Source organism: Watersipora subatra, chromosome 10, assembly GCF_963576615.1.
Source record: "Watersipora subatra chromosome 10, tzWatSuba1.1, whole genome shotgun sequence".
Lineage (NCBI taxonomy): Eukaryota > Metazoa > Bryozoa > Gymnolaemata > Cheilostomatida > Watersiporidae > Watersipora > Watersipora subatra.
The window spans coordinates 15,924,883-15,996,971 of record NC_088717.1 but is presented as its reverse complement, the minus strand read 5'-3'; the positions used below and the strand labels follow the sequence as shown (position 1 = coordinate 15,996,971).

General features: G+C 35.5%; 2 protein-coding genes across 3 annotated transcripts; one reads left to right on the top strand and one right to left on the bottom strand.

The window, feature by feature from the left end:
* Positions 1-40,154: 40,154 nt before the first annotated feature.
* On the top strand, positions 40,155-46,808 carry LOC137405662 (nucleoside diphosphate kinase B-like). The gene is made up of 4 exons (XM_068091995.1): positions 40,155-40,356; positions 41,953-42,054; positions 46,198-46,310; positions 46,526-46,808. The coding sequence occupies exons 1-4, from the start codon at positions 40,183-40,185 to the stop codon at positions 46,641-46,643; spliced, it is 507 nt and encodes a 168-aa protein (XP_067948096.1). The 5' UTR covers positions 40,155-40,182; the 3' UTR covers positions 46,644-46,808.
* A 534-nt stretch (positions 46,809-47,342) lies between these two features.
* On the bottom strand, positions 47,343-71,394 carry LOC137405743 (all-trans-retinol 13,14-reductase-like). 2 transcript variants are annotated; one of them, XM_068092119.1, is made up of 14 exons: positions 71,242-71,394; positions 70,098-70,324; positions 69,326-69,508; positions 68,117-68,226; positions 65,137-65,268; positions 61,247-61,448; positions 59,868-60,026; positions 58,882-59,034; positions 58,408-58,534; positions 57,358-57,460; positions 55,568-55,663; positions 53,840-53,938; positions 50,199-50,363; positions 47,343-47,910 (listed from the first exon to the last, which is right to left on the bottom strand). In XM_068092119.1, the coding sequence occupies exons 2-14, from the start codon at positions 70,303-70,305 to the stop codon at positions 47,740-47,742; spliced, it is 1,908 nt and encodes a 635-aa protein (XP_067948220.1). In that variant the 5' UTR covers positions 70,306-70,324; positions 71,242-71,394; the 3' UTR covers positions 47,343-47,739. The 2 variants fall into 2 exon arrangements, with proteins under 2 accessions (XP_067948220.1, XP_067948219.1); XM_068092118.1 differs by lacking the exon at positions 71,242-71,394 and adding an exon at positions 70,539-70,643.
* Positions 71,395-72,089: the final 695 nt, after the last annotated feature.

Below are 72,089 nucleotides of genomic sequence, written 5' to 3'. Positions count from 1 at the left end.
TGTGAGAGTTGGCTCCTTTGACTGCGTCAAAATCGGTGTTGTGCCTGAGGCAGTCCTCACCTGTGGGTCCTATTTTCTATCAGTCAGTAACCGGCTCTATTCTAGTTGGTCAACCAAGTACATCATAGATGGGCAGTCTCTAATGGCAGCATGGCCATTCTTGTGTCGCAACATGTGATCCTAAAAGACGTGATAGCCAGAAAGAAGGGCATAAGCACGTCGCAAAGTTATGAATTGTGATGTCAACTTTTTCTGTAGCCAAGTTATAGTTGCATATTTCACATAGGCTCCTACGTGTCCGCAATACCTGTCTATCATTGTAAGAGGTAGGTACCACATGTTGTGAACTTTTGCTTTCCCTTGTCTATTTAGAGTGATGGGTAGACTGGGTTTGCACACTTCTCTTTTTATGAGAACTGTTTAAACTCATGTTAACTTCTAGCTCTTTTCTTCCTAACTGGAGCTGCTCTGTGTATACATTATTTTTTGAAAGCGATGGCCTGATAAATGGTAGCCACAGACTCATGGCCCGTGGCTTGTAGTTTGGCCAACTAGTAGCACTGATGATTAGTTTTTTTGTAGTTCTCTGTATTGCCTAAGATGGTACTTTTGTTAGCTCATAGATATCTAGCGCAGCATTTCGATGTGTCAGTTTCACAAAACCACCGCTAGTGCCCAGGTTGTATACCACTGCTTTTAAGGCAGGAGTTCTATACGAGCAACCGATCAGAGTTCCAAGATATGCAATGTTGCCCATATTCAATTCTGCTGCTTTCAAGGCAGGAGCCTTTTTTGGGATACCTGTATGTATTCATGTAGTTGGTCTTTTCTGGTTTTCCTTGCCAGTTTTTTTTTCACGAGGATCTTTGTCCTTATACTTAATGCTTTCAAACTTGCAGTAGTTTTTACATGTTTGCACTCCTGTGTCTCTGGCCAACCCAATGTGGCAGCATATATTGGAATTTGACCGGTATTTCCAACTATCGAGTCACCTGGTTTCAAGATTCCTTTCTTCAACATAGCCGGCAGATAGAGACACGATCAGCCTGTAAAAGATGTTTCTGGCTATACAGATAGGGCCAAAATTGCTCGACAGCCTTGATTACTGCCAAAAATGCTTTCTGTGTGACACAATAGTTGCATTCCAATGGTATCAGAGTTTTGGTGTAGTAGGCAATCAACTTCTCTTTGCCCATTTTGTTTTAGATGGCACAGCTTGTTCACCATGTCCAGTAGCACCGGTATTTAATATATACTATTGTTGTTGGTCAGGGTACTCCAGGACAGGAGCAGGGATGATGTTGTTTCTGAAGTGCTCAAAAGTAATCTGCTCTTCTTTCATCCATTTTAAAAACTATTATTTTGCTGTCAGCCTGTGTGGAGATTGGGTTATAGTGGCAAGCTTAAGGGTATATTTTTGGTAGTACTCAAGTGTACTCAAAGGCCCTTGTAGTTCGGCCGATCTGTTCTTCCTTTGGTAAGGCCAGGTATTACTCTGTATTTATTGATAATGTGTCTCAGATAATGTACCTTGGGCTAGAGCGGCTTACACTTTGAAGCCTCCAGCTTTAATCCTGCTTTCTAAAGTCTCAGAACGACCTTCTTAAGACAACAGAGATGGCTCGCAAAGTTCAAGATAATGAAGATGATGTCATCAAGATACAACAATAATGTACACTAATGGAAGTTGTGCAAAATGCATTCCATGAGTCACTAGAAGGTGGATGATGCTGAGGTCTATCTAAAGGGACCTTTTATTTTTAGTGAACAGAGTTGGAGAAAGCTGACTTTTTTGAGCTTCAGCGGCTATGGACACTTGCCAGTACACTCTGACTAGGTCAAGAGTGCCAAAGTATCAACTGTCAAACAGGGCATCCTGGCTGTCATCGATTCAGGATAGAGAGTAGGCATCTTGCCTAGTATTGACATACATACAGATGCCAGTAGTCAATGCAAAAATACTACGTCCAACCATTTTTTTAACTTGCTTCAACAGGATTGATGAGACTTTTTGTAAGCAGGTTTTACACCTGCTACTCTGCTTTCACTTCTTTCTTTAGTCTGTGCCAATGGGATGGTTCCTGATAAGGCTGAGTTTTTTCCTGAGCAGGAATAGGTGCTTGATCTTCAAGGTCCTTTTAGCAGCTTCATCACCTGTACTAGATACAGTGCCACAGCAGTTCAGTAGTTCCCCCAACTTCGTTGCTTGGCCTAATGCCGGTTAGTTGAGACGTGCTGCCAGAAGAAATTCTTCAAAGTAAACAGATAGTTCATTCACACTCGTTTGGCAAAGTTTTCATAACAGAGGGCTCTGAATTTTTTTTGGCGGGGTCTCCACTCAAGTGCAGACTCTGTAGGGCCTACCACAAAGGTTTATAGTACAACCTGTGTCTAACAGGAACTAGACAGGCCAGCCTTGCAACCTTTCAAAAAAAAGGTAACTGATGAATTGGGGCTGGCTCTAGACTTGTGCTATGGTCAGGTATTCCTTGAGACATCGAAGGTGTTAAATGTTTTCTCACTTTGCAGCCAAGCAAAACTTTTCTGTCGAGTCGTTCTGGACCTGATATCAATATGTTAATATAGCTGACTTGTTCTTCAAGGTAGTCATTGATTTTGCCCTGCAACTTTCAAGGCAGGATTTAGACTATTCTATCCAACTGAAGCTGACTGAGATTTTTTAGAAGTTTTTAACTTTGTCTAGAAGGATTTTATTGCCTCTCTCTTTGTGTCTGACTGCACCCTTTCAGCTGGTATGTCGGTGCAGAGGCATTAGTTTGACTGGTTTGTGAGATTGGGTTGACACTAGGTTCACCCAAAGTTTAGTAGAAGTTCTGTGGGTCCACAAAAGTATTTTGAATACATAATTCTTTCCGCTAAGTATGTACAAAAATTTGAACCAAATGTCAAGTTTCCTTGGGCCTTGAGTGACCTTGTCTTTTTTTCAGAAAATGGGGGCCTTAGTACAGTTACTAGCTGGTTTTACTGATGTGGCACTTCGTCGTTTTCTGAAGCTGGATTCCTGGTTCTAAGGCAATCCTTGCGAATGGGCTCCTAATCCTCACTCCTCTAACAACAGATAGCCTAGAGGTGTTACTTTTTTTGGAATGGCTTCACTTTTGAAGCCAATCCGCTTTATGCTGTCCAAAATCTTTTGTCTATGTCAACCTCACAAAACTGAGTAGTCTAAACAAGACTACCCAGCTTTTTGAGGAGGCCCTCGGTAGGCTAGACTTTCTCTGTCAGAATTCATGCCATGAATCCCAGAATCTCATAATTCATGTCAGCCTACCCATGTACCCATCAGAATCACCGTTCTGATGGGTACATGGGTAAACTGGCATTACGTTTTTTTGTATTTAGAGGCATTTGTTGTCAACTCTTACAGCATTCACCAGTGTAGGGGGGGGGCATGAACAGGAGGTTTTGCAATAGTGAGGAGTTGCTAAGCAAATTACAGAAACCTCCATTATCATGTTGTCTCGGTGGGAGTTTGGTAAGCTCCCATATGCAATACAAACCAGCTTTTCTATTTCTACGGCATGTTCCTAGAGTGTAATAGCTTTACACTGCCTCAGGGCGCAGAGTCGGCTTTGGGCCATTTAAGTTGACAATCCAACAGGCCCAAACATTTAACTGTGTTTTCTTTGTTTGATCATTTGCTTTATTTTATCATCAATATATAAATATATACAAAGAAATAAAAACTAGACAACGAGCATCCAAAGAACCTGATGATGAAGCCACGTGCGTGATAGCAAAACTAATTTTTAGCGCGAACCTAGGTGGCAGATTACAGGCAAAAATTAATTAAGCATAGCTTTTAAAAACATTAACTTAATAGCCATGCCCTTAAGCTCTTCTTAAAATCTAACGTGTTTTGTGTACTGCAAATAGAAGTAGGCAGAGTGTTCCGTAAAACAGCTTTCTGATAAAATTCTCTTTTGTGACCAGCAGTGGAAGATGATTTATGCAGTGATGTAGTGCTAATCTATTTTTAACCATAACTGTAAAGTTGAGATAAGTGGATGTAAGTGACCAAGAGTTGCAACGCAACTCTTGGTCGCGTTGCAAACGAACGCGACTCCGCCGCCACTACGTCGCACTGCGGAATGTGACTCCATCGCCACTACGTGGCGATGGAGTCACATTCCGCAGTGCGACAGAGAAATAAAGAGATTTCTAACTACGGTGTTTTCGTTTCCGCGATTAACTGTTCATTTGTTAGCCTTTAAGAGCTTGTAATTACATTTTCACTATTTTGCACCTACAACACAGCCAAGTAAGACATGGTGAATCTTTTGTTATCAAATAACTGTAATGTGAATTTTGTTGCAAGTAAACCTTTAAGGTTGAATGTCCAGCTGTTCCTTCGGACCCCACTCGCTTCGGACCCCACTGGGGGGGCTTACAGCGCCTCCAGGTCCCAATCTGTTCCAACTGCCACGCGGTGGCCGTTGGAACAGATTGGGACCTGGAGGCGCTGTAAGCCCCCCCCCCCCCAGTGGGGTCCGAAGCGAAGCCCCAGCCGCCAAAGCCTACAGGGCCTTAAAATCATGTATATGATATGAGAAATGAGCACATCAGTAGTAATAAATAAGTTGAAAAAATAATAAAAATTTGGGAATATAGTGTTGCCAAAAGCCCTGAGAACGACAAGCAACTATTGAATTTATGGTTCAAAGTATTTATTGTAAAACACAATCAAACACCAAGAATTAGTTTTTTGAAAGAATAATTTGGTGCTTTTGGTTTGCTGCCATTGATGTAATTATCAAATTAGCCTCATTGCCTTGTCCTTTGTCCTTGATAAGATATGCTGCCATTGGTTGCTGTCATTTGTTTAGTGAGACAGCCAATTGGGATCAATGCTTTTGACCTTTGTCCTTTAGTACAAATGCTGACTGCCATTGGTTTGCTGTTTTCTAATCTTAACCTTTGTTGTAGACCACCAATTAGGATTACAATCTTGTCATGTTACATGAACATTACATCACTGGATTGTACTGTATGCTGCTTTTATATTGAATGGCCATTGAGTGTTGACTATAATGACATTGGTGTACTTGAATTAATGAAATAGAGCTATAATTTACATTGAGAATTGGCAGTCTAAAATTTTTTAACTCTAACTATAGTTATACTTAAAAAACACACCAATTTTCTAACCATAACATAGTTAGGGAGAGTTAGGGTAGCACTACATCACTGGATATAGGTAGAGGTAAGTTTAATTTAGAATGTCGAGTGAAATAGTGCTGTTAGAGATGAGAATATGATGAGTAAAAACATATATGAGCTCTAAGCATAGTCCGAAATTTAAACAACTGACCAACATTCAAAACTTTGCATTTTTTAAATAAATCTCTAGTCGAGAAATAAAAAGGTTTCTTGTTATTAATGCGAACTACTCTTTTTTGATAAATAAACAATTTTTCAAGATAAATTAATGGAGCATTTCCCAGGCTTCCTAACAATATAAAATTTTTAAATTGATTTATGAGTTATAAAGTAAAATTAAAATATTTTGTGGTGTATGAGAAGATAATCGATACAATAGGCCATTAAGTGGAAATGATTGTTTTAATAAGCTTTCTATATGTAATTTTTAGTTTAAATTGCTGTCAATAGTGATTCCGAGAAATTTAACATTATCTGTTTTCTTAATCGAATCACCATTTAAAAAAATTTCATTTAATTTAGAGTTCTTTTGATAATTCTTTAAAATAATTTTATTTGTTTTCTTCATGTTAATAATTAATTTGTTTTGTTGACACCATTTTGTAAGTTCCATCAAATCAGTGTTTATAAGGTTAATGTTACCATTTAAGTTTTTTTATTTATAAAGTAAGTTAGTATCATCAGCATACAATATAAGTGTGAAGAATTTTAGATTAGAGCATAAGTCATTAGTATATATTAAAAATAGCGTTGGACCTAAAATTGAACCCTGTGGCACTCCAAAAGTTAGATTGCTAAAACTTAAATAAGTAGAATTTATTAATGTAGTTTGGGAGCAATCTGTCAAATAACTCTGTATTTATGTAATGCAATTTTTGTTAAAACCCGACAATTTCATTTTGGTCAGTAAAATGTTATGATCAATAGTATCAAAAGCTTTACTAAAATCAATAAATATCACAAGTAAACTATATCCTTGGTTAAAAGCTTCAAGAGTTTAATTTTTGAAATTTATGGTTGCATCTGCAATACTTAGGCCTAATTTTTTTCGAGAACCATTTTGATAGATTGTAAGCAATTTATGTGTCTCTAAGTAGTTTAAAATCTGCTGGTTTATTAGTTTCTCTAAAACTTTACTAAAGTCTGGAAGAATTGAAATTGGTCTAAAATTTTTACATTTGTTATGAGAACCTTTTGTGATAAAAGGTAAAATTTTAGCATCTGTCAATAAAATTGGAACGGTGTTTGTGTTGATAGGTTAGTTAATAAAATTAAATAGTGTATCTGTTATTCAGCAATCACAGTTTTTTAGCAGCTTAGAAGAAACCCTATCTAAACCTACTAAATCTACTGTTTATAGTTTTTATAACTCCTAATACATTATTTGGAGTAACTTCAGCAAACTCAAACAGGGGTTGATTGTTAGTCAAAAAATCTAATTTAGGTTCAGGGGAGGGTTGAAATTTAGAAGCAAGGTTTGTGCCTACGGATGTAAAGTAATAATTAATTTCATTAGCTATTTCTAACTCCTCAGTTAAAATTCTGTTATCTTTACAATAAAGACGCTCAGGTAAAAAATTTTAGTTTATTTGAGCATTTTTAACATGAGCATGAGCAGTTTCCTTGCAATCAGGTTTGCCAATTTGAATCTTGAAAGATCTTGGAAGTCAGATTACCTCTAACATTCAAAACAATTGCAAATGCTATAAAAATACCAATACTTTATGATGAAAGTCACTCTAAAAATTTCAAATCCATCTTTAAAACACACGTAAAACTTGTTGTTTGCCTGTTTATACCTTTAAACTGTACCTTTTGGCTGTCGCAGAAGCTGAGCTAGATCTCGGCTAATATTGTGGAAACCTCTGACCGCTGGAAGAAAGTAGGTATGTCCATTATGAATACCCCGGTCAATATGCATGATAAACACTGGCGCAATAGGCATAACACACGGACTCTTTTGCAGGTCAATTGATCTTGGATCGACTAGAATAGCATAAAAACAAGTAGACAGAAATATCTCCTTTTATTAACAAAAGTCAATAATTCACATCTGCAACTACTTAAATAAGCACCCAACAGCCAGTGAAATAAATGAATTTTTCTATTCAGCAAAACTTTTAACTGAGCCCAAAACCTTTTCCAATGAGATAAAATTAATTAGGAACCAAAGTAGCCTAGTAAACTCACAAGAATTCCATATCATTAGACCCCCGATGGCTCCAAAGAAGGGAGCACTAAACAACTCGACGCCACTCTTTCGTCTGATAGAGAGATATGTTGCTTGGGTAAATTCTATGGTATTGGTGATTTTTCCATCCCATAACGTATCTGTTGGTATAATACACAAACACTGTAGAACATTCTCATAGAAAGCTTTTAGACTTATGATATTTGTTCATAAAAAAAGAACGCATCAATGTTTTGTTCAAAAAAAGCTTGTTCCAACCTATTTTTTAAAAATTTTCGATTATTGTGATTTGCCCGCAGGCTAGTATACTCACTAGATTCGGCAGGCTAGACTATACTCAAAATTTAATACCAAAAAATATTATTTGCAAAAAATGTTAAAAACTGCTTTAATTTATTGCTCTAGTTTGATGTAATCACCAAAAGGCCTACACACATGTTTAAAAATGAAACTTGGATCTCAGGCAATTGTAATCGCAAAGATTAAAAATGTTTCTAATTTTTTCTAGAAACAAATTTTTACCAACTGCAATTCTATTTTAAGCGCTTAAAAAAAATGTCATGTTCAAAACATGAAATTACTAAAGTAAAAAAAGTGGACTTGTTTGCCAAAATTTGAATAGATTCTGACTCAGATTATAGCAATGGCGGTTCAGAGTTAGAGAATTTTAACAATGTTGTTTGGACATATTACAAGAATTAAGGCCTGTGTTCACGACAATACACTGATTTAGCTGGTAGATATAGCTGTACTACCTTGTGCTTATATTAATTGTGCAAACCCGCTTCCCTTTTTTCAAATTTTCAATTTAAAAATACACAGGAACTGAAAATGACCACTTTTTTATGATAAAACATAGGTAACACAAAAAATTCTATAATTACTGATGTGGAATTAAAAAGGGTAAATTTAAAATATTATTTAATAGGCTTTAATTAAAAAACCTAATAATTAGTTTAAACTAACCAGCGCTAAGTACTATACACAACACAACCCTTAAGATAAAACTCTAGCTTTGACAAAGATAGTTTCGTTCAGTTAAATGATGAACAGTATTAGTTAATGACATGCAAAACTTTACCTAAAAACAACAACTGTAGTTGTTTTAGATAAAGTTTTGCATGTCATTAGCTGATACTGTTTATCATTTAACTGATGGGAACCATATTTGTCAAAGTTAAAGTACAGCAGAACATAGTTGAGTATTGCAGTGTGTGGAGGAAACCTACCTGGTAGTACTAGAAAATCAATTAGACAAGACCGGCTGGACAAAGGCTAAGCCATCTGAACAGCAACCACCTGCTGAATGGAGGACCAGTTGATTTAAAGATCTAACCTGAGTCAGGTGAGGTATATAGAGGACAGCTGCCCGGCTATTCAGATAGCACAGAGTGACCCTCAACTAAAGGTATCCGATTACCTACTGCGCTCTTTATGACGTAAATACCTTACTTATATACACTATGATTACATCAGTAAATACACTCGTTAAAGGCTGGTTCAGGATTTATCACCTCGTATAGTGGTCAACGCTGGGCCATGACTCCGTAATTCGTGTAAATTTTTTTATATGTTTATATCTTGCATGCTGTGTTGTTCTTTTTATTATATCGCTATTAATTTGTCCATATACTATATTGCTATTATGTTTTTGTTTATCACTGTATTATAATATATAATATTATATTATATTAGTAATGTATTATATTTATTACTGCATTATAACAATGCCAACACATTAGCGATTCTGTTTATTACCAATTTTATACGGTTTTCACTCGGATCCATTAGCCGGAACGAGTGAGTTGATTGTATACAAAAGATCGCGCTCGCTCGGTTGGGCAGAGCAGATAGCCATACACTCCTCCGCTAGTTGAATTTTTTTCTGTTATAAAAACTGCACGAAACTACATCCATTTTTTTCTTTTCATGTAATAGTCTAGATCGTGCCAAGTAGAGGCCGTCAATATCCTTTACAATATTAAAGTTAATCCTAAAAGATTTTGGTGATCATCTCTGATAAGAATGTTTACACTATCACAAACCCATCCAAGTTTACATCTGTGAATAGTCTTTGGCATAGAGTTCTCATTACACCAAGACGGTGTTGACAATGACAGTGGTGATGGTTCAAGTGCATCAAATTGCTGTACACATAATCGACAAATAATCACTGAATGGAAATCGACATACGACGATATAGTGCTGGTGTCTTTAGAGTGCCAAGTAAAAGTTGACAATATTCCTTTACGATTGTGCTGCGTTACAAAAACTTTCTTAGAGAAATAGCCAGAAGCAAAACAGAGCAGCTGACATCTGCTTAAAACCAAATCCTTGTTAAACTTTCTGTATGCCGTAATGTCATAGTGCAACGTCGCAGCGCAATGCCATAGCACAATCTCATAGTGCAATCTCATGACTCAATCTCATAGCGCAATGTTATAATGCATATTCATAGCGCAATGTCATGCCCAAATAGCTTATCAAATGCAGTCAATAATTTTGTCGCATATGTGTAAGAAAATGGCATAATAACATAGTAGTGAACTTTTTTCCCATTAAACAGTCATTTTGCATTTTGGTAAACAACTAGTTGATTACTGATCAGCTTGATCTGCAACTCTAGTTTACTGGTTTGTAGTTGGGCTTTCCTAAGTTAAAAAGTTAAAATAGTGTGAAAGTTGTGGCATCTTTGCAAAAAAGACTAATCAATGTGGATCATTACCTTCCAATAATTTTAATGTAGTAATGTCTATCAATTAGTCTCAGTCAATTATTTTCAGTCACATGAACATTAGCGTAAACTTAATAGCTTAATCTTCAGTCAATAAAGCCAGATAAAAAACTGAGCTGGGATATTTTTTATCATGCTTTAAGTATTATTATTTTATTGTTTAACTGTCATTATTTGATGCTTAGTTTGCTTGTATGCATTCCGGCTATAGGTCTTAAGATCTTGGAATAAAAAATTAGCATTAAAGGAGATTTGAACTCAGACCCACCCATTCACACATTCGGCACTGTACCATTTAGGCCACAAAAATCAATTCCTTTCACAGCTGATATATGTCACTATATGGGAGCGAATACCCAACAGCTTTTCGTGCGACACAGGGTAATAGCATAACGTTACGAAAGGCTGTTGGCTCTCATTATCATTCAAATCTTCAAATGGCTGTGTACCAGGCTAATAGCAAGTGGGAAAGGCTATTCTTAATACTTCTCATTGTTTAAAAGCTGATTTTTATTACCCGGGCATGCCGGGTAGCGCAGCTACTATAAATATAGATCTAAGTGTTCGCCGTGTGTCTGTTTGGCGGTCTGCTTTTCCCGCTTTTAGTTATAACAATAAAGTTTAAAGAGCGAAAAGTCTAGTTCATGCTGAATTTGAATTCAGAACCTCCAGGTCTGCAGACAAGATTGCTAAATCAACAAATTCTGTATTCAGATAGTGATGATAATTGTGCATACTTATGCACCTGCCAATCTTTAGTGCAGATTAGTTAAAACTTTCACACTATAAATAGCATGCTTAAATGTCATAGAAACAATCAATAACTCTGTCAGACTGATAGCAGATTTTTGTTTAATGCCATCTCAATATTTTGATGAATATGAAAAAGGTTAATCAATTAAGATAGAGCCTGTACTATTACTCTGAAGCTAAAACTTGTGCTCATCACACGTGTACAGTTGTCACCTGTCAAAAAATTCTTCATTATTTGCACGAAAAGTATGTTTATGCTTTCTAAAAAGTGACGCGTAAATGTTTGCTCTGCTAAGAAATTGTTTTTACGCTAATATCGATTAGTTCAGCAGTGCAGAAGAAGATCTTAAGTTAGAGAACGCTGTGGAAAGTATTGAACAGCCAGAAAAAGATGAAATAGGTCCAAACGCAAGCAACAATTAAAACACAGTTTATACTCCTGCATGTATTATCAATGTGGCTTGTTTATTCTAATTGTTTTTAATACACATGTATATGTGTAGCATTTAATAAATTACTGCTATATAGCTTATAAATTCACAGATTTAAGGATATATTATTTAATAGAACCTTTGCTGTTATCTAGATTAGGCTTGCGTTGCATTGGCGCTCGTAACACGGTTGATATTGTTTATAAAAAGCCAGCTTTGGCTGCACACTAACAAACATATTAACTAGTGCGAGGAGCTTTTATGTAGCATTTTAAATATAGTTATAAAATAAAAAACGTGCCTTCGATTTTCAAATAATGAATCAAGTAATTGAAAGCTCCAGCCAATTGAAACACAAGCTATCATAAGTTAATTGCGAGCAATAGATATCAACCTCAGTTTCTCAGCTTCTCAATGTATATTGATTTAGAGATTTATATGTATATAAATCTCAATGTATATTTATTTGAAGATTGATGGCAACCTGGAAGTAAGTTATACAATATTTCTTGCTACCATGTCAAAGGGTAAACTATTGCAGCTAATAGGCCTGGTAGACTGGGCGATTTTACATTTGATGCAAAAGGGTTAATGTCGTTTTCCTGAAAGATAGTGCAAAATATAGGCGACATTCATTTAACCAATGAAAGAGTTAAATTTATCTTCTCGAGATTCTGACAAGCTATTCAAAAAATACAATGCCACCCTTTATTTGAACGCCACCTCTAATAAAACGCCACTATTGGTAAAGGATTGAAAAATAGAGCGTGATGGTACTCAAGTGAATGTTGAAGGTTCAAAAGGCCAATTTCAAAATGGTAACTTTTTATACTATTTTAGCAAACCAATTTTCATTTTATCATATTGTCACATTAAAAAAAAATCTTCTTCCAAATCAATTAGTGTTTAAATCGCTTAAAAAACTTCGCTGTTCAGATTATGCTGCAGCAGACTAGCACAAATGAATAGAGACACTCTGCTTTCACATTCATTTAGCACTATGGGTTAGCATCCTGTTGGGAACAATTTTTCAATAAATGATAATGACCATGCAGAAAAGCAATGAAGTTGTATATATTACATCGTTTGTTGTTGCATAACTTGAATGATATAAAACGAATCACTAAATACAATACTCACGAAATCTTTTAGACAGAGAATCCTCCCTCCAAACACACATGTAGTGCCAGTTTTCAGTAGAGGAACTAGTGACAAGAAGGTGGTGTTCATTTTCAATTCGTATGTTCAAAGATGTGTGAGTGGCAAAGTAGATCTTGATTGCTGAAAGTACAGCTAATGCATCACCGAAGGTCATTTAGAAGGTCATTACTGAATCATATTGAAGCTCATTTGTCATAACAGTTTTTTATTCAAGGCTTTAGTCATTATTCTACCCAAATCATACAGTGTTGATCGTAATTGTGAGACAAGCTAATAATGTTTGCACGTTTTTTTTTGTCATTTTTGGCATAAATTCACTTTCTTTGTTGTCTCAGGTCCATATATACTCTACATGCTTAAGAAGTAAGTTTTGTAGACACTCTGTTTTCCACCTAAAATATTCTCAAAAGCGTTTCAATTGTGGCTAACATTGGCTAACTGCTGCCTTCATTTCTGTTTTATGATTCTTGAATGACATAATTTAAAAAACATTTTCATTTGAAATGAAATAATTGTCAATAAACAATATACATAAATACGATTGACATATTGCTCACCCATTTTATACTCTTCTGTGATTAACAATAAGAGCTGAAAAACTAAATATTAAGATGCTACTAATACTCTGAAGGCTTCCTATTTATTTTCATCCAGTTACATGCATGCATATGTTTAAAAACCATGCTAAATGTGTTCAATTTCTCAACAGGTACTAACTCATTTCTTTTTTTTTCCATAATCTGCAGATACAGCTTGTTTGCCGTAAAACTAAACTAATAAAGTAAGTATCAGTCAATATTTAATAGTATTCATGTGTAGAGCATCTTTAGTTTGTAAGTGATTTGTATATTGTCAAAACTCGTAAAAAAAATTTTTAACTATAAATTAATCACAAATAACATGTTTATTTTACGGATGCGCCATAACTCTTATCATTGCTGTAGCTTACAAAGTAAAAATTAAAACGCCTAAAAACACCATACATAGCTTTATGCCAATATTCTAGAGCTTAATAAATTCATTCCTGTTGTAGAAGTGAAATACTGCATTTTTAAATTAGCGATTTGTAAGATCAATTATACCGATGCCTAAACAACATCAAAAATTATATATCTTAGCTGCTCTAGACCTGGCATCAAGGTGAACAACTTTATAGCAGCCAATTCAGTGAGTAAACTGGAACCTTCATTACCAACCTGAATGTAATAATGCTTGGATAGAAATGATATTGGTTTGGTTTGGAGGCTTTTTATATGCCTTAATCCAGAAACATATTGTCCAAGCATCTATTTGTGGCAACTGTGTTAATGACCAGACAACGCTTTGTAGATCACTAACAAGAGGGACTTTCTGCTCGATGGTCAGGATGCTGCGACAGACACCAAGGGCTAGATGTGAGAAAGTTTACAGACTAATTGAGGCTGTATATCGGTTGGTAAAAAAGAAAGCAAACAAAAGCTCCACAGCTTATAAAAGTTGAATTCAAACAATCAGTCATCATTCTAATTAAAGATAAGCTTGCACAATATTTTAGTAGATTTTATCAGAAGTTATGAGTATTTTTTATCATGTGTGATTGTTTTTAATGTTTGAGCTGATCTGACTGCCAGGAAGTTTCAAGACTAAATCAAAACACCTGATTGTGATTAAAGTACTCAATACAAGTGAAAGTGTGATTATAACACTTATAGTTGCAAAGAGACCGACAGAATAAAAGAAAGTAACGGTGCAACTTAAATGCATTAGCCAGTATCAACTATAGCTGCTACAACAATTAACGATGTCGCATTGATTTCTTTTCTGAGCATTTAAAAGTGGTGAAGTTTTGTTGATTTTAATCTTAAAACATCCTGGCAGTTAGATAGTCTCAAATGTCAAAAAAATTGCAATTAGTAGAAAAATACTTATGATTTTTGAAAAAATCTATTGAACTTTTGTGTACATTTTTCTTCAAGTGTTAGATCAAACACTCATCGAATAAATCAGACAATTATTTAACAAATCAATTAAATACTCAGTCAATATTTCAATATATCAACCAATCTTTGAGTCAACAAATCAATGAAACAGCCAGTCAATCAAGCAAACAGTTTAATACATCTATATGCACATCTATGAAAAGTAACAACAAGTTTTTAAACTAAAAAAGTGGAACTAATATTTTTATATGAGCTCTGTTTAAGCTAAGTTGTGACAACGTTGTGATGTGATCTGAACATTGGGACACTTAATACACCTTCGCAAATACGCCAGGAAAACATGCAGATATATGAGAAGTATAACACATCATATCGTATAGTTATGTTTATTTACTTATATCGGTAAACAATGTTCAAAAGTAGTTTGTTGGTTTTGATTTTTTGTAGAGAAATACATAGATACAACAGTGTGAGTTTGATGACAAGTTGCTGGGGTAGACTTTGCATTGAACACAATTTTTGTTTGTCTGAGAACACACTATAGATTTTACAGTTTCATTGCTGGCTCAGTGAATATTTAGAACAAATGATGATAAAGATTTATTACATCACAAATAAGATGGATGTTGACGAACTGTTTTTTGAGGAGCTAATAGGTACATAGTTATCTCTTTCTTTTTATAATTCATCCACGCGTTTATTCATACAAAATGCATTGTAATTTGTGGTTGCCACGATTAGGATCATAATTATTGCTATAACTTTTATATTTGCAAATGTTTGATTAAGTAACACTTTCATCAGTCACAGAGACTTCAATGTATTTATTCGCTAATTCAGTTTGAGGGTCATTTGCTTGGTTGGTCATGAAAATTATCACTTCAGAAACTATGTTTTTAACAATAATACTGGTATGGTTAAGTACAATGAACTAGTGAATCTTTGTGCCAAAAAGTTATAGTACGCTATAGTCAAGACTATCCAGAAGGTGTGCTAGAGTAATGATAACGGTGTGCTGTGGTAAAAAGTTTTATGCATAGCGTTATGACAACTTATTAGACAGCACTACTCTGTATAATTGTCAATTGTCATAAACTGCGCCCATCCTCTTGTTCACAGCAATTTTGGTACAGTGTGGAAACATATTGTAAACTTGATATGCACATAGCATGGGTTATTTAAGAAAAGCTCATTTTTACATCGCACTTCAAATTGTCTTTAGACTATGTCACAATCAAAATCAAAAAATGGAGCAAATATTTTTATATGCTGTCTGTTTAAGCTCAGTTGTGACAACGTTATGGTGTGATCTGAACGTCCTGAATCTCATTTTGTGGAAGGTATTTTTGCGTGACACTGTTATTGTGCATTTTAAGTTAATATACTTTGTAACTGACCGGTTCTGTGTACAAAAAATGTTCTTTTCCAATTTTGTTTTTTCATTCAATGGGCTGATTGGTCGCCTACACTTCCCCTGAGTCAGAAGTTTTACTAACTATAGCAGTACTTTAGTATCAGAGCACTCAGGGATGTGAGTGGTTTCTTTTTGACACAGAAAAAGCAAATATCAAGGCAAGGAAACTGTTAGAGGCAAGTTTCCGAAATCTTTATCTACTATACAGAAATATTCACTTAACGAACTGTAACAATGAAGTTTTGCCTGACTTTTTGAGTTTTTTAGCAAAGTGTCTGACACTCAAAGAAGAAGAAGTGGGCTTTTTAAATTACTGTGATAATTTTTGGCAAATTTTAATGCTGACACCGAAACTTCCAGACTGGATATCGACTATGTGAAATATGGTTTGGGATCGTGAAGCGGATTAAACAATCATGAGCACCCTGATTTCGAATGGCTAATTAAATTTTTTGCAAAAAATCAGACGACATTTATGTTTCTGTTTACTCCATGGTTGCACAAAAGAAATTAATAGATTCTGAACTTGAAGAAAAATCAAACATTAAACAAAAAAAGTTAAAGTTTAAAACAAATACAACCGACAAACCTAAACTCAACTTACTTTTAGCTGAATGCCTACACGCTGTCAACTTTTATGATGTATTCCTCATAGGAATCTAAAGAAAGTTGATTTGGTATTGATATACATGTAAGAGGAAAACAAGTTTTATGGACATTGGCCGATAGGATCTTTTCACTAGGTGTTCCCAAGCGCAGATTTTCTAACAAGAAAGGTTGACATTGTTCTGAGTTAGAAACTTGACGCTAAAGAAAAGAGGCTGCTGACTATTTGATATTGGAGAAACTTGCGCAAAAGTTAATTCTGCAGATGGAAATTGATGACTACGAGGGTGGGGTAATCTTTTTACAAATGTATTAAATAATGTTGTCACATTTGCAATACCTTAGTACCTTGTAGAAGTAGTTATTCTACATGTATGTTGTGGGCTTCGATTTGTGTTTCACTGCTTTATTCACATTTTTTGTGTTTTTTAGAGTTGTATTACATAGATAATTATGCTTAGTTGCTATGCTTGTATCTTTATGTCATTTTCATGTTAAACTTGTCTATTGTAAGCTGTAAAACTATCAATTGAAAAAGCTGAGCAAATTCTCAGGATTGTGTAGTGAAATACTATAGTACAAATGAATATGTGCAACGTAAAATACAATGGTGTGAGTAAGCTTTTGAATGGACGCCGTCGGCACTGTGTTGAACACATAATTTTGATGTCACACTACAATATTGAAGTGCACACTACAACTTTTACGCTTTCATTGTTGATTCAGTAAATATTTAGAACGAGTGATCATAAATATTTATAACATTACCAATATAATGAACATTGCTGAATTGGTTTTTAAGAGCTAATAGATGCATGGTTATCAATTTCTTTTTACAATTCATCTACAGGTACATGCATACTAAATATATTGTAATTAGCAGTTGTCGCATTCAGAACCATATTTCTGATTTTATTTTTACATCGGTGTATTAGCGATTAAGTAAAACTTATCATTTACAAAAACTGCAATGTATTCACTTGTTATTTTATTACTGTTGTTTTGACTTGTTAATGTAAATGTATTTACTGCGATCTATTTACTTGTAATTTATAGTTACTTTCAATGTTAGTGACGGTTATTGGGTTGGTTGGTCAAGATGTTCAATGATTGAGTTTGTAACGATATTGGTATCAATGAATGAAATAATTCAGCGAAGATTTATATCAAAAAGTTCCAGCTCGCTATATTCTCTGTACAACATACATGTAACTAAAGCTGCTATTTTTTACGTATTACCACTCAAGTACTGTTATAACTCATTAATTCTGGAGCAAAGTGAACCCAAGTTAACATAATTTTAATGTATGATAAACTTTTAAAAAGATAAAGATAATAAAGTATTGTCTTAAAATTGGTTGTAATCTGGTTTTTTGTTACATTACAAAAAATTGAACAAATTTCAGTAATATTCCAAAGCTTTTCAATGCAGATTGCAATGATGAATTGAAAGTTAATGCTTATTTTGATTGTAAAGTCTGAAGGTTGGTTTCAAATCGTAAGCAAACCAAACTGCAATAAATAATAATAGCAAATAGTTTTGAACTAGTTTCTAATATTTTTTTTTTGATTTGATAGCAATAATAATTTTTACTTTCACGTATTTTATGCACATCTTTATACTTTACATCAATACTAAACTGAGAAAATCTCTTTAATCTTTTTTAATTTATTTTCTAAACCATCAGTTTGATTCAAGTAAGTTACTGAACGGTCGCGTGTCATAATGATGACTCATTTTTGTGAATGTATAAAATTATAGGTGATAAGATACAAAAAACTCACGATTTTCTATACACCTATAGTACACATGAAGGCGAGCAGGTGTATTCTGATCTACACCGCCACACTTTCCACTGTCAATTAATTGCTCTAACTTGTAGAATCCAATTTCAGAAGCTTTCATGCCTATGTAAGTGAACGAGGTATATATAGCTCTGGCTTCATCAGTTACATTGCAAATGCAGTGGCCAACCTAAAACCGAATTATTTATATTCAATTCACTTAGTCATGCGTAATACTTATTTTAGGCATGCCATAGCTTGCCATTAAGGCAAATGGCTAATCCTAAAATGTGGTATGAATCAACCGACATTCAAGTGCATGGCATCATCAAAAGGTAAGGCGTAACGTACATATGCATATAGTACTTTATTAATAAAACTCTAATTTTAGCAATCTGAACAGATTATTTTTTCTGACTTCCAGGTACACTTTGAACTCACATGTTGATCTAAAGTTTGTTTCAGCTGTAGCTGATATGCACAAGAGGACAGATGATACTTTATGAAATGTTCAAACCCAATAATGAAATATTCTTTATCTTTACAGACTCCTTCTCATACGGTTGCACATATTTCATAACATTTCAAAAACATTCCGCCTAAATCTTATGTTATGTTTTAAAATTGAACAAATTTCTCAAAATATGTTGATATAAGAACAAGTTAAGAGAAAGAAAATTTTAATATAAGGTTAATTTTGCCAACATGCTTGAAACAAATAACTAGATCTTTAACATAGTAAGCTACAGGTGGGCATAAAACAAATTTTGTAGCTTTTATATGTATTTGGTTAGAAATAAAGATAAACAAGATCAGATACACCGATTGTCTTATTTATTAACCATTAAATGACAAAAATGTAGTTTTAGGAAATTCTGTTTCACTATCTTTGTTCTATGACAGTTTATTTGCTTATGACAGTTCAAAGTTTGTTTGAACTTTGTTTTGATGCTATCTAAATATGATTTAAACTGCTCGCCCTTGTTAAGCACTAAATAGTTACAGAAGTAAAACTTAAATGCATCAAATTAGTTTTACCTAAAAAATTCTATTTGATGGCTTAAATAGACTTCACCAATTTTTAGTAAATTATAAACCTTGATCCCTGAAAATATCTGAGCAAATCCAATATTTTCATCTGCACAGTACATTTTACTTACACAATGTATTTTATTTGCAAAGAATGGCTACTAATATTGACCAGACTTGTATGAGAATGTGCGGTATTTATCTTATTTGAACCGAGTGACAAATACTTCAACTATTAACTCTTCAGCTCTTCAACTTAAACTATTTATAAATATTCTAGCCGTAACTTTACAGTATTCTAGTAATTAGTAGCTTTATTGAACTATTAGAATCAAAAGCAAATTGTTATATTTATAAAAATAGCATTGTTTTAGTTCCTCTGAAAGCGTTTATAACTCGAGCTATTCGCAAACATTTTAAATTCTGTCTAATAATATGTGGTTTACACAAATCTGCTTTTGCAAGAATAACAAATATTTATTATAATAAGAACTGTGTCAATTCGTCTGTCCAAAACAATGCTAAAAGCTTTCAAAAAAATATCGCACCACATTGGAATCAAACTCAGACGTTTCAGTTCCCAGCTGAGCACTCTACCAACTGCAGCACTCGATTATCTTGCATAGCCACAGAATAACTGCATGCATAGTTATTACACATATTAGTTTCTCATGGCAAACGGGACTGTCAGGGTACAACAGTAATGAGTGGAAATAAGTTAACTCAAACATTCAAAGATCCATGAATTTACTAGGCAAAGTTTGGTTTTAGTTTTTGTTTTTGTCAAGTCTGCATTTTCATCAACGGTAATGATCAATAAACTATTTCAACGAATTCAATCTTTGCTAAACACTTAAAATTCTCAAGTTCTATATAAGCACAAAAAATAAAAACAAACATAACTAGTTAGGAAGCATTTGCGATTAATAGTAAGAGTATGAGATTCCTTTGATTCAGTTCCAAAAAATGCTTTACCACTAAACAACCACATGCTGGCATAAAACTACCAATTTCCTACAACCATACAGTCACCTACAATCATATAACTACATGCCACCATCCAAACACCTACAATCATACAACTACATGCAACCATCCAAACACCTACAATCATCCAACTACATACAACCATACAAACATCTACAATCATACAACTACATACAACCATACAATCACCTACAATCATACAACTACATACTGTACAACCATCCAAACACTTACAATCATACAACTACCTACAACCATCCAAACACCTACAATCATACAACTACATACAAACATCCAAACACCTACAATCATACAACTACATGCAACCGTCCAAACACCTATAATTGTAAAGCTGACAAGAACAGGTCATAACTCTCTGCACTGCCGATTCACCTCTCAGAAGTACTCCAAGAGAGTAAAGCGTACTTTGGCTGTTCACCTACCTCAATGCTAGTTTATCACATAAAGTATTCACAAATAGAAGCTACTTACTTCTGTATACCAGTAGGCAACCATAATGTCTATGGAGAATTTCACATCACGGCAGTTCATTGTGAGATCATCATTTTTTCCGACATTTTTAAAATACTCTGAAAAAATGAATGACTTTGTTAATGCTTTGTTTATAATAACTTATCTGATGCATATTAAAATCATATGATGAGTATAACACGCTGATTCAGAGTTTGATTAAACAACAAGATTTATGGCTTGTTTTAGGCAGCTTCTACAATATTTTAGTGAATTATGTATCATCAATATTTTTATACATTAAAATCTAGAATGAAAAATTTGTTTTAAAACTTTCCAATTGTTTGGTTTCACGTTTATTTTTGTTTTGTTAATTAGGTTAGCAACAAAAACTGGGCTGCCTATTTAATTCAAGATTTTTATGGATTACTATGGATTACTGTGGATTACTATGGATTAATATGGATTACTATGGATTACTATGGATTACTATGGATTACTATGAATTACGATAAATAGATTTGTTCTAAAACAAAACCTGTTTATAAATATGTACTAGCCAGATTTACCTGACTTTCTATGTTTTATTGTATCTCTGATTGCGATAGCTCTACATTACCTTTATAAGAAAATTGAGCATCTCTGCTAAAATGGTTGAAGGAGTTAAAAGATAGAGAAGGTATGCAGGTCCGATGGTGAAACTCTATGGTTTTAACACTGGTGCAATTTTGTGATTTCCATAGGAAGTTGACCATACCTGCAGTTTTACAAACAAATTAAATAGTTAAAAGTTTCAGAGGGAAAAGCTATAAAATACTTGAAGCACAGAACTTAGAGATAAACTTGTTAATTGAAATATTTTACTATGGAAAACATTAGGTATTCAAATATATGTAATATAATTAATAGTGTGTGATTGTGTATTTCTTCATTGGCTTATTGCAGCTACCAGTAGAGCTGTCTGGTTGTTTGCTGTTATTCTTTTTTTGGTTTATGATAACCAAATTGTGCTTATATCTTTTTTTCAGTTCTTATTTCTTTTTGGTTTTGTTTAATTCTCTGTCAAACTATCTGCTTACCTGACTTTTTATGTAGATGTTGCCTGTCAAATTTCTTGCTGTCTGCGTTGTAACCAATTTCTGTATCCGTATGCCTCTATGCCTGTTTTGTCTTTTTATCGATATTTTTGTTGATTTGTCTATGTATCTTATTGTTTGACAATCCTTAGTGTCTGCGTATTTTCTACTTCGTTTTTTTTTGAATGGTTATATATATATATATGTCTCTATTTGTTACACTCATTGAACATCTGTTTAATTTTTAGCCTATGTTTTTGCACAACATTTTGTGTGTTTGTCTTCCTTTCCTGCTGTGTTTCCGCTTGAGTGTCATTATATATGCCTTTGCTTAAATTCTGTCAGTCATTTTTTCGTTTTTATTATTTTTTTGTTCATTTTGTTCTATTTATATTTATGTCTCTAAAATGTTTAGCTGTTCATCTATTTTTGTATACTTGTTAGTATACACACTTAGTGTAATACGTAGAATAATTGTTTGCTATTAAACATTGCACCACATATTCCTCTTTGTGTAACATTGCATTCAGTTAAAATCACCACTCTTCATGCATGTCCTGTCACGTTTAAAGTTATATAGAGATGTCAAATCACTAAATAACTAAACTATTCAGTGTTTTCTCATGTCTGTTAACCAAAGTGGGTGTAGTAATGTCTACTCATGCCCAGGTCTTCTACCAGATACACGAGAGTTTTATAACTTGCTTCAAAATTATAGCCATTGCCTTTAGCTTGCTTGTTTGCCGCTGACCTTTCTTGATCATTACTGGTATTTTGGTAACTAACATCTAGTGCAAAAGTGTTATGGCAGCAAACGCTCAAATGACTATGAATAAATGAACCGTTTACTTTAAAAGTAGTTGCTAAACACGGCTTCTGTTCACACAACGTTTGTTTATTAATTACTAGCTGTGCTACCCAGCGTTGCCCGGGTGATAAAAAAGTATTTTGCCAGAAAATTGATTTGTATTTAACATATAACAACATTTGCCAATCTAACTTTCATACTACATATCATGAGAAAAGTGTAGTTGAAATAATTTACCAATAAAAAATAAAAATAACTGTAAAGGTTTTCAAGTTTTGTCAAACAAATATAACTTTCAAACTTCATATCATGAGGAAAATGTTTTGCGCAAGTCAAATAAATTAAAACAATACAACTACTATTAAAGGTTTTAGATGTAAATGTGAAATAATTAGCAAGTAATAGCTAAATTAGGTCAGTTTTGCTACGATTACAATAAAAGATGATTCGGTAATGATACAATTAACACGAACTGAGAAAACCACACAAATATGTCTATTATCTACACTGTATGTTGTTATTATAGCACTGAGACAATGTTTCAAACTTACCACAAAGGGCAAGAGGATCGCCAAGATATCCGAGATTAGACAAAACTTCAGAATATGAATCGTAGACATTTATGTCATTAACACTGACATAGATTGAGAAGTCATCCGGCTTATCACAATTATTTCCTGTTGGGACTAAAAATGAAAATGTTGAAAACAATTGTATTTGCAGCCATTGAACTCAAAATCCCTGGAACGATCAATGTCATTCGCGAGTACGGAAATTCGGCCGGCGCCATGTTCAGTTAGAGTTTGAGTAAATTTCATTGTGTTCTATGTGAGAAAGAATTATAGTTTCAGATTAAACAGCTATGGAAGATAATGAATACACTGCTAAATCCAAGGAACAGGCTACTGAGATTACTACTAATAATTTGTGTACGAGACATAACGATGTAAGTGCACAGTGCTATTGCTATTCCAGGAACTGCAAAAAGCGCAGGAATGGACTTTTAAAGGAAAGGGCATGACATTTCATAAATGAGTCGCTTCTACTACTAGTTCTATTACTATTGCTAAAGTTTACTATTACTGCTAGTTGCGCTACTACTAGTTAGTACTGCTACTAGTTAGTTCTGCCACAGCAAGTGCTTATGAATATGTCTGCAGCTTAGCAGAAGATGTTGATGTGAATCTCTCTAGTAATGCATCTGTGGCAATGGTTAGTACTTCTTTATCGTATTTCTTCAATTTGTTTGTTGTCATCTCTATTGAAATAATCTCATGGATGCAATCCATTTGTAATCCATACTTGATAAAGAAATTTCCATTAAGCATTATGCCAAAACTGTGTGCAAATGACTTCCAGTGAAAATTACCACATTTTCATTTTCCATAGCAATATGAAAGCATTTTGACCTATTTTAATTTCTGGATAATGACTACAGTTTTCTGCTGTAGTCATGATCATAGCTGTATTGTTGCATCGTAAGGGTACTATGTTTTATGTGAATAGGATATTCAATTTGTTGATTTTTTGTAATTGTTATAATTGATGCTTCTGTTTAAGTGGTTGAAATAATAATCCTACTATTACTCAGTTTAAGGCTGACTTTTGCAAACTTATTAGCAATTGTGGTGCAGAATCAGATTCCGGTAAGACAGGTAATGTTACTGCTCAAAATGAGATTATCATCATACAGGTTACTCCAGAAGTTGATCAGTTTGTGGAGCACACAATGATTTCAGATGTCAAACGTCTTTTATAGGTAGCAGTATAGTCTATATAGCTGGCTACATTGTGCAGAAAGCTAACTAAAGTGATGTTATGTGACCGTTGCCATCAGTCGCTGGTTTTACCACTGAGTCAAGTATCTAGTACTGACATCTCTATACTCTACTCAAGCTACAAAACAATGAAGGGTTGGCGCGTCCATCAGACGGTGTTGTCAGGATCTTTCTGGCTGCAGACTGATACATTGTATTACAATACACATCGTATTATTGCAAAGTCAGATCCACTCCATTGTGTGGTGTATGCTATCAGTAGTATAGGATCTAGCTATGTGCTATGCCTTGGAAAACACCTTACGGTGACAGCAGATGGTGTATCCAACCACTGCTTCATTGATGGAAAACCTTATTCAGTCATTTCATGATCTCCAACAGCATCATTATGTTAAAATTGTACATTCAAACTGCAAGGTGTATCTTTGCAGCATAAAATAGTAAAGCAGTACTTTTTAAAGATCAGTAACAATGTAATCACTGTAATATTCATCTGTAGCTGTTTTTGTACTGCTATTTCTAATCTGATTTAGTTCTAAGAAACTCTGATTCACCTTGGCTCAGGATCCAGTGATATACAAATCTCCTTTTACACAGTGTCTGCGACGTGTATGTATAGGTTTAATCATCTGATTACACTGATTTCTGCATTTCCTTGTTTGCATTATTTTGATTATCCACTATTACAACTGTTTTTAATTTCTGTTTAATTGTTGCAGTAGCTTATTCCTTTTTTCACAGATACTGTATTATACATATCATACATTCATGAGCTATTATCACTTAAATCTCAAAAACAGTTTCTGTTTTGGCAGCATGTGTGTTGTTTTTATCGAAGTCTTGATGTGTTAAGTTTCTCCATTATAGTTTATGCATATATAATATAATCTGTAATGCAATGGAACAGTTGCAATTTGCCTGAATATATCATTTGCTGGGTTTATGCATCTGTAATACAACAGTTTGTATGCGTAATATGGTTCTTGAAAACCTATTTTACATCCACTTATCATTTATTATATCTTACTCCATATGTTATAAATAGGTTTTCTTCTATCAGAGCACTCTAAATGCTGTGTAGGAGTTTTCACCAACACCTAGGTGGAAAACACCATTCAACATGTACATTTTTGTCATTTTTCACTGCTTGTTTACATACTGAACTAGTACAAGATTAGCTCTTCACTATGGCGCATGCATTACATATCTCTGTCAATGTGAGTGTCACATGATTGCCATTCCAGAGGTTTTAAGTTCAATGTTTGCAGCTCTATAGTTAAACAGGGGTTTTGTTATTAATATCACGCTGGCAAAGTTTGTAGCTCCCAATTTCATGAGACGATCTTCATTATTAGAAACTGTAAAATCAATTCACAGCTTTATAGGTTGATATCGGGTTTTGAGAGCTAAAATTCATTATCTCGTAAATTGACTTTCAAAATTAGAAACTACGATCAATTTACAGATTCTAAAGAATAATACAGCTAAGAGTTTTTAATTACATCTGATATTTAATTTGTTTTGTTTTCATCAGATTTGACACTAAATTGAGTCGTATTAGCAAGTTTTATCAAAACTGCCAATAAACTAATTGCTAAATCAAAAGCTGCTAAGAAGATAAAAGGGTGTTGAAAGAGCCAAGTTGCATGCAATACATCAATATGACAGGCTACAAAGTTTGCAGTTAGCCAGTTAGAAATAACTCTGAAAAATGCCTACCAACGAGTGTCGATACAGAATGAACCTGCACCAACTCAAGCAGTTTCACTCGGTACCAATTCTGATTGAATGAAGATGGATCGTAGGCTGAAAACCACCGCTCTCTTGTGTAATAAGTAGGACATTTTTGGAACAACCCATCAATGACTCTTTTTGCATAAGTCAGAGATCCATCTCGAAACCTAAAAATAAATCATTTTGGTAGCCTTTGAATTCATTTTTATTGTAAAACAAGGCGTGGAGTCCAAATAAGAACAAAACTAATAACCGACAAAATCTGAAATTTAATTTGTTATTGAAAGCTATTATTATGGTTATTGGGCTATTAAAAGATTTTGTGCTCAAAAATATTCATTACTTGGGAAAAGCAAAAATATTAAAAAAAAAAAGTTTATTAGTGTTTGAACGAAAACCATTAAAAATGGTTTTATTATCTTTTTGAAAATACATGTACAACTAAACCAATACAAGAAAGAGCCTTGGTTTTTAACCAAACATTATAGTTTGAATAAAAAAAGAAAAACAGTTAGTATTGACTATCGAAGTAAATTCATTATTATTATTATTAATTAGATATAGTTTTATTTCTCTCCATTCAGTTTCAGCTAATACCAATAACATCTGCAACAAAAAGGTCAAGACACATTGAGCCTATTTAGCAATATGTTAAGATCTATTGCACTCAGAGATGAGACCAATAAGTATTTGATAAGTTAAGCCTGGTCCGAATATACATCGCAAGCATCGATGGCGGGATCGCAGTGAAATGAAAACCTATTCACCAGCAATTAGTTGCCAGCAGTCAAAGCAAGAATTTAACACTGTTCAACCTTCGCAAGGCGCCGCAGGTAAAGCTTTCTCGATTTTGACTGCACATGTAAAGGTAAGAACTTTCCAAAGGGCATTGCGAGCTACTCTTTTTATGTGAACTTGAGCCGCCAAGTTTAGCGCCGTGAGTGTTTTGCTGCGCAAGATTGAAAACACGATCTTGTAGCTGAAGTGGTAACCATGCGCTAGAGAAAATAAAATTCTCATAGACTTAGATCCAAAAAACTTATTTAGATATTGCATTTGTTTGGTTTAAATATCTACTGTGACTCCACAGTTTTAATCCATTCTTAAAGATATACTTGCAACAAAATTCGCATTCCATGTATTTGGTATCGAAAGGTTCACCATGTCTTACTCTATTGTGTTGTAGGTGCAAATTATGTAGAAATGTGATTACAAGCTCTTAAAAGCTTAAAAACAAACAGTTAATCGCAGCCGTCACAAAAATGTTGTAGTTTGAAATCTCTTTATTTGGCTGACGTACTCCAACAGTTTGGTTATTGTTTTGACCTGTGATGTTATCATGTGAAATTAAAGGACATTAAAAGGCTCGATATACATGTACATGTAAAACACCTCGTAGCAATAGTTTATGACAAATACTTCAGGTTCTACTGGAAAGCACGTATCAAATATAAATGCTCGCTGCTTCACAGTATCAATTCAGCCTCGTTTAATGATGTAGTCGTAATCTGATCATGCGACCAATACTTCCCGCCAAATAGCGCGAACATATTCTGCAGCATTTTTCGATTATCACAGGTGACCAACAGGCTCCTCATGTTCATCAGAGGATGATATGCACTCCTTCGAGCTACGGTTAAAAAATTAAACCCATTTTTACGGTAGATTTAGAGGTATCAGTACTGAAAGTGACAGCATTACAATGATGATGAAATAGACGCGTGAGGACAATAGACACGGTTTTATTGAATGCGTGAAGTATATTTGTGAAAACATTTCGACGAATGAGGTTGCATGAAAGCGTAAACAGAAGCCATCATGTTCATTTATGTCCCATTTGAGCCCGTTTTGGAAAGGGATTCCAATCTACGGCATTTTTGTGATGTTCGTGATGATCAACTGTTCGTTTTTGAGCTTTTAAGAGCTTGTAATCACATTTCCACATATTTTGCACCTGCAACACAGCAGAGTAAGACGCGGTGAATCTTTTAATACCAAATAACTGTAATGCAAATTTTGTTGCAAGTCAACCTTTAAGAATATTATGCTATCATTCATTACTTTAAGTTATTACTGTAGTATTGCGGTGAGCGCCAGCTGACTCGTAACCAAGCCAGCTCTGATAGGCTGTCCAGTCGGAGGACAAGCTTGCTCTGGTACAGATTAGTACAAGGTCAACTCAGCGCCCCATGAGGGGGGATGGAGGAAGGGGGGGCAAAGCCTAACTAGTCAGGAAAGTGTAAATAAGAGGAATCACAGAAAAGAGACAGAACCACCTTGCAACTTCTGTGTATGTGTTTGTATTATAGTAACTATTTATATGCAAATATATACTCATCAACTCTAATTATGAACTATTATGGAGCTCAGTGTTGTAAAGTAAAAAGGTGGTTGACTTTCTTTAAATATGCCACAAAAATTTGATGGTGTTTACAATGAAAACAGGAAAAACGTTTTATAGTAAAAACATTTTATAGCATGTATAGGTAAGCGTAAGCAGACTTACGAAGGTTTTACGCCAAATGCGACAACCGAAACATTCAGAGTACGATGAGCCTCAAAGAAGAGTACGTCATTTATATGAGGAACAATATTTTCTGCAATAGAAACCAGAGTAAACGCATTAATCAACCTGGAACTTTCAGATGGCAGATATGCCATGTAATTTAGCTGCTCCTACAAAATAGTAATGCTATATCCTTGGGATTAAAGTTTATGAGTCAAAATTCGCAGAAAAAATACTGAAGAAAAATTTGTTCATTGTTTTTGGTTAATAAAATGAATGTTTGTTTATATTAAAGCTCAATCAAACTTCTCACATAGATAGTTAGACATGAGGCTAAAATCCCAAAGATGTAAATAAATGTATAAAATAAAAATCTAGGTGTGAATGTGAAACCACGTTGTGGTGCTCTTCTAATTTTTTAAAAAGTAACTTTGCATACACACTTCCAAAGATGAGTCAAGCTTTACAACATAAAATACATTGATTGCACGCTCACTATAACAATTGAATTGTGGTAAATTCTTGTAAGATGCACTTTAATTAAAACTATCATTAAGAGACACAATCCGTTTTTAAATTTTGACTAGATGATTTTTTAATAGAATTACTTGAACTATCAAAAAAAAAATTATTTTCATTTATTGTTTTTTTATGTTTGCACAAAACTTAGCCCAAAATAATCATCCATTAATGAACATATTTAATGTCTCAAGGTGTGTCTATGGTTACAATAAAAGCAGGGTTTGTGCTTATGAATTTATAAATCGATTTTTAGCAAAGACTAAGTGATTACACACGATATTTAACATGCACTGCCATGACAAAATTATGTATGTTAGCTTGTTTCTAATATAAAAGATGTTCAGGTAATAATAGTCATCAAAATACCTGGTTACAACTGATTATAATATTTAAGGCTGCCTAGTTTTGATTAGTAATACAGTTAATCAAATGCTTCGCTGCAATAAAAAGTTTATCATAATAAGCCATTATCTATATATTACTAACCCTTGTTGACCTTAAACCTGTAATTTAATATACTGTAATTGAAATGCTTCACTGAAGTGGCTTTCAGATGTGTATAAATGAGATGGATAAGTTACATCTATTGCTAAGATAGCAGACAACTCCATCAGCAATTACTATGTTAAAGTTTTCATAAAAGAGTGATCTGATACCAAATACCCTTAACATATGTAACATTATTTATAAAAAACTTATGACAAAATTGTAGATGTCTAGCAAGAGCATTTTGGTTTTGAATGATGCATACAACGATAGACGTTGGGTAAAATATTTAGTTCCATATTTGATATTATAGCAATAGACATTTAGGTAGGTTTATTAGTTTTCCAGTTGATATTATAGCTTTAGACATCTAGCTAGAGCAACTAGTTCTGCAATTAATATTATAGCAATAAACATTTAGGCAGATCGATTAGTTCTTCAGTTACTGTAATATTATAGCAATAGATATCTAAGTAGAGAAATAAGTAATCTAGCTGATATTATAATCATAGACATCTAGGTAAAGAAGTTAGTGCTCAAGGTGATATTATAGCAATTGACAACTAGATAAACCACTTAAATTGTCAACTGATGTCATTATTTCATCTTTAAACATATAGAGTTCTATATTATATCTTATCGTGTATCCACTGTTAGTAGAAATGTCAGGTACTGAAAAAAGCTGTATTCGGGATGCTTGAAACTAGCAGATCGCAAGGGAGATGCACAGTTATTATGGTGTAAAGGATTAACTTTGACCATTGGCCACTCCACGGATGACCAAACCACTTTGGATTTTAGAAACATTTATATATTTTCTCGTATATATAAATACAGTAAATGTATGGGCAACAAACCACTTCATGAAATGTTGTTTTCTCATGCTCTGCAGTTCTCAGCTCATCTGGCTTCTTTTATATATGTCATGGTGGCAAGCTACGCCTCCTAATCGGAATAACTGGTTTGGTAGTAGGTCAGTCGGATCATTGCTGACTCGGTGGTCGTCGGTCTATTTAGTTGTCAACTCAGCAATAAGCTGATTTTGTGTGCCAGCTCTGTGGCCGACTCAGCATGTTGCTCTACTGGCTAGTGGCTGGCCAGTCATGTTTCTGGTCAGATCGTAAGCCAGCTTGGTCTCCTTTGGTTTAGGTTTAACTGGGCTTGTCTGAGTCTCTTGGCTCAGTGAACCTGAGCCATCTCACTAACCTTGGCATGACCAACTGGCGGGAATGGCTCTATTTTGCTCCGGCCTTGGCTATTCTATTCTTTCACATTCTACCAATTAAAGGTCCTAGGCGGTTTCTATTAACAACTTAGATGGGTACTGAGCTGGGTCCAGAGCTGGTATTTCCTAGCCCCATGCTCTAGACCGCAAAGCTACTGCCCGACAATCTCCAAATTTTCCTGGCTAGGATTTCAGCTATGCATCAGATTGGCTATGGTCCTGGCCATCTTGACCCAGTTCCGGCTGTCATCCATCAATTGCTGGGCCCTCTTTTCCTGCTGGGTATATAATAAATGGCTGGCCGGCGCCCCAAGATTTGAGTGAGCAATCCTTTAAGGGGCCTAGTGTTGGTGGCAAGTTGGCTGAGGCTACCAGTTCAGCTATGGCTGGCTTCTTCCTGGGCTGTTGAGCTGGTGGCAAGGCTTACATTGAAGGCTGAGCCGGCTCTTTACTAATCCATGTGGCATGTGGGCAGTCTCTTCCTCTTGGTATTTTTCCAGAAGATTATGCCTGTCTTCTCTGACTGACCTCATAAACTGCTTTTTGCAGGTATAGAAAGCCATAACTAAAGAAGTAGTATACAGATTTGTGGACAAACCCTTTGGTCACCTACATACTTCAGGAATAGTAGCTACTTAGCACTGTCGACGTAATAAATCAACCCCCCATTGGCCATATCTGTGCACCCCTCTGTTCCACATAACCTTCTCTCATGACACATGCTACCACCTGCAGGGGCAAATAAAAATAATGAAATGTTGTGAGCCATGCTATCAACCTTTCCTGACACATGTGACAAAGTGGCAGAGGCCACATATGTATGATTTCTCCTTAAGGGTAGGGTGGCCTTCCGCTGTCTCATGTGTTCTGCAGTATATAATGCCCTGTTTTGACTATCGCTTTTTTTGCAAGGGGCTCCAGGATTTGTGCAAGTTTTAGCATGGGTGACTTGATGGCAGCCAGAAATCTGGTAATATCTGGCTCGTTGGACTTGATCTTCCGATTAACCTGAGATGTCCGGGCCTTGAAGTGCTTAGCCTTTGCTACTTCCTTCAACCAGTCACCACTCTCATGAACCTCAAGTGCTAAAAATTCATTTGAGCTAAACTGACTGACCTCTTACTCCTTTTACTTTGTGCAGCCCAAAAGCAGCCAACTTTGGCCGGCTCACATTAAAGGCCTGACTGCCTCGGTCAATTTTTGAATTGTAGTATTATTTCACCAGAATAGGATGAGATTGGCTAGCATTAAATTAATGCATGCTCACTCACTGTATCAATCTATCTTTCTGGTTGTGTGAGCCACTTGAGTGACTGCTGAAAGAAACCCTCCTGAGACTCGCAACAGGTATGTTTGTTCCAGAATTCCGCGATCTTTTCACTTGTATTTATTTTTTCTGACTCCTCCAGAAGAGCTTCTATTTTGTGTCCTATCTTTCACTGCTTTAGAGCATCTGGTTTTAGAGTGAGCAACTCCCAAATTTCCATTGGCCAGAGCTCTGGTTCTTTCCTGCTTGTCGTAGTCCCTTTCATGTTGGAGCCTTTTCAAGGTTCTACCATGGCTGGAGCTTATCGCAACTTTTTGGGCAGGCATGGTAAGGCTTTTGACAGCTTCCACTTTGAATAGAGGATTATCTTTTTCGTTTTACCAGATATGTCTAGTTGGGCTAGATAATTATGATTTGGTATGACCCACAAAGTTGGCTTGCTATTTAGGGTCGTCTTCTTTCTTCTATTGTTTGTTAGCTACCCGGCCTCAGTTCCCAGAAGCATAGAGCAATGGCTTTTTTGTGCGTCTGTATAATCTCCATCTGTATCTGGCAGAGAGTGGTTTGCACCTTCAGCCTTTTAGAAGCTTGACCTAGTAGCCCATAAGTTGGCTGATACTTTGGGGCCTAGAATGGCCCTCCAGCTGATCCTGTAGGAGCAGCTTTCATCCGAACATAATCCTGCTTGCAGTATCTTTCATAGCCTAATGTGGCATACCCCGTGACACCATCATCAGCTAGAGAAACAACACATCCCATTCCTCCTGGCACCTGTTTAGCAGCAGTGCCCTGAGTGGGTCACCCAGTTGCCGATTGTTACATTCTATTACTTCATTGGCCTGAGGGTGGTTTGCGGTGGTGTGTAGCTTCTCCACATCCCAGAGTTGACACAGCTGAGTGATTAGTTGACTTTGAAACACTCTCAAAATGTTTTTTCGGCAAAACCATCTAAGTCAATACTCTTTCATCCAGAGTGCTGGCTACCAGAGATAGGAACTCAAGTTGACATGCTTGCTCCAGCAAGCCTTAAGGCTCACTTCACAAACAAATTGAATAAGATCATTTCTCTGGTATCTTCTACTTGATGTAAAACTTTATTGACTCAGAGCATCCTACCTGTAAAGTTGAAGCAAGTTTTTGATGTCATCATAGAAGAATTGACACAATTCTTTGCTATTTTGAATAAGCAAAAGGAAGGCTTGAATCAAAATGCACCAATCCTTCATTTTATTATTACTGTGTTTAGCAAAAATCTATCATCGACATGATGTCTTAAGTAACACAATATGTTACTTGACTTACGCCAAGGCGAAGATGTCAGTGCAGTTCCGTGTTGCCATTTGCACAAGTTTTTAAAAGATTTTTATATATTACTGTGTATATTTTATTCATCAATAATATATTCTACACACTAGCTTTATGCTTCACCTGTGTACTGACATAGTTGCTCATGAATATTGTTTGTTTTACCACAAAGCCTTTAGAATGACGGCTTTTGTACTTATGCAAGAACGACCAGGACGTATCGTATTGTTATCAGATTTTGCCAAAACAAACCAATTACAAAAAAATTTCTTTACTAACGAAACACAACAAAAAATTTTGGTCTCATTTTTATTTATTTCCAGTCTACAATGAATGAAAGAAATATTGTGAGCAGCGACCTAAACTGATTTCTGCTAGTGAAGTTCATCAACATTGGACCAATGATATTTTTGCTACTACATTGTTATATTAGATCATGTCTGTCAGTGTTTTGGTTGAACTGAAAAAATGATAGCGTTTTATTGCAGCCGGTTTCACCGAACTACAAAAATATTAAACATTCCTTTTGTTCTTCAAATGCATTGATTCTTGTTAAGAATTTGTTGTTGATTTTGACAAACTATAAATTTAATTTAAACGATAGAAAATTTGCTTTCACAACGGAAATACTGAGTGTATGCCAGCAAAAAACGGTATGCATCACTTAATTCCACCGGAAAAAGAAATGAAGTCCTCAGGCAAAGAAATAGTTGATATTTGCTAAATAAACAGCCAAAAACTCTGCTGGCTACCACCGGTGTCGCGGCTTCTGGGAGGACCAAAACACCCTGCTATTGGGTGGGTGAAGTGGCAAGACAATACTAATATCCACTTGTTACTTTTGGTGATGTCCTGTCAGGTCTAATGGTACCTTCTCTTAGGGTCATCTAGCATACAGCTTCTGCCGGTTTCTATCTCTCTTTTTCCAACCGTATCTTGCGGCTTGACAAATCTCGCAACTCTTAGCCAGTCTCCTCACAGTTGCTGTCAGTTTTGGCCAGTACCAGGTCAGACGGAGGCGGCTTGTAGCTCTGCCCATCCCAGTGTGGGCCAAGGCTTGCAGTTGCAACACGATGGTTTCCTTGACAGCTGTTGAACAAACTGCACACTACTTGGGTTGATCTTGGGGCAAAATCCAGGCTTCCAAAACTTTATCCGGCTGTATTCAGAATAATGGCCAGATTTTGCGCAACTGCCAGAGCTTTTCACTGGTCAGCTCCTTTTCTTGTAAGAGTGCTTAATACAGCGTGGCCACGGGCACTGGGCCAGTGGCCTGCATTTCTGCCAGTTTATTGCCAATGTCACTTCAAGCCTTTGCCTGAGACATGTCGCAAGCTCTCATAGTGGCCTAAGCTGGTCCTGGATCAACCTTCCTGGCTACCAACTTGAAGGCGGTGGGTTGACACAAATGATTGGTTGTCTCACGCATGGGTCTGGCAACCCCTGAAATCTCTGTTGGGCTTCTCTCGATTTCATACACCAAGGGCTGATCTTCTATGACGAGTTCCTTTGGGTTGACTCAGCCATCCCTTAGCTCCATGAGTTTTAAATTTTAGCAGTCATCACAAGTCTGCCAGCTCAGCTTACCAGCATTTCCATTGGGTAAGCCAGCTCAGTGTTTCAGTGAGCATTGGAACTCCTCGCCAGGATCTCCAACTATCGTGCCACCTGGTTGGATGGCTTCTTGCTCCTGTGCAGTTAGTGCAGTGAATCATTTGGTGAAGTTGGTCAGAAATTGGAGGCTTTCCTATGCTCTGCAGTTCTCTGTTCATTAAGCTCTTTTTTATATATTTTGTGCTTGCAAGCTTTGTCTCCTCTTTGCAATAACTTGCTTGGTGGAGGCCATTCAAGTCGCAGGCGACTCGGTAGTAGGTCAGTCTACTCAATGTCAGCTCAGAAACAGGTTGGCCTATTCATTGCGCTGATTTGAGCGTTTTAACTGAGGTCCAATGTTGTTGATTTTAATCTTGAGACATCCTGGCAGTCAGATTACTTCAAACATCAAAACCAATCGCAAATGGTAAAATATACCGATATTTTCTGATAAAATCTATTAAGTTTTTATGTAAGTTCATTTTTAAGTTTCTTCTCTTTAGAGAAGTCAGAAGGAAAAGGCAACTTTTTAAAATGCTCATAAAATAGGCTGGCTTAAATGTTAAAATATTATAAAACAAATGACATTGTCAAGAATCAGTGCAAGAAATCTAGTCAGTGCAATAAATTAGCACTGACTAGATAGAGGGTCATATCATCCATGAGGAGACTCATTGTGAAATCAAAATAGTAACAAGTTTTTTGTTTTCATGTATTATAACTGGTATGCCATAAAGCTGTTCTGCTTTATAGACAATTATGTATATAGACCTTCACCGCTGTAGAGGTTTAGGCTTTATGAGTTCCCTTATCTATGGTATTAGTTAGAACATTTCTTTATTTAGCAAAACGCTCTGATGAAACAGTGATGAGTTTTTATCCCTTAAGTGGTTCGAAGAGGTCGTTGAACTTGTAGTGTATATAGACAATCGCATCAGTGAACAGGCAAAAGCTTTTTTGTAAAGTTTAAATATTGTGTTTATATTTAATTTGTACATATACCCTGATCTACAAATTTAAAGCATCGAAAATATTTTTAAGTGAAAGTAAAAACTTACCTATCATATCATAAGTGTAAGTTCCAGCCCCTAGAACAACTTTGTCTCCATTACATTGTACGTTTAGCACTGTAGACATACAGAACAGCAGTGAGAGTGGAATATGCATCTGCATAATTCACGCGCATTGCACTGTCAGTTTATGAATAGCAGTAAAGGAAGCAGCGTAACGTTTTGGTATGTAACAATGGTAAGTTTCAACCTGCTAGTTATGTAGGTCAAATAGTACTACTAGGATAGACTATGGCTCATCAAATAATACTCAGAAGTGGATCTAACAAGCTATATTTATACTCAGAGCCAACTTCGGAACTCAGAAGTAAAATTTAAATAGCGGTGAGTCATGAGAAGCCAGGAAACAAGGGTTTGATTTGGTAAATATTATGATTGAACCATTGATTTTTTTTGAGGCTACAGATAATATTAGAGACACTGTACTGTTGGGCTATTGATCTTTTAATTAAAGGTTGACTTGCAACAAAATTCACATTACAGTTATTTAGTATCAAAAGATTCACCATGTTTTACTCTGTTGTGTTGTAAGTGCCAAATACGTGGAAATGCGATTACAAGCTCTTAATAGCTCAACAACGAAAAGCTGTCGTAGATTGGAATCTCTTTATTTATCTGACGTGTTCATTACAGTTTGGTTATTGTCTTGTCACGTGATATTCTCACATGAATTGAAAGGTGAATAAACAATTCAATATAAAACTTATCGTAGCACTAGTTTATGAAAAACACTTCCGGTTTTACCGACGACCCTGTATCAAATATAGATTCTCGCTACTTTACAGTTTTCTTTCGGCTTGCTCTAATCGTCTAGTCGTAATCTGATCATGTGACCCAATACTTCGCAAATAATTTTTGCAGCACTTTTCGATTATCACAGGTGACCAACATGCTCGCCATGATAATTAGACTATGATATGTACTCCTTCGAGATAAGGTTAAAAACTTAAATGAATTTCTACGGTAAGGTATAAGATATCACTGCTAAAAGTGACAGCATTACAATGATGATAAAATAGACGTGAAGAACAATAGACATGATTTTATTGAATGCATGAAGTATATTTGTGAAAATATTTCGGCGAATAAAGTTGCATGAAAGTGTAAACAGAAACCATCTACCACAACTACGTCACATTTGAGCCGTTTTGGAAAGAGAATCAAAACTACGGTGGTCTCATGTGGCTGCGGTTAACTGTTCGTTTTTGGGCTTTTAAAAGCTTGTAATCACATTCCCACATACGTATTTCGCACCTACAACACAACAGAGTAAGACATAGTGAATCTTTTAATATCAAATAACTGTAATGTGAATGCTGTTGCAAGTCAACCTTTAACCTTTCTAGTAGAAAGGTTACCAAAGATTACAATTTGTGGACTTCTGAAACTTTCTCTGCAGTAGGTTAGAACAGATGTTTTCCTTCTAATTTCCTTAAACAGAACTGTTTATTTAGATCTTGCCGCCATATTGCTACTAGTAAAACTAAAACGTGATTAGACTAAATCGCACTGCTTATTTGTTAATAGAATTGAAACCCTACTTGCAAGAAAGACTGTCAATCAGACACTTGACATTGACATCAGGTTTGTATAAAAAGGATCTAGCAGGTAAAATTGAAGATTTCACTGAATATTTTTAATTAAAAAATATGGTAGTGTTGATTAACATTTGTTATAAATGGTAGTTATTGTCTGCACAGAAGCACTTTGATTACAACAAAATTTTTGCTCTTTAAAGAAATTTCCTACCACGAGTAAATTGTAAGATAGAGGTCAAATAGAGGTCAAATAGAGGTCAAATAGAGGTCAAATAGAGGTCAAATGCAATTTAATAACACTCTATTTTCTATCTTACGACATTCATTTAGTTTATACAAAAGCTTAGAGTCAATTACGAGATCCGGTTGGTTTTCACCACACCACTGATACATCCGAGACATTTGGTTAGACTGTTACCATCTAATTGATTGTATAAAGATATTTTTGCCAGTGGAACAATAATTACGTGGCATGATGTTTATGGAGCCAGCTAAAGAAGTCAGCAATATTTTCCTCTTCATACAGTTATCATCGAGTCTGTTATCTGACATGTTGGTTCTGGTTTGCCATTGACATTCTCCTGAGTCATTCAGTGTCTTTGTGTCTTGCAACCTTTATAAACATAAGTGTTTTCCTATTTAATTAATTGTTATTGTAGCAATACGATTCTGGGATTCCAATGGCTTTTATGTATGATATATATAAAAGCTGCATCTTTAGAATTTTGTGTGGGCAGAATACGAAGTGCTTGAAATGAATATCTTACCAGATTACTAAGTCGAGATTATAATACAATAAAGTTTTACTGCAACCTGACAGTTCAATTATTCGATTCGGAGATTGATGGTAAATTAATTACGCCACACACAACCATCACAAAATCAGATGACCAATACCGATGACATATTTTAAGAAATTGCAGGCAATTTGAAATAAATATTTAGCACTTGCTTAGTGGCACATTTATAACACCTGTAATGTGAATTAATTATAAATGAACTGATATGAATAATAACAAAATAACAATAAACGCAATTTATTCACAATCAAGTATGCGATGGAATATGTGTAGATACAACAGTATGGTACGCAAAAAAATAGTATAGCAGTAACCGAGTTCATCTATATGAATAATAATAATGAAAGCACAAGCTTTACTATACTTGAGTGTCTATCTGGCTGTTTGAGGCCATGCTAAGGAGTTAAGCACCAAGATCTCTTTTCAAGGGATTTGATCTCGCAACTTCCACAACATAGTACCGACACTCTACCGACCGCACTTGCGAACACCTTGCTACATTTTGGTAGCAATTGTGCAGAGCGCTATTACATCTTACAATTTCCTACGGCCAACCAGACTGGCAGGGTACAGGTGCATAACAAACTCACTCTATTCACTCTGAAGAGTGCTATAATATAACATGCAATTACAACAGTGTGTTGTGTAAGGGTATAGTACAACAATAATATTGTTTACTTGTATGAATGATAAAATATTAACAAATGCTATTAATTAATTCTCAAGTATGCAATAAACTGCTGATTTGAAAATTTAGTTTATATACCCATTAGCTTTGGCTATATTTTACGTAGCTGTTTTGTATACTATAATATATACCATGTATGTAACAATTATATATAATATGCATTAATTTTAGTATATATATATATATAATTGTACTAGCTGTGTCTCCCGGCAATGCTCTGAAATTAAAAATTCGTTTATAAGCAATGAGAAATGATGTGAGTTGCCTACCAATTGCTATTAGCCTGGCACATTACCAATGGAAAATGGTATTAAAATCAGTTTATAAACAATGAGATGTAATGAGAACTGCCTGCCACTTGCTGGCAGGCAACTCTCCAGTAAGTGGCAGGCCATTGCCAAATGGCCAGGCCTAACAGGCCATTGAGTACCTATGCCAATGGAAAATGCTACTAGATGCACGGTATGTCAGCATGTGACTATATATATATATTTATATATATATATATATATATATATATATATATATATATATATATATATATATATATATATATATATATATATATATATATATATATATATATATATATATATATATATATATATATATATATATATATGTATATATATATATGTATATCTTTTTTCCATGAATACAAACAAATACATCAATATTTATATTTCCTTTACATTATATTTGCATAATAAAATTAACAATTATCTATGCAACACAAAAGATCTGAATCGGATTAGTTTTCAATTAGAATCGGTGTATCTGAATCGGCTGGTGAAATTAGAATCGGGGCATCTCTACTTCGAAGTAAGAAAGATGTAAATTTTTACGTAGTAAGGAGCAAAAATAACTGCATACCGGTATGTACATTTTTTACGTTATAAGAAGTACGTACATGTATACGTTTTAGGAGCATCTACTGTTACTGTAGTTCCAACACTGATATCGAAGTTATCTTCTCCGTGCAATATCATGCGCCATTTTGTGGAAAAGCCGGCGATAAAAGGCCTCCAAAATGGTCCAATGCAAAGCAACGTGTTTAAACTAATCGACCAATAAAAAACTGTGTACGGGTGATCATGTACTTTCTTTTGCTCCGATTCTTCTCTATGGTGTGCACCTTTCTAGCAATCTGCTCTTCATTTTCTTCTGCCATGGCTGCTCAAAGGGAAAGAACATTCATAATGGTGAAGCCTGATGGAGTTCAACGTGGGCTCATTGGAGAAATAATATCTCGTTTTGAGAAGAAGGGTTTAAAACTCGTCGGAATGAAATTCATGCAGGTTAGTTTTATACTTGCCGTTTTGACGTGGATTGATCGCTTTAGCGCAGTTATTGGGGTGATTGGCTGCGATCAAAACATATTCGTACTCAAATTTAAGCCGCATCTTAGCGATACTGCAATTTCAATAGTCTAAGATGAAATTGTTAAGTGCATGTGGCACGTGTAAAAACAGTTATTAGTGACATATCTAGTTACGATTCTTGGACAGGTCCTTTATTTTCCATAGATGGTTTCGAGCCATTTTAATATTCGACACATTATGAAAATATTAGTTTATAGCGAGGTATTTGCTGTTGTTACTCGTAAGGTTGCGGTTTAGCATTTTATTTTTACAAAGTTTTTTGCGATGTCATACAAGTTTCTCCATCAGCGGTTTTAGCTGGTATCTCTTTTAAAAATAGTCAAAGGCTGACATTTCCCTTTGTAGTTTAGCTGCAATCTATATTCAGGATTGAAGATGTCACAAAACTAAATAAATCAACGAGTTTGCCCACTGTACCGACGTAAACAAGTTAATACTCAAAATCTAAATTCCTGCAATTATCGTTATCCTTCTCAGCAGTTGGCATGGGATGCATTCTCGAGGCCTTGGTCTTGGTCAATCGAACCCTAAGACCTCGATCCCCGAGGAAAAAAAGGGCCATCATGTACATATCTAGATCTAGTTCAAATGTTTTCAATAAAAGTCAAGTAATATTCGAAGTAAAAACATGACTATAAAAAGTGCGTTAAAAATTTCCTCGTAGGTCGCGAGAAGTTCTCGGTAAAAAACTGTTATGATAAAATGTTTTGCTGGCTGGAACAGCCCTAGGTACGTCATTGGATACCGATCTGGTATGATGTGAGTGTGTGTCATTGTGTATATTGTTAAAATTATTGACCAAAGACTCATGCACACCGCTGGAGAGAATTTTTATAAGTAAAACCATTCGAGCCGACTTCCGTCTGTTCTTAAGCAATTCCAACCCTAATTTGTCTCTGGCCATAGTTACGCTTTCCACCCCTTTAAGATCCGCAATAAAACGCACAGCGCGCCTCTGGACATTTTCCAGTTGTGTTTCATGTAGTAGAGGCGTAGTACTGTAGTAGAGTACAATTTTAGTATATACACTAAATAAAAAGCAGATATTTGTGAAATGCTAGTCATTGATGATCTCTCAGGTTTTCGCACCTTGATTGCAGTGTTAACTTGTTTGAAAGATTTTAGGCCTACATCATTGAGATGTACTTATGTGCTTTACATAACCATGTTGTTCGGAATTTAACTAGAGTCAATTGGACTATACCAAACTATATAGTACTAATCGATAAGTCTCCTAGCCGATAGCAGTCTGCATGACCTACAATGTCAGTTTTGGAGACACAGATGCAATTCAACATTCATTATATGACTCGGTATTTATTTCACTATGTACAGATTTAAAATGGTGATGGCAATTACATTGTCCATGATTATTTCCTTTCAAGGACTGCTCAAAAACCCAAGAAACAATAGCAAAATTGAACTTCGACTATTTTTTATGTTACTACATCTTTGATTGTGGGTTTTAACTTCGTCAGAGGAGGTTGACGTTTACTGTTCAACTATTTGCAGGCAACAGAAGATCATTTGAGGCTTCACTATGCAGATTTGTCCTCCAAGCCATTTTTTCCTGGTCTTGTCAAATATATGGCAAGTGGCCCTGTTGTCGCTATGGTGAGCATACTAACATGTAATTATGTATGTTTTATCTGCCAATGTGAAAGTTTCATTTTGATCATTAGATTATATTTTAGTTTTTTTTATTACAGGGTAGTAAAAACAATTCAAGTAGTAGCATTATTGATGTTGAACCTGCGCATAGCTTAGTGTAAAAAAACCATTGGCCATGAAGAACTATAAAAAAAAACAATTTCTAACAGGCTCTTCTTACGGGATGTTGGTAGAGTTAAATTGGTGAGCTCGGCTTCACTTAATTGTTAATTTTATTAAATTTGCTTGTCAGAATGTTCATTCATTATTAATTCAGATAAATATTGGAAAGACATCAGCATGGTAATGACTTCATAACTTTGTATTAGCTTTAATTCAGTGAGTTCTCTATAAATGGCTATTTTAGAGGCACGTTTGAGATCTTTAGCCTAAAGGTATCAAATTGCCTTTTTTTAAATCTGTATATTGTCAATGGTTTTTATAGCGACACGTTGTATTGCTTGTTCCTAAGAACTATTGTATCGGTAAAAAGTACATTCTAAATAAATTAAAATTATGAATTGAATAAAGAAACCAGAAACTTTGCTATGACATCTTTTGAGAAGACAAACAAAAATATAGTGACATGAATAAGACATTGTGTATTTGAATAACTGAATCAGTCAATCATTCAGAACAATTATAATTAGTATTTGGTTTGGTAATCAGCAAAAATTCAGATCATCGTTGTTCACTTTTCAGACGTTTGTTTTATCACCAATCCACAACTCAATATACATTCAACACCAACTTGGTGGGTTTTCATTCCATGTTGACCAATGATCGGCTTCACTTAAAAACCGATTATTCTGTATTTTTATTGTTTAAATTTATGGATGAAATTTCTCAAGTTAAATGGACTTCTCGAAGGCAAACTTCGATAGCATTTCCAATTGTAAACATCGGTAAGCACTTAAGCTACTAGTAATCATGAACAAAAATTTTTTTCTACAAGGTTTTTGTTGTCAATGGGTTTGGCGCTGCAGAAAGTTGCGTACCTATTGCTAATTATTTTTGTTGTCTGTTATTAGGTAACTTCTGTGTTTGAGTTGATAATACAAATAGAACAAAAATCCATAAAAACTCAATTCGTTCATTGAGGTTTCCGAATACTGTTATGTTGACTTCCTAGCAGAAAATAGTTGCCACTTTTAGGTATTTCTTCACAGCTTAGGGATATGCAACCTCAGAAATCAATATAGTCCCTACAAGCGGTTTGGCCTAAAAATTGAGTGAATATTTGCAAGAATGTTTAACGCTTGACAAATTTTTGGCCACATGCGTCATTTTAGAATTGATTTCTTGTGCTACCGAGTCAATGCCCTTTTAATCTGACAATTTTCAAATATAGCTCGTGAATGTTGATGTCCTTCACCTCTGATATGCACCACAATTAGTGCTTCGAATCATTTGATCATTTAAAGGTTTACTTGCAACAAAATTCACATTACAGTTATTTGGTATCAAGAGATTCACCATGTCTTACTCTGCTGTGTTGTAGGTGCAAAATATGTGGAAATGTGATTACAAGCTCTTAAACCTCAAAAACAAACAGTAAATCGCAGCCATCAAGAAAATTCAGTAGTTAAGAATCTCTCAATTTCGATGACGTATTCTTAACACTGTGGTTATTGTTTTGACTCGTGATCACGTGAAATAAAAGGCTCAATATGAAACGTCGTGTAGCACTAGTTCATAACAAACACTTCAGATTCTACCGGAAAGCCCATACCAAATATAGACGCTCGCTACTTTACAGTTTTGCTTCGGTTAGGTCTAATCATCTAGTCGTAATCTGATCATGTGACTCATACTTCCCGCCAAATAGCGCAAAAGATTTCTGCAGCACTTTTCAACTATCACAGGTGACCAACAAGCTCCTCATGTTCATCAGAGGATGATATGCCCTCCTTCGAGCTACTGTTAAAATTTAAACGTATTCTTACAGTAGATTTTTAGGTGTCAGTGTTGAAAGTGACAGCATTACAATGATGATGAAATAGAAGCGCAAGGACAATAGACATGGTTTTATTGAATGCGTGAAGTATATTTGTGAAAATATTTCGCCGACTCAGGTTGCATGAAAGTGTAAACAGAAGCCATCGTGTTCAGCTATGTCCCATTTGAGCCATTTTGGAAAGGGATTCTAATCTACGGCATTTTTGTAATGGTTGCGATCAACTGTTCGTTTTTGAGCTTTTAAGAGCTTGTAATCACATTTCCACATATTTTGCACCTGCAACAGAGCAGAGTAAGACGTTGTGAATCTTTTGATATCAAGTAACTGTAATGTGAATTTTGTTGCAAGTCAACTTTTAACAAACAAGTATATATTTAAAAGATAGCACACTTGCGCAAAACAAAAACAATCGTATCATTTGTATTATCGATTGATGTGATCGCTTAGATTGCAAACTGTTTTGCACAGACTGCTGATCAGAGGGAATAGTGTATTTTCAGCTAATGTTGACCCAATGTTGTAATTGATCACTTATTATTTAGAAATTAGTCTCTCTAATAATAAGTGTATGAGTGTAATCTTGACTCCCATTCATAGACTAAACATAAATCTCATGTTTGCTCGGGTCTAAAAACCTATAGCATCGAACGATATCCAGAGTTATATCATTTTCTACTTTAGTGTATTTGTAATTGCTAATCAAACACCCCAAATGAACTTTTTACGGAAATTTCTTTGGGCTGAGTATGCTACAAGGTATCTATCAAGTTGTTTCGGTACATCGTTCTTTAATCTGCTGATGCTTATGAAGGTCTTTCCTAGTGCATGATGCTATAATAGTCGACTCTAAAGCTATGCTCACTCCTATATTTAGTTTTTTCACATAGCTTTATAACATTTGAGCAAATATTTCTTGACATGTGAAGTGGTTTGCAACATGTGGAAAAAGTTTCGTGACCTTACAATTGCCTAAATAATGTTGAAAAAGATGGAAAATATGATAATTAGAGCAACATTAATAACTCGTTTTACAAAAATTTATTTTTTTTTGTAATTTGGCTTCGACATAAGCTTTTTCAGTTACTTTCTGCTATTTGACTTTTTGTTTGTTTCAAATATTTTTTTGGTAGACTCGGTCTGGAACGAAGAATTCCGTGAACTATAAAATGAACATTTGTTAATTAGTGAATTCCTTCATAGATAAGCTCGTTAGCAGTATTTAGGGTTTCATGTATCTAAATATGTAATACATATACAGTCAAACATGGATAACTCGCCCACGGATAGCTCGAACACATGATTAACTCGAACGGTTTCTTTGGTCCGTTCCGACGTAATGATAAATTGCTTTAGATAACTCGACCTCAACTCTGGTAACGCGAACAGTTTTTTGCCCAACGGCTACCGAGACGGTTGTTATCTCTTTAGAAAATCACTTTATTCCAAGTCATATAGGTAAACCTCAACTTTTCGTAAATCTTAGGCGTCGTTATTACCACCGTCGGCAAAATATTTTTGTCAACAACTTTTCTAAAGGTTGGGTGATTTTTGATTTTTACCAAACATCCGCTTAGCGATCGCCTTTCGGAAGCATGGAAAAGTTAGGTGACCTTCGCATAAACTTCAAGAAAAATCGGCAAAATTGATCTTGGTTAAAACACTCAAAAGAAAAAGATGTCTTTTCTTCTGAGCATTTCAACAACGATCAAGTTTTGCCAATTTTAATCTCTAAAACGTCCTGGCAATAACATCACCTCAAACAACAAAAAAATCTCAAATGATAAAAAAATATCCTATACTTTTTGATAAAAAAGTTTTAAGCTTTACGTTAGAAGCATTTAATTTGAAACAAGCTATTTATGCTTTTGATTTCTATTATAGTTTGTATATGTGCATGTATCTACTAATAAATACATGGACTTGTGACAGTGCTCTGTTAACTTGAACGCTCTGGTAACTCGAACACTTTCGCTCGGTCCCGTGAAGTTCGAGTTATCCATGTTTGACTGTATATCTATTTGGATCTGTATAATCCCATCATGTATGATGCAAATATGGGAGATGAATTCATTCTGAAGCCTGCTCTAAATTTTGCTATATTTGACATCCTAGCGTTTATATGCTCTTATATCTATAATTCTTGCCAGGCCTGGGAGGGCTCTCAAGCTGTGAAATATGGTCGTATAATTCTGGGAGAGACCCACCCAGCCAACTCCGCCATGGGAACTGTTCGTGGTGATTTCTGTGTTGATATTGGAAGGTAGGTGTCCCTCTCATTGTTATCGATGGAATAGATTGTCGTAATATGTTGTTTGATCAAAAAAACACATTAAACAGGTTCAAACCGCCAAAGAATGGCAGAGGTTCTGTCAGTTTACATTTCTCATTCATCTATTTGTACATATTTTGTGAGATGGATGTGAATCTACTGTGCAGTCATTAGCATGTTAAATTTTATGGTACTGTGTGTTGCAGGAATGCATGCCATGGCAGTGATTCCCCTGAGAGCGGCAAGAAGGAGATTGAGCTCTGGTTCAAGCCTGAAGAGCTAGTATCCTGGGGAATGAGCACCGACTGCTGGGTTTACGAGTAGAGAGATACATGTAGGCGGGAACTGTAATCTCTGTCGTTTGATAAGGAGCTAATATATATATGAAAGATAGACCGTGGCCTTACCCATGGAGATGTTTGCTACAATTTATAAACATGCTTTTTCATGTTGTAAATTATTAATAATAAACAAGGTGCACACAGTCTTCATTGGGTTATTGGGTGAATAGTACAGCCATTCTCAACCTTCCAGTAGAGGCGCAAGATTGTAGTCAAATTGAGAACTATGGAATGTAGCAAACTACCTGAACAATTGTCCAAATGTTGGAGTCCTAAAAGAAGCTTTGTTTCTAGAGGAATTAGAGTGCCGCATTTCTTTCGCCAATTCGCAGCCCAATCCAATTGTTTTTGGAAGTTCTGCTGTCGCCCTATTTTGTTTCAAACGAAGCTGTTGAAGTATCGGCATTGGTACACAAGCAATTGTTTATTTCTTGATGAGCTTTGATTGAAAATCAGGTGCCCTAAATCCACAAGCAGTTGCAAATGTTTTACCGTAAACTAATAACTTATCATTTAAAATTTTGTGCCAATTACATACAATGTTCATATTTGAACAATACTCTTGAGCTTCTGCATCTACCTATTTGCTGTACATGTACTCAAGTGGATTTATAGGCATGGTAATCCTAAGGTTATATGCAAGCAGTTTGAAAATCGTCTTATCAATGAAATGCATTAGAAATGCATTTCTCTCACATTTGTATTAACACTAATATAACTCAGATGTCACAAGATGAAAAAAATTGTCGGCACAAAAAAATCTCGACTTTCATTTCAAAAACCTGGTAGCACAAAAAAATGTAAGTCACAAAATTTGCAAAGCATAAGTCCGTCCATGTGATGTACAACGGCTGTAAATATAATTAGAGATCTTGCATATTACTAGCAGTAATACATTCCTTAGGATGTGAGTACAGGTACAATATTCTGACAGCACAAGAAAATGAATGTATAATTAAACATAGAACGAAGAATTAAGTTGATACTTCTCTATCGTAGATAAAAAAACATGAAGCTGGTTGGCTAGCTATTTATAGCAACCACAAACTGAGCATGTGCTAGTATTGAAGCGGTGTAAATTATTCACTCTTTTTCTTGTGGATGCCATTTGCGGACACCTTACTTTTCTCGCCATTTTTGATCTGCTGGTGCAACCTGCCGCAGTCGGTTACAAGGTTACGGTTGAGTATGGAGGAAGCAGTGAGCAGGCCAGAATACATTCCCCCGGAGAAGCCACACATAAGTATATCCTGGGCATTAGAGAGACAATATACATGTTGAATATTTAAACACAAGATATGATATGCACTCAACAATGTCATGGGAGAAAAATTTACAGCCATCGAAAGTTTGGTGTGGCATTAATGAAATGTTCGACTACTGAGCTATTTGAAACAAATTCCTTTTGTAATGATTTAGGCTAATTCTAATTTGGATTGATCTATATAAATGCAGGAGAGACTACATTGGGTAGAAGTACTTTGGGATTCAAACCAATTAAAATCATTAAGAACCATGTGCTCGTGTTAACGAATGATTATTTGTTATAAAAGCGAGATACTGTATAAGTTTGCACCCGTCTATTATTGTGACCTTGTCGTTAACAATAATACGCTTGTCATAGAACCCATGATGCAGCTTATTGCTACATGCCCTGTACACCAATATGTTTGTCAAAAATCTCAAACACAAAAACAACTGTAGGAAGTTAATTCTCCGAATTTAAAAACCTGTTCTGAACTTGTAAAAAATTTTGACATTTTATATGACAGTGATTTTTTCTTTATTTTAATTTATAGTCATATAGTTTAATTACAATAGAAGAGGTACCCTAGTATGTAATATGCACTGATATAATAGAGACATGGCATTTATTATTCGATCAACTAATGATAAAGAAGAGGAACTGATGGCCTAGTCTATCTTCAACATCTGTTCTTTGCTTCCAAAGCTTGGTTCTATATATGCCGCAAAGCACCGGCGACAGCGCTGCATTCTATTGCGGCGAAATGTGAACCTACTACCTAGGTACCACCAGTAGTTGCCGGCGGTCAACGCAAGAGTTTAGCGCTGTTCAAATTTCGTGAAAAGCCGTGGACAAAACCTTCCCGAAATGTACCAAAGAGGTAAAGGTTACCATTATTAAAACGGCATGGCCAGCGAACATTTTATGCGATTATTAGTGATGCAGCTTTATATGTGAACAGAAGCCGCCGAGCCTAGCTTCGCAAGCGTTTTGCTGCGCAAGTTACTGTCGGGGTCTGGCAATGAATATGAGAACTAGGCTTTAGATGTTTCCGTACATATCACTAGCAGTTTATGATTTGATATGGGCACATCAGATGGATTAATTCGATTAGCTACATATTATTTAACATGCATAGGTGAAATAATGCTTGTCAAATCAGGTTTTCAACTATTTGATTTGTTTTTAAGAGACAAAAGAGCAGTTTAGATGCAGCTCTGTAAGGATTCGATTCAATCTATATCCTAATAAGAGCAGTGTCTGTGCAATAAAAATCTTTCCCCGCACGTGAATCGAACCAGGGACATCACAATTAAAGGCAACTACCCTGCCACTACATCACTCCGAAGCCGTAACAATAAAATGGATAAATCTCCATACACTTACTACTCATGACGATCTTTAGCGGTGCACATGCCGAGCAAGAGATCGTATATAAATCTCAGTGCTTGTTTGTCGCCTGTCTGCCGTTTGTGTGCCCAGTTATTGTAATTATGTAATATAATGAAAAATTAGCTTCACACCGGATTTGAACTCGGTCAAAACTTCCAGTTTTGCAGACTGACATGCCATCCATTACACTTTGCATCTAACTGGCCATACTAAGGAATAATTGTGCACATCATACTTATTACACTGAATGCCAAATGGTTAAAATAGCATGCTTCACGCTTCATCATGTACACTTGAAGATTATGACTGCATGAGAGATCGCGACGCAATCTTTTTTCCTGACACTGGTTTAAGAGAAAGGGACACGGCTCTTATCAAAGGTATATATTACTATAGTATATATTACTATAGTATATATTTCTATAGTATATAACACTATTATTATATAATCATTCAGCTAGCTTAAGTCACTCAAATTCATTGGGTAACGAAATGTGGCCAATTGAAAATGATCTTTTATGCAAAAAACTTTTTTATTACCTGCGATATGCCGGGCATTTAGCTAGTAAGCATCTAAAAGACTATAGCACACATTGCTACTACTTCAGATAAACTGCCAAGTTCTCTTCAAGAAGGTTACTTATTTTATACAATTCTGGCAGCCAGACAAGCTCAGTCATACAATATTGCAGAGGTACCTCCATGTTAAAAAAAGAATAACAAAAATATACCAAGTGATGTAGCCACGGTGCCACAGCAATAGTAATGCTACAAATATCTTAATCATCGATTAACTATTATATACACAGCACACATATATTAAATGTAAATATTATAGTGTTAAATATTATAGTGTTGCAAGAAGTAAGCCTAAAACTGTTATCTACAAACCACACTAACCTGACCAGTCAGAAACATCCCTGGAATGCCTATTTTCGGACGAAGTTTAGCCGCTATTTCAGGCTTAAATCTCAGCTTGTTATGGTCAAGGCCATAGATCTCTCCTTTAGTTGATCGTATGTAATAGTTGTTAGTGACCGGAGAACCAAGTTCAATATATTCCACCTACAAGCATATCAAATATCAAAGCATGCAGTGTTGGAACTGTACTTTATCCTTTGGAACTTACTAAATGTCTCAGATGCAAACCAATATGGAAGGTGAATGTAAATAGATTTGGTTGCCAAAAATTTGATAAATTGGAATGCCGAATGCTGAATTTTACGCCTATAAAAATCTACAATCTTTAGGCCAATACTATTATTGGAATACGATTTCAAAGAAAGATCATCTTTAGGAAATATTGATTATGCAAAAGAGTTAGCTGTAATATATTGACTTGGTAGTTACCAATAAGTACTTGCATCACAGCAAAGGAATGAATACGATAAGAAGGGAATTAATGTTGTAAGTTACGAGTGAAAAGTAATGGTGCGTTTACACTGGCCGATTTTGTCATCGATTTTGTCGTGCACAGACAAATTTGATGAGTCGGTGTCGGTAGGTGTGAACAGAAAAATCGGTGTCGGCACCGATCTGAAAGTCGGTGTCGGAGCTACCCAGCAGTGCCCGGTTGCACCGACAAATCGGACGCTCATCAGCCAATCAGAAGCTAGGAGCCTCTGGTTAAATGAGCCTAGGCTTTAATGACAGTGCTAAGTTTATGAAACGAAAGGGCTAGGTTTAATGAGAGGCTAGAAGACTGTCATTAAACTTTCCCTCGTTCTCTTTTTAATAGTGAACCAGCATGGCTAGCAACGATGTGAACGCGAGAGTACCAAAAAATCAAGTTCTTTAATTTAAATTAAAAGTGAATAGCCAGTTGTACGACTACTACTAGTACTACTACTAGTTCTACTACTAGTACTACTGTAAAGGAATTTGCCGGCCCTTACTTGGTACGATCTAGATTATGTCATACAGAAATAAATTGCTTGTGATTTCATTCAATGTTTTATTAGCGAAGGAAATTCACTAGCCGAGGAGCGTACGGCCATTTGCTCTGTCTACTAAGTGAGCGTTGCTCCCTTATATACAATAAAATTGCCCGTTTCGGCTAACGGGACCGAGTGAGAACACCGGCTAACAATGTTTGAATGGCCAATAATTAGGCCCGCTAGTGCGTTGATATGACAACATAAACAACGACAATTGATAGCATAACGAGTAACAAGGCCAACAATAAAAAGGAAATAAAAAGGACAACACATATAATAAAATATTTACAGACATAAAATATATATAAACAAATAATTACAAAAAGTGTAAAGTGTTGGCCCGACGTCCACCACACTACTACCACAAATATACATTCATCATTCAATCTTCTTCATTATTCATTTTATTTATTATAATTACTCGGACGAAAGAACTGTATGTACAGTTCTTTGCTCGGGTTTTCATTGCCTTATTATTCATTCATTGCTTGGCATTCAGTAGTTGTTTCTAGCGATAGTAGTAGGAGCAGTAGTAGTAGTGTAGTACTAGTATATAATTTTCCACATCAAGCGCGTTGATTTTTATGTGTACTCGTCTTCGCGTGGCGGGTGAAGGTCAGAACGGCGAAACACTGTGATTGGCTGTTGGTACCGACAAAAATCGTTTGATCGTTGCAATGTAAAGGGGGAGTCGGTGTCGGCGCCCACACGTGAAATGTCTGAGGTACCTGTCTGAGTCGGGGTATTGGCACCTAATCGGAGTCGGTGTCGGCCAGTGTAAACGCACCATAACAGTTTTTTTTTCCAAATTTCCCTTACATTTCAAATATAATGATTACACAACCCCTGTTATATAATGACGTAACCATTACACACATAGAGGAATCCCTCACTACTTCGTGATTTGCAGCTTCAGTACTTCACAGTGCAATAGTTATTCATTAAAATTAAAGAAAATAAAAACAAAAAATCAAATACATAAATCTCTCTCATACTCTGACCCAGTGAGACCGCTCTCCAACCATCATTGTGATAGCTGTCGTCGCAGCGCACTGTTTTCCTGTTGTTTTGTGAAATGTAAATGTGCTAACGGCTTATGACACTTTCACTCCCTCAAAATAGTCTAATGAAGAAAAAGAGGAAAATGTTAATGATCAATAAAAATAGATTTATTACATACGAAGATTCAGGTTTATTAGTTGACGAATTTTCATTATTCAGGGGGTGTAGGAGAGTGCCGATCTTGAGTAATCACTTATATGAGGGAATACTATACCACAATATTCTTTCTTATCTGCTATTAAAAATGTTCAAGGTATAAAATGATTTCCCATGTATCCGTATCATTCTTAACTTAATGAGCAGAATTAATGAAATGTTTATAACAAACATAAAACTAACACAGGGTCAAAATAAAAACATACGATAGTCTGCAACCTACAACACGGGACTACAGTAACATTCATTGATCTATAGAATAAAATCACATGAAGTCAATTCAACAAGATTGATCTGGTGAAGCTCACCTAAACAGGAACTTTTAGAATATGACCTAATACTAATCATGGGTTGCAGCTAGTTGACAACATACATAGGTAATTAGAGACCCGTCCTGATTTCTATAGTTTGGATCTGTCTAATTGTTAGATCAATAAGCAATATTTATTATAATATGAGCTAATAAATGTGCACATATTTACATTAGGCGCTACATCAGCATACCTGATGATCATTCATGGCACACCAGACTGCCAGGATACTCGTAATAATAACTTCCAACTATCCACCAATGTAAAAAGTTATCAGCTACTAAATCCCAAAGATGAAAACCAATGTGAGTCATCTTATCTAAAAAGTGACAGCAGTCAAGTCTAACCAATTGTTAACTTTATGGAGCAGACAACTCCATATAATCATGAGTAATTTTCTCCTGAAATAATTTATTCTTTGATTACCAGTATTGCGGGTCAATACTTGTAGCCTTGCTGTTATAAATATGTGACTGATTACCTACTCATTTAACTACCCCAAACTCTTGTTAGGGTCATTATGCATCAGATGCATCATTTCCTTTCATTTTACACAAATTTGTTAGGATAGTCAAAGATTTACTGCAAGAACAAGTCCTACTGTTAATACCATTATGGAGGCGTCGCTACCGAGTCCAATTTTTTAACATTGCAAAGGATTTTGTACTTTATATGCCGCTGTGCATTATTGCAATAAATAATATTATGAAATTATGGCAATAACTCAGAAAACACTAATGAGCTTAAATTTATTTTTTCAAAATGTTTAAACACTACAAAAGCAGCACTTAGATTACACGTATCTTCCCCATCTTAAATGCACTAGAAAAATGAAAACGAGTTATTTTAAAATTCTAAGCATTGCGTAGGCAGCTGTAAAAAGCAAAGTCGACAAAATGTGACAGGCTGAATGACAAAGGCGGAGCTAAATTCGTGTTTAATGTAAATGAAGGTCTGAAAAGTTCTTAACGAATAAACATTAACGAATAAACATTAACGAATAAAGTTTGTACAATTCTTGTGCCCCATTTCCCTCCTGTGTATCTCTTTACTAACCAACTGGGAGTATGTATACCTTGTCTTCAAGCTGAGGGTAGTACTTGCAGACCTGCGACCACATTTGCTTTGTAAACAGTTCCTTCATCGACTCGTAGTCATCTCCCCTGTGCTTGACCTGAAAATAGTGAGTCAATGACTCCTTCATATACAAAAAGACCAACTACCGTTGTACGCTATAAATGACTATATAATTTTCTAATAGTATTTTTCGCAGTTTCTAAACTTGAAGCTCTCATGTTCTTCTTGTTGTATTAGGTATTACATGTTTAATATTGTTCATTATCTTCCCATGCTTAAATATTGGTTGTTGTCTTCTCTGGCTATCCATCATAATCTTTTACCTGCGCGATATATCCCAGACTGGCTTTTATTGTGTGCAGGATCCAGTTTAGCAAAAGGCTGATTACATGCACTTCGAGAGAATCTGATCGCGTAATAAAGTATCTACAACCGCACTTACATTAATCGATATATTAAACGCTTTTTTTCAACCCACTTAAAATTCCTATTATAAGAGATACCTCCAGATACGAGTTAAATGCAGCTAGTAGTCAGTGATATGCTAATGGCTGATTATGTATCAAGCTACTAGTATATCGCAGAGATCTGTGCCGGATATTGAAGAAGCCATACCAAGAATGTCTCCCCATGCTGTTCTAGAATTGTCTGCAATTTATGAGTGGGTTTAGAGACTCTTTCAACAGTCTTTTTATCAGCCACTTTCGTAACGACTTTGAAACAGCTTTTCTAGCTACACTCAAAACTTGATTTACGATCGCCTCTACGGACCAGCTTTTGTATATATGTCGTAACGTTTGATCAAATATTTGTATCAACACATGAAGTAATGCTCTATATACAACATGCAAACATTCTTGAAGCATCACAGTTTTCCAGGTAAAAGAAAAAAATTGTAGAAATTAAAAAGGAAATGACAAAATAGTAAAAATACAAAGTATTTCAGTTAAACTATAATTTAATTTAAATTTAAATGTAATTAAGGTGTAATTTAAATGACATATTTGTGTTACTCACTCGTTAACAAACTTACTCATTGTTGTATCTCCACTTCCTGTTACTGACTTTAAAATAAAAAAAATTATAAAAACCTCTTTTTATTTAATACTAATGTATTAACTTACTTTTACATATAATTAAGGCTTATCAAATTTAAATTTTATAGCTTTATATAGTGCATTTGTCTTAATGCTATAAGTACAGCCTTGAAGTATTTATAAATGTCTTTTGGACTCTGGAACGCTTTACCCAAAATACAATGCATTTCGTAAGAATGCTTGCTCTAATACACAATACGAATACTGAAACAGAATAACTTCTGTATGTAGAAACTTGACTGTAGTACCAACGTAAGCTACAATAATAACGGTTCCAGCATTATTGCACGTTAATACGACAATAGCGCAATGAAATTCAAAGTCGTCTTCTCAGTTTTGGCTAAATTATTAGAACAATGAGTATTCATTTAATATTACCTTCCATAATTAAGTGTGAGATAACAACAAAGCAAACGTTTATTGCAGCTTTTGAATTTGTTGATTGGATACTTTACTGGAGCAATTATATTTCAAATCAACAAAGTAGTGATGCTTCTTAAGCGACCTGCAATAATTTAAAATTCCAGTCATATCATAGTTTCTATCTCAAAATGCTAATTTCCGCTACACTTAAACCTAAATACATCTATTCGTATGTAACACAATATAAAAAGGAACAATTTATTCACCTGCTCGCTCTCCCAATCTTTAAACCAGTTCCAGTTAGCGAGGGTCACGACTGTGCATACTGACTTGCCTGGGTATCGCTCTTCCCAGGCTGGGTCCTACAATAAGCCCGATCAACAAATCAAGATTAATTGAACACTAGTCTTCATATAATTTTTTAAAGCTAAGTGACCGTTGCTATAATACCGTCAAATGTCAGATACATCTTCTGTCTATGCTTCTGACAAGCATTTCTGCTTCGCAAGCTACAGATGAGGAATGATAAACACTTGTTGTTATAATGCTCAAAAGTCTGATTGGTTAATTTTGTACTGCTAGTACAGACTGGTTTACGCAGAGTTATACTGGTTTGAACCTGTTTTAATTAGCAACTACAGTCGACGCACCCATAACGTAAAATCCATGTAATGTAAAAATTAGCGTAATTTTTTTTCTGCGTACTACACAAAAAATCCACTTATGTAAAGTGTCAAGTTGGCGCAAGTTCATAAACTCTATTTGAATAACGAGAATTTTGTAGGCAGTATTAAAATATTGTTTCCTCTCTTGCGACACTAAGAAAAAAAAAAGTATGTAAAGTGCTATCTCCATTATACCCGCAAGTTTCGTGACAGTCTACTCCGTCATGATAGACTGTCAGGCGTGTCGACAAAGTACAGAGAATAAAGTAGCCAGCAATCGTTCAGAAATACTTGCAGGCGATCAATTGGTACAGGTATTATCGGTCTACCAATCTTAATGTCACGAGTCGGAGTATCATCGGAAGCTAAATTTTATTATAACCTTGACCCCTGCAAACAGATAGACGACGAAAAGATATACAATGCTCTTTTTATAGTGAGATATATTTTTGTTTTACTTCATTGTAGATGTATAAAATATTTGTTAACATTTTTCTTTTGCAGAAGAGACAATGTTGTCTAGAAAATCAAATTCTTGTAGATGGTATTTTACTGTTCGTATAACATGAAATTTTTATAACATAAATTGCCCTTGTAACGTTTATTGCCCTTGGAATGAATTATTTACTGTACACTAGTTTTCTACTAGCGGTCAACGCTGTTAAATATTTTACTTAGTAAGCCTTGAGTAATAAAGCAGCATATGAGAAAAAAGGATAAATAAAGCAAAGATGGGGCAGCAAATATTTTAAAATTTCAATTTAAAGAAATCAGATTCATCAGGTAAAGGCCCCCAGAAATGGTAAAGTTCCAAGTTTCTAGAAAATTGAAGTTTGCCCATTCAAGTACGTATCCAACTAACAAAACATGAATTCAGGCTAGATAAAATTAAAATTCCTATATAGACATTTTCTACTGTTATGCAAGTCCAATGGAACTTTCTAAAAGGGAACTTGCCACCATGTAAGATAAACTATAAATACATAAATGTCTGAATACATGGCAGGTTAGGCTGCAATGAACTGCGGCTGTGTCACCTTGCTAGATTCTGATATAGATGATACTCATAGTAGACATACAGTAATGAGGGGGAACTGAATAAAAATCCTTTAAAAGAATAGTGAGACAGAAGAACTACTGATGACAATGTTACAGATGTTGCTGATAGTAAGATGGAGCTAGAGAAAGATTGATAAAATAATAAAAGAGGATTGTGAGGTGTTGAGGGAAACCCTGACAAAGCGGGAGTATTGGAAGTAATGGTATTGGAAGTAATGGTGGAGTACATGAACAAACTAGCTAACAATAAAATACTATAAGGCATTAAACAAAGGATGGGTTGGGTAAAAAGTAAGAAAGGGAGAGAATGGGAGAGTTAGGAGTTAGCTTACCTTGGCAGAAGGAAACGAAATGAAGAGCAATGGGATCTCACTGGGGTTTTCAAGGTCAGGTTGATGATCCATATAGCTGTTGAAGCTTGCATTTAGATCCTCACTATTTGTGAAAGAAAATTCTATTGAGACAGCATTCTTCTGACAGCATAGAGACTTTACAGTCATGGAAGGACTCATGAGAGATGGGATCGATTGTTATCAATCAAGTAAGGGCCTGGCTACACACACTGACACCACTGAGCTTTGCATCGCGCTGACCCCTAAAGTGACCAATGAAAATTGGCTTCAGCAGCTTGAAAGTTTTGGAAATCTTTAATATAATTTTTTTAGTGCCGTTACTGACGCATCATAAGGATATTTGTATTGTAACATGGAGCATCAAAGATTTGTGATAACAATATTGTTTGTGTAACTGTTTGCATAGGAATATTTTGCCAAAAAACAGACATTAACAATGAAAAAAACAACCAAGGACTAAAACGCTTCAAGTTTGTGACACAACTTGAACTACAGAAAAAGAATTTTAACGTATTTAATTATGAAAAAAAATTACCTGAAATGTTTTATAAACAACAAGTCCAATTTGTAGTAGTAGCGTTTGTATAGATGTTATAAATGAGAATATATTTATCCACATATAAATAACTGTTTGTGTGAAGCACTATTGTAATCATTATTCAGAAGCTAATCTTGGACATGGCTAGAATGTGTTGATAGTGAATGAGATTGAATCAACCCTGTATTAATTAATATTTCAGTCAACTACAGACACTGTTTTAGCTCTAACAATGTAAATCAACATTTTTATTGCGAAACCGATGCATGGGCAATAAATTGCCGATGTGTCACAAGTGTGTTAGTTGTAAAAAGATGTATTTTGTAGGTGTGTGTAGCCATACCCTAAGGCCTATGCCTCAAGAATACCTTATACACGCACAAACATTGCTTACAGCAACACATTAAACAGGAAAGAAGAAAGGAAAAGGTTTCATTTTGGTTTCATTGCAGTAAAATTGCTGGCAATGAACAGAAATAAGATCAACTCACTCCGTAAAGGCCCAGAGATTGGCAGCTCGTAGACCAAGAGATTCTGTTGTACCATTGAGACCAACAAAGAGACTGAGAGCTGCCACCCCATCTTTAATGTCTCCTTTGGACAACATATCACCTAGTCCTACAAGTACAACGTGTTATGTCTCCTGCAGACAACATATCCCCAAGTCATACAAGTACAATATGTTATGTCTCCTTTAGACAAGATATCACCAAGTCCTACAAGAACAACCTGTTATATGCCTCCTTTAGACAACATATCACCAAGTCCTACAAGTACAACCTGTTATATGCCTCCTTTAGACAACATATCACCAAGTCCTACAAGTACAACCTGTTATATGTCTCCTTTAGACAATATATCACCAAGTCCTACAAGTACAACCTGTTATATACAACTAAAAGCTGCTAGATTACTAGTTCTACCCTACAGATCACTCATGTTATGTATCGTAGGTGCTACTCAACCTGTAGATTTGGCTGTCTCTTCTGGCAGCATCTTGAGAGTATTTGGAATACCAGCAGCTGATACGATGATCTTAGCTCTTATTTCTACAGGCTCATCACCCTTGCTTACTCGGACTCCTACAGCGCGTCCCTTCTCTACTAGGATGTCTGTCACTGAAATAGATGAATTATACAGTTATACAATAATAAGAGTCGTGTTCACCCGTCCAAAGCCACGCTAACAGCGTTAGGAAAAAACACTGCCTCCAATAAGAATCGAACTTGGGCTTCGGATTAAAAGGCAAGCACCCTACCACTACACCGCTCAGTCAACTTGCTTTGCCACGAAATAATTATGGATATAGTGATTATTCATGACGATCTCTCAAAGCGCACCTGATTGCCCTCATACTAGTACATCATGCTATCATATATGATGTATTTCATGGGGACTCTTGCTCTGTATACATATCAACTGAGTATCCGGCTGGCGTTACGGTCTAATCACCCGCTAGCCATAATACATTGACAGGTTGGGTACGACCAAAAAAGACTCTAATCCAATAAATTTTGCTGTAGAATTATGGCTACACTATTGACATATCATGATACATGTTAGCGAACACTATTTTAGGTTATTTAAAGATATCAACTCTTCTATAACACATTTATGAGCGTGATATGTATTTACAATAATGAGCGGCAGTAGAGGTCACACCTGTAAACAAAAGCTCCAAATTTGGAGATCATTACAGATCCTCTGCCAATTTTTGATGATTGAAAACTTTGGGTGCTCATTAAGCATAGAAGCATAAGCATAGAAGGGATGTTTTTATATGTGATAAAAACAGTGTATACATGATCTATGCACCTTGTGAAGCCTAGCAAAATGGTTTGAAAGCTTTAACCAGAAATTCATTAACAAAACTTTGACCCTCCTTGAAATTCACCTTGTCAGCCAAGCATACTGACAAAACAATAAGGATGATGTAACTAGAAATACTCACCATCAGCTCTAACAAAAACTCGGCCTTGACCTCTCTCTATCACGGGTATCATATTCATGGCGATCTCACTGGCACCACCCACAGGATATGATGAGGCGTACGCAAAGTGGTTCAACAAAACTGCCTGAGCGATGATGCTCGAGTCGCTGGGGATTGTACCTGAAGCAAAAATAAACCAGGATGTAAGCTTTTAATATGAATTCACAAGACGGTAATTCACCATATTAATTTTCAATTAAACTAGGGTTGAGATCGATGAGAAACACATTGAATTGTGAGTTGTTGAGGCAAGATCAATTCTACGTAACCTGACATCAATTTAAGTAATATTGTAATTAAGTAAGCAATGTACTTCTACCTTATTTTTATTTTATTGATGAGTATGTTGTTCGGTGCAGTAGTTGACTTTAGGTCACATGACCTACAGCATGCTGTTATGAATACACAAACGGACCACAACGCTGCCAATATTATTTACAAGTAGCGCATCAATTATAACAAGTTACCCAACACGACGCTAGCAGCTCACATAGGACGGCCTTTAAAAAACCAAACTTTTTAAAAGTGAATACTTCTAGTTTGGTACAGCGATCCTAGGTAGAAAAACAATGCGGTACGACTAACAGCGTGTGTGAGCTGAACCTGAAATATCGCATGCCTTAGGACCCATGCACAAGAGGTGAGTAGCATGCAGGATCCATGATTGCAAGCATTAGTTTAGTTATTTGCACTGCTAACCAGCCTAACTGTTATGGCATACCATCTTTCAAAACAGCAAACGCACACACAGGCTAACTCCTAATATCCTAGCCCAGTAGGCGCTCCTACATCGTAAATAATCCGTTCCGGGAACACTTACTTTATAGGGGATTTATGTTATAAATAAGAACAGTAAAATACATGTAAACTGCCCTATCCATTCCAAGATCTTTCCAAACCCACCCGTTTGGCTATGCAACAAGGAAAACTCGATGTAACTCTTCTAACTTGGGGCTGTACTGCAGTATTATTGGTTTGCATCAACAATTTTTTCCTTTATTGATCAATCTTACAGGTTTCATAGACCATGATCGCGATAAGTTTTACAATAAGTTGATGGGAAGCGCACATATTCGACGTACATTTAGGAGCGCACATCTTTGACGCTCATCTACAACGATTTGCTTATTTTGTTATTTGCGAATTTACGTTATAGGAGGTATACGTTATAGAAGCGGCTACTGTGTAGGAATCTGTACTTTAGAAGCTTCAGATTGGCTGCGCCTTTACAGTATATCTAATCGGAATAACTGTTTGGAGTTAAGGAAAGAAAATTTAAACAAAAATCTCCTGAGTTTGTCATAAGGAGTTGAACCTTCTGGAAAATTATATATGCTAACCATAGTCGCCGAAGCAGTAGGAGAGGACAGCTTTGAGACGAGAGTTGGTAGTGATAGAGTCGAGGAACTGTTGAGTAGTCATGTTGGCATACTTTGTGTAGGAAGTGAAGAGACTAAGGAGTCGCAGTCGCAGTATCCAGCTTGTCACTCTCTTGTTTAGGTATTTTATCATGATAAAATATGGAAACAATCCTCGGATTTCCTACAAATCATGACAAGTTCATAATTATTTAGAAACAAAGCTCTTTCTTCCAAATTTGCAATTCCAACTGTTTAAAGAGACTCCTGTTCACGACCGTCTCATGCGTTCACACGTGAGAATGTTTTCAGAGAGTCGTGACACTCAAGTTTGGTGACATAATCTAGTACTAGAAATTCCACTGTCATACAGCCCACGACCAAAGAGATATTGGGAAAAAAAGAAAGGGTACTGATGGTTGAGAAATGCAATATTAGCAGTCAAATGACACTGCAGTGCAATAGGATAACTGCAATGGTATCTGTAATGTACTGGGTGTGGGTGTTATTATATACAACAAACAGCAATAATGAAAGGAAAAGATTATATGTTTATATCTCTCCCCCTGCAATAGGAGAAATGCAATATTAGAAGTAAAATGCACTGATACTATTAGAATAACCAATATTATTAATATAGTAATACAGTAATAATAGAAAACCAATGAACAATTCTGTTTACATTTAAAAACGTCATAGCTAACAATATCAAGAAGTATCAAAAAGAATATCCAAACTTAGTAATAGTAATACAGTAATAATAGAAAACCAATGCACAATTTTGTTTACATTTCAAAACGTCATAACTAACAATATCAAGAAGTATCAAGAAGAATATCCAAACTTATAATTAAATATCGTAATCTCATAAAAATCGTTAAAAAAAATCATCGTCATTTACTTTACTGACACTGCGTTGGACATCAGTTAGAATACCAAAGTACTCAAATGTGCCTGAAATGTCAGGTAATTTGAAATGGGCAAAAATGAAACGATTTCAGTACTCCTACGCTAATCGCCGAAACCTTCGGCAATTCAACAATGCTATAGACTGGTGAAAAGTGCACGTTATTTTTTCGTGAAATGCGCACGATTTAATCGTTCTATTCTTTGCCGCTCGGCGTTTCAATTTCCGGTCTTAACTTTTATAAAAGTGAGGCTCGGCAAGTTTTAATAACGATTTTCGTCCAAATAAATCTGTCTATTTGTGTATAATCCGATCAGATGGGTAAGTTTTAAGATAATAACGACGGTTTACAAAAACTCGCTAACATATTTAAATAGGTTTGTATGTGTTTTGTATCGTTACTATACTTTAACGACTCTACAAAACAATGGTTAAATTTGTTGATGAAATTTTGATACAAGGGTTCGTCTCATTGTTGATGAATAATTTTCGGGAGTTCTGTGCACATGTGCATTTATCATAAATCTCCCAACCAATCGCTTCGCTCTGTTTGGTTGTGGGAATATTTAATGGTGGCTATATGTAAAACACATAAAAACTTTAAGGCGAGCCGAAGGAAAAACTCGTCATGGAGATACAACCATTCGATTTTTTCCTTTACACAGTGGGTGATAAAATAATCATGGTAGAATAGAACAGCGCTAAATCTTTACTTTAGTAATGTTCATCCGTCTATCCGAAGCAACAGTTTGAGGCACGAAAAATTGCATCACGCAGGATTCGAACTTGCAGCCTTCAGCTTAATAGCTCGGCATGCTACCGCCTCCACTTATTATCCACCTTCATGGATTATGGAATAGTTGTGAACAGACTTATTCTCTGTACTTTGTTGGCACACCTGATGATCTCTAAGGGCACACTAGACTGACCTAATATATGTTTCTAACCAAAAAATAAAAGGCAATTCTATTTTTATCAATGAGATATGCGTAGAAATAGCCAACGGATGAATAGCTTAAAGGTTGACTTGCAACAAAATTCATATTACAGTTATTTGGTATCAAAAGATTCACCTTGTCTTACTCTGTTGTGTTGTAGGTGCCAAATATGTGGAAATGTGATTAAAAGCTTTTAAAAGCTCAAAAACGAAAAGCCGCCGTAGACTGGAATCTCTTTATTTCTCTGACGTTGTCATTACAGTTTTGGTTATTGTCTTGTCACGTGATGTTCTCACGTGAATTGAAAGTCCAATAAAAAGCTCAATATAAAACCTATCGGGGCACTAGTTTATGACAAACACTTCGGGTTTCCCGAAGACGCCGTATCAAATATAGATGCTCGCTACTTTACAGTTTTGTTCCGGCTTGGTCTAATCGGCAAGTCGTAATCTGATCATGTGACCCAATACTTCGAAAATAATTTCTGCAGCACTTTTCGAGTATCAAAAGTGACCACCAGGCACGTCATGATTATCAGACAATGATATGTACTCCTTCGAGCTAAGGTTAACAAATTAAACGAATTTTTACGGTAAGTTATAAGATATCGCTGCTAAAATAAACAGCATTACAATGACGATAAAACAGACGCGTAAGAACAATAGACATGGTTTTATTGAATGTGTGAAGTATATTTGTGAAAATATTTCGACGAATAAGGTTGCAGGAAAGTGTAAACAGACACCATCTACCACAACTACGCCACATTTGAGCCGTTTTGGAAAGAGAATCCAAACTACAGCGGTCTCGTGTGGCTGCGATTAACTGTTCGTTTTTGAGCTTTTAAGAGCTTGTAATCACATTCCCATATATTTTGCACCTACAACACAAAAGAGTAAGACATGGTGAATCTTTTGATACCAAATAACTGTAATGTGAATTTTGTTGCAAATCAACCTTTAAACGTTTTTAAAAGGTCCATGCATAGACAGGACAGCATTCTTATGCATCATTAAAACTTTCCAGCAGCTTACACTGGAAGGATGGTCATGTCAAAGTCTGTGCTTCATACAACAATGTCCCATTGCAACCAGCTAGGCATTGCCAATCCATGCAATGCATTACTTTGAAGGCGTAATGTTCGCTGTTGTGAGAATGGCAACTGTTCTGGTATACCTGTTGCATTATGCAGAGTTCAGCCTCAACAGAGTGTCACACTCCGGGAGATTCCATATGTAGTGGCATGTAGATCAATGTTCAGACTGCATCAATTGCTCTAGCATCACACAATCATTCAACTAATAACACATGCTATACGGTGGACCCGCCATATGACATTAATTTGTTACGGCGTTGAGATCCCAGGGCAAAAATGGCGTAGAGAGAGGTATAGAAACCCGTAGTAATTATCTAATACAAACACCTTTCCCCCGGTAAAAACAACATCACAATTGTTATATATTTATCATACATATTAAAAATTAGTAACAAAATAGTATATTAACCTTAGTAACTTGAATGTTATAGTAAATATTATTTTAAACATTAGAATGCATCAATTTGACATCAATTCGGTCACACAAGCTCAAGCCTTTACAAAACACAAAGAATGATGCACATAGAGCAAGAGAGCCTCGGAGTTTTTAAGGCATTGTGGGTGGTATTTCATAAAACAGGATATCGGCGTTTTGGTGATTCTGACGTATGCAGCACACCGACCACTAAATTTCTGCTGATACATTTTTGCTGATGGTGTATGGCAAAAATGTACTGTAACGATGGTCTGGAGGAACTTCGTGTTCCACATCATAAGGCGAGAAAAAACGAAAAACAGCTATGCCACAATCCAAGGTCCGCACTACATCAATGGCATATAGTGCCTCAACAGGTATTTGTAGCAACAACAACTGCCTTGTGTACACTGGTGTATGTGTGCAAGCTAACAGCAAGCATTTGGGAGTCATGCACTCTACATGCTCTATAACCAGTTTCAACCATAAAATTGTAAGCATTTGAGGTAGATTTACCTTCATTGTAGCAAAGAACTTATCGATAGCCCGAGTCTCATCAGGAAAATACTTGTGTACACTGTTCTTGAAGTCGTCCTTTCCACTAAGTAGACGATAGTCTGTTGCTTGTCCAGGCTTGCCTATTGCCACCTACATCAGGCTAAAGACTATTACTGCTGTCAATAGGAATACAGCTAGAGTGTCTAACATAATATATTTATGGTCTTTTAAGAGATGATTTGAGCAAGCAGAAACCATACAAACATACATAGTGATTCCATGCTTTAAATGTTGGTCTTTCAGATAATTATCTCATACATGAGAAGTTAGAAAGTGTTTGACACTACGAAATGGTTGGCTGACATTGTAAACAAACAGCAATAAACAACCAAAATAGGTTATATATATATATGTATATATATATATATATATATGTATATATATATATATACATGTATATATATATACATGTATATATATATATATACAGTCAAACATGGATAACTCGAACTTCACGGGACCGAGCGAAAGTGTTCGAATTATCAGAGCGTTCAAGTTATCAGAGCACTGTCACAAGTCCATGTATTTACTTATTAGTAGATACATGTACATATACAAACTATAATATAAATCAAAAGCACAAATGGCTTGTTTCAAAATAAATGCTTCTAATGTAAAGTTTAAAACGGTTTTATCAACAAGTATAGAGATTTTTCTATCACTTGAGATTGGTTTGTTGTTTGAGGTGATGTAATTGCCAGGACGTTTTTTAGATTGCCATTGGCAAAACTTGATCGTTGTTGAAATGCTCAAAAGAAAAGACATCTTTTTCTTTTGAGCGTCTTACCCACGATCAATTTTGCCGATTTTTCTTGAAGTTTATGCAAAGATTACCTCACTTTACCTTGCTTCCGAAGGACGATCGCTAAGCAGATGTTTGGTATAAATCAAATTTCACCAAACCTTTAGAAAAGTCGTTGACAAAAATATTTTGCCGATGGTAGTAATAACGACGCTTATGAATTACGAAAAGTTGAGGTTTACCTCTATGGCTTGGAATAAAGTGATTTTCTAAAGCGATAACAACCGTTTCGGTAGCCGTTGGGCAAAAAACAGTTCGAGTTAACAGTGTTGGGTTCAAGTTATCTATAGCAATTTATCATTACGTGGGAACGGACCAAAGAAACCGTTCGAGTTAACCATGTGTTCGAGCTATCCGTGGGCGAGTTATCCATGTTTGACTGTATATATATATATATATATATATATATATATATATATATATATATATATATATATAAATTTCCCTCACGCTCTGACTCAGTGAGATCCCTCCACAAGCATCAATGTGATAGCAGTTCATTGTTTTTTTTTACATTTTGTAAAGTGTAAAAATGCAAAGCGCATGTGGCAGCTTCCATCATGCCTCAAACAAGCTCTACCTTCAAATTGTCTAACAAATTCCATAAAAGATGGAAATGCTTAACATTACTGAAAAAGTGTCTATATTAGATATGGTTTTTTAATCTCTACTTCCCGGACTTTTACTCATCGTGAGAAGCGCCAGAAAAATTAGGGATTACCGTACACTCAAAAAATCAGCTTATGTATAAATAGTGACTGTTATGGAGTAAAAGTAAAAAAACTGCTTCACTTTTTCTTCTTATATCATTTTGGCTTACAAACTTGGGTGACATGAGATGTTGTTGATGAATTATTAACCAGTAACCTACTGGTTAGCATTAGTGATTCCAATTTAGTCACTTGTATACTCAATATTCGCTCATTTCCATATCAAATAACAACCTATTTGCTGGACATAGCAGTTGATAAGGTCATCCTGGTCTTAATTAGATCTGCCGTTGATCAAAAAATATCTTTAAAACTTCACACTTTGGACCCAAAACCAATTTTTGAACAAAGTTTTTGCAAAGATAAGAGAGGCTTTCCAGCGACCCCAGGCTAGACAAAAAGTGTTTCAGATGGTTAGATAAAAAATGTTTGTTCAAAGTACAAAAGTACAAAACTGGGTAGGGTGTAGTAGATTGTCTCAGTCATCTAGATGCACAACACAGATTTAACAAAGCCAACTTGAATAACCATCATTTGAGAGGTAAGATACTACTCTTGAATTGTGAGCTGTTTCACCAGGGAAAGACATCATAACGGCCTGACTTGGTACCTATACAGAAACATTGATCATGGATCACAGAGTTAACAGAACCACCAAAAATTTTGCTACAATATGTTTAGGATATTTGATCATCATTTTGCAAAAAATGAACTAGTTAGTGTTCTTTTTACTTAAAATTCAAAGCACAATATCGTAGTTTCATTTTTTTCAGATTAAGATTGATGAAAAAGAAAGTTGTAAGCAGCAACCTAATTATTTATACAATCGCAATTCTTCAATGTCGAGCTTCAGATGTCTCTGATGATTGTATTTTTATATTAGAGAATGAGCGTTTGGGTTTTGGTCAAACTGCAAAAACGATAGCATTTTTCTTTTGCAGCCGGCTTCACTAAGCTAAAAAAAATGTAATAGGGCTTTTGTTGGTCAAATGCATCAACTGTTGTGCAGAACCTTTTTCCGATTCCAAGAAAACTTTAGATTAAAGCTCCAGCACAGAAACTTTAGCTTCCACAGCAAAAATACTGTATGTATGTCAGCAAGATATTTTCACAATGAATCAATTCCATCAGAACGAGCAGATAAATTCATAGTAAAAGTTTTAATGATCACTAAATCAATATTTTATAAAAAATCAGCAAAAAATGATTAGTAAAGTTTCACTTGATTTTATGAACCTAATCATCGGAGTTATCTCGCCTTAACTACAAGATAATGGCATACACAGTAGTGATCCCAATTTAGCCACTTGCATAGTCAGTATCTGCTCTTCATCTTAACAAATAATCACCAAATTGTAGAGTACATGTAACTCTACACAGTTGGGCATATCACACATCAGCTTTAGCCATTCAACAAATAACTAACCGTGTCAAAGTTCTGATCTAGGGGTGCCCATTGAACTTGACCATCTGAGATCTGTTCAAAGAGGGTTTTAGTCATGGTACGGTGCTGCAGTTCCCCGATGTAATGTATGCCTGCAGCAAAAACTCTGCGTATAGTGTGCCTCTCTTTTAATAACAATAGTAAGTGAATCAAGCTTACAATTACTTAATAAACTAAACGCAACAATATGTTAGAGAGTTAATCGTTACCTTCACTGTTGCCAAGCAACCATGATTTCTGGTTAGCCTTACAGGAGTAGCAGTAAAGCTTCAAGAGCAAGATTTGCTAAGATAAGTTGATAAAAAAAATAACAAATCACGAGACATGCTCACGCGTGAACTATAACGGTACAAGTCCCAAGTGACCAGCAATTGTTATGTAGAACAATAATTAAGTGAGCTGCCACCCATCTCACACACAAATGGGTAGCCACTAGTCGGTCAGTCTATTCAAGTTAGGAAAATCCCTGCTGAGTACAGATCTTCAGCTTATAAAACAGTACTGTTGTCAACGATTGTGTCTCATTTACGATCATTACATTTACATGATCACATTCGATTGCCAAAAGTATAAACCACTAGTGCGATAACAAACAAATTAAAATGCATTCATTCATAGTATTTACAAGCAGAATAGCTCTTTGTCGTACATACTTTTTCCTTACATTTGTATTAGTCCAAGATTTCATAATTAGTAGCTCGACCTGAGATCAGCTAGTTGGAGCAGCCCTAAGTACTCCATGTCACAACGCCACAACTCTCAAACCTCTTCAAATGTCAACTTTTTACATAATACCAGTAGTAAATGATGACCATAACTTATTAGTACTGGCACTCTAGTGCACCGTCAGACATCGTCAAGTGTAATAACTGCACATACAATTATTTGAAGTTACTAGTGAGCAGTGGAGGGGTGTAGTTGTTAGAGTGTTGGTTTAACATGCTGAAAGTTGAGAGTTCAAATCCCATATGATGTCCTTTTTTCCTAATCATCAACTATGGTTTCAAATAGAGAAGTGGAAGGACGCTTACTATAGTGAAGATTTGTAAAGCGCAAACAATCTTTACTATAATAAGAATGTCAAGGCCTGTCAATCAAACACGAATATTCAAGCAAAATGGCTCACAGAGCAGCATTCAATACTTCGACTAGCAACAGCATAATCTGTGCATCACGCTTCAATCTGCTTACCGCTGTCAAACTCAAAGCCTCTTTCAACAAAACTGTGACAGCAGCCTCCTGCTTGGTCATGCTGCTCTAACACAAGAACTTTCTTTCCGGCCTTTGACAGCAAAGCAGCTGTTGTTAATCCGCTTATCCCTGAGCCGATTACGATGGCATCTATCTTTTCTGGAAGCCTTTTACGAGAAAAACCTGTAAAAACAAAAATGATAAAGCACTTGAGATTTTCACAACACTATGCTTGGTAGTTATAAACAACAAAAACAACGCCATGAAGAGTTGTTTTACCACTACAGCGTTCACTTAGTAAATGAATACTTATTCAAGCCTAAGCCAGGTAACCAGTTCCACTTATATGAAAGATTTTATAGCTGATATACGCAGCATCAGCACAGATAATAAATTTTTGATCTACTATACTGAGAGTGTAGTCACCGAACATCTTCATGCCAGACTTCAGCAAGACCTCTTTATGGTTTAAAATTTCTTTGTCAAATCCAACTCGAAAATGTACATGAAGAAACTGAACGAATTTGCATAAAAACATAATAATCCCTGCATTTAAAAAAAATTGAATATGCTAATTTTATGATGATATCATTCTCCGGCATTATAACACTAGAACAGGAAGCTGCAAGGTTTCGCCATCTTTGTTGGCCTGTGGAGAATCAAACAAGTACGAACCAAAAATTGTGGCTGATGAAAAAAGCAATGCTTAAACAACATTGTAGAAGACTTGTGTTTCAGATAACAGCCTTGGGCAGAAGTTACCACTACTTACCTTGCTTGATTACCCTATCTCGAAGCGCTTTATCAAGTACTATGGGTCGCACTGGTTGTCTGCAATCAGCGTAGAATGGATTTTTTCCCTTCTTCCCAGTGGCAAACAATAATGTGATGTAGAATAGCAGGCAGTATAAACCTAAAGTGGCTAAAATAATACTTGGATGATCCTTAATAAATAAAAATATGCCTTCCAAAATTGCCATGGTCACATATAGGTTCCACCTGCAACGAAAAATACTCTAGTTATACTACACATTATTTTTCTGTGATATTTTAAAGTTTTCAATTATAAATAGGAATTCTGCAATACTATTTTAACTAGACTTGCGGTGAGCTTCCTCGGCATATTCTTTAAAACATGAAGCCAATAAATTTTACTCAATAATTGCAATTAATTTAATTGAACAGTCTATTCGTTTTTCTACACATTTCTTACCAGTAAAGTATTGCACCCGTGTACTAGGTGTCACACAGCGTTGTGATGTTTTCGCTATTGCAAAGGCCTAAGAAAGTTCAGAGAATCAAAGTTCACTATTCCAGTTGCTACCGGAAACAAACCAATAGACTCACTACTCAAATGAACAGACTTTTGCCTTGAAGCAACCATAGAGGTAAATAGGTTCCTACCTAACAGAGGAGCGAGCGATAAGGCAACACAGATACACTCATTCTCTTTGTTATGGAACGTTTTATCTGGCTATCACCTTAGCGATCATTGTGTGTACAACAACTTTATAAAACTGCTGCAAATTTTAATAGGCATGACCATAACTTGTCATGAGCATTTAGTGTGCTTCAATTGTATCATTCTAACCATATTTTCTTTGCTCGCAGAAATCAAAACATGAGAAGGCAACTCTAAAACATTGACCAAACAGCAATATTCTACGGCATTTTTTGTGATGACAGTTGATGAATAGCATGTACTTTACCATACCTATAGTTCATAAAATAACTTGTGTTTTTATAGCTGTGTATATAACACGCTAAGCAACACGTAAAGAATGACTAATACCGTATGTTGCCACAATGGGCATTCGATGGTGTATATGAATATTATGCCATTGGCAAAAAACACTGAAGGATAAACGAAAAGTATAAAAATATAACTACTAATATATATTTATAAGTACACATACTCTGCAGTATCTAGGAAATGTGTTGGAGCAATTTTCAATTTCTCTATTTGGATACAAAGCTAAATCGAACGCAGGACAAACATTTTGGTTTACTGTCTTAAATGGTGATAAGGTATTTTCAACAAAAGGATTACGCAGGCCTAGATCGGCCAACGAGTGGTGATGCTGCTTAGTTAGTATTCTTTCTACGGATGTAGTACGATCTATCCAAAATCGTAGACTTTTCGCGTCTAACATAAAATATTAAATCGTAAACCGTAGTTTGTTGCTAACGCGTGTCGCTGTCTTTCGCGACTAGGTTGGTAGAGTCTAAGGCTAATGTTAAATGGCGGACAGTTCTATCGTGAGGCTTTGTCGGGTAGCATCTTATTGGGTATCTTTATAATTGGCAGCTTTTCCAAAACATTAGTGTTGTCTGTTAGCATAAGATCTTCTTCTATTTGAATTCGTTACTGAAGAGAATGTACTTGTAATACATATTTTGAAAGCTTATGCAGTGGAACCATCATGATATGTATTAGAATATAATAGGTCTGAACACTCAACGCTTGCAAAAACAATTTTGTATACTTGATGTACGTCTTCACTCCTCTGACAACAAAAATTGGTTGCTGTTACGATTGGTCTTCTAGAGATTACACAATCCAAAGTTGTTTTGTGGCGTGGTCTTACTATTAGACTTCATGAAAATTTCAAAGAAAAATTTAAAGAAGCCATTGAAGAAAACGCGTAGGAATGGGGTGGAGACAACCCTTACTTCTGACATATCTGTGCTGCCGACGAAACAACCCGCCGAAACCAGCAGAGTGCGCTGAACTCAACGCTACCTGTGATACAACCTGCTGAAC

Excerpts from the sequence above, each read along its gene's own strand:
- LOC137405743 (XM_068092119.1), bottom strand. The coding sequence starts at position 70,305 with ATGGCAATTTTGGAAGGCATATTTTTATTTATTAAGGATCATCCAAGT. Across the intron at positions 65,269-68,116 it reads TAGATCAGAACTTTGACACG|GTGGCAATAGGCAAGCCTGG; the intron begins GTTAGTTATTTG and ends AGCCTGATGTAG. Across the intron at positions 53,939-55,567 it reads AAGATTGGGAGAGCGAGCAG|GTCAAGCACAGGGGAGATGA; the intron begins GTGAATAAATTG and ends CACTATTTTCAG.
- LOC137405662 (XM_068091995.1), top strand. The coding sequence starts at position 40,183 with ATGGTGTGCACCTTTCTAGCAATCTGCTCTTCATTTTCTTCTGCCATG. Across the intron at positions 40,357-41,952 it reads TCGGAATGAAATTCATGCAG|GCAACAGAAGATCATTTGAG; the intron begins GTTAGTTTTATA and ends AACTATTTGCAG. Across the intron at positions 46,311-46,525 it reads TTCTGTGTTGATATTGGAAG|GAATGCATGCCATGGCAGTG; the intron begins GTAGGTGTCCCT and ends TGTGTGTTGCAG.